The sequence below is a fragment of the Rana temporaria genome (genome assembly GCF_905171775.1).
Source record: "Rana temporaria chromosome 2 unlocalized genomic scaffold, aRanTem1.1 chr2k, whole genome shotgun sequence".
NCBI lineage: Eukaryota > Metazoa > Chordata > Amphibia > Anura > Ranidae > Rana > Rana temporaria.
In genome coordinates, this window is record NW_024404415.1 from 704,892 (window position 1) to 776,980 (window position 72,089).

The window sequence follows — 72,089 nt, forward strand, 5'->3', positions numbered from 1 at the left end:
TTGTCTTTGGGAAATAGACGTATGAGTGCTGCCAGCCAGAGGCGTTGCTAGGGGGGTGCGGGGGGTGTGGGCCGCACCTGGGTGACACCCGTGGGTAGCAGCACGCACCTCTAACTACCCCTGATTAGCTGTGCCACTGCTGGGGGGTGTCTGTACTGCTGGGGGGTGTCTGTACTGCTGGGGGGTCTGCACTGAGGGGGTTGCTGGACTTAGGTGGGGGTGTCTGTACTGATGGGGGGGTCTGCACTGATGGAGGGGTCTATACTGAGGGGGAGGTCTATACTGAGGGAGGGGGTCTATATTGATGGAGGGGTCTGTACTTAATGGGGGGGATCTGTAATTAGTGGAGGGGGGGTCTGTACTGCAAATTGGTGACAAGCGTATGTGGCGGCAACCAGGTGAGGAGTACAAAGACAAGTGTGTCTTGTCTACAGTCAGGCATGGTGGTGGGAGGGTCATGGTCTGGGGTTGCATGAGTCCATGGGCCATCATACCACACACATGGAAACAAGTCCATGGGCCATCATACCCGGAGTCCTCGGCACCTCCCAGGGGTCGCACTCTGCTGATTACTGGCTATAAGGCAAATGATGCCGCCGATGTGCAGCGCAGAGTGAGCTCCTCAGCCCTGATGAAGGGAGGTGCAGGAAGGGGCAGTGTGTTGGGAAGAATGGGAGGTTGGTGGGGAGCGGCGATCCCTCATGTACCGGCACCCCAGGTCCACTCTTTTGGATCGAGCCGCCCCTCTCTGGACTCGCTATCTCTGGCGCTGGTCACATGTAACGCGGCTCAGGGAGATCAGAAAACAGAGGAGGGGGAGGGGGGCGCCTGTATGTCACCGTCCATCCTCACATATAATGAGCAGTGATAGGATCAGGTGATTGTGGAAAATGTCCCCGAGCTCCAGGAATGTCCCCCCCCCCCCCAATGACGCAAACACTGCCTGTGCTTTGTTCTGTCCCCGACCACACCCCCCCCCGCAACACCGAGACCGGAGCAGCCTTCATGGAGGCTCTGATTACACCCCTCAGCACAAAGGAGGGATTCATGGCACACAGTGTGCTCAGCGGCATGGCCTGCCCGGCACAACGTACCCACCAACGTACCCGGCACAACGTACCCAACAACGTACCTGGTACAGCATCCCCGGCACAACGTACCCACCAATGTACCTGGTACAGCATCCCCGGCACAACGTACCCAACAACGTACCTGGTACAGCATCCCCGGCACAGCGTACCCACCAATGTACCTGGTACAGCGTCCCCGGCACAACGTACCCACCAACGTACCTGGTACAGCGTCCCCGGCACAACGTACCCACCAACGTACCTGGTACAGCGTCCCCGGCACAACGTACCCACCAATGTACCTGGTACAGCGTCCCCCGGCACAACGTACCCACCAATGTACCTGGTACAGCGTCCCCGGCACAACGTACCCACCAACGTACCCGGCACAACGTACCCACCAATGTACCTGGTACAGCATCCCCGGCACAACGTACCCACCAATGTACCTGGTACAGCGTCCCCGGCACAACGTACCCACCAATGTACCTGGTACAGCGTCCCCGGCACAACGTACCCACCAATGTACCTGGTACAGCGTCCCCGGCACAACGTACCCACCAACGTACCCGGCACAACGTACCCACCAATGTACCCGGCACAACGTACCCACCAACGTACCCGGCACAACGTACTCACCAACGTACCCGGCACAACGTACCCACCAATGTACCTGGTACAGCGTCCCCGGCACAACGTACCCACCAATGTACCTGGTACAGCGTCCCTGGCACAACGTACCCACCAACGTACCCGGCACAACGTACCCACCAATGTACCTGGTACAGCATCCCCGGCACAATGTACCCACCAACGTACCCGGCACAACGTACTCGCCAACGTACCCGGCACAACGTTCCCACCAATGTACCTGGTACAGCATCCCCGGCACAACGTACTCATCAACGTACCCGGCACAACGTACCCACCAATGTACCCGGCACAACGTACCCACCAATGTACCTGGTACAGCGTCCCCGGCACAACGTACCCACCAATGTACCTGGTACAGCGTCCCCGGCACAACGTACCCACCAACGTACCCGGCACAACATACCCACCAATGTACCCGGCACAACGTACCCATCAACGTACCCGGCACAACGTACCCACCAATGTACCCGGTACAGCGTCCCCGGCACAACGTACCCACCAATGTACCCGGTACAGCGTCCCCGGCACAACGTACCCACCAATGTACCTGGTACAGCGTCCCCGGCACAACGTACCCACCAATGTACCTGGTACAGCGTCCCCGGCACAACGTACCCACCAACGTACCCGGCACAACGTACCCACCAATGTACCTGGTACAGCATCCCCCGGCACAACGTACCCACCAATGTACCTGGTACAGCGTCCCCGCACAACGTACCCACCAACGTACCCGGCACAACGTTACCCACCAACGTACCCGGCACAACGTACTCGCCAACGTACCCGGCACAACGTTCCCACCAATGTACCTGGTACAGCGTCCCCGGCACAATGTACCCACCAACGTACCCGGCACAACGTACCCACCAACGTACCCGGCACAACGTACTCGCCAACGTACCCGGCACAACGTTCCCACCAATGTACCTGGTACAGCATCCCCGGCACAACGTACTCATCAACGTACCCGGCACAACGTACCCACCAATGTACCCGGCACAACGTACCCACCAATGTACCCGGCACAACGTACCCACCAACGTACCCGACACAACGTACTCATCAACGTACCCGGCACAACGTACCCAACAACGTACCCACCAATGTACCCGGCACAACGTACTCACCAACGTACCCGTCACAACGTACCCACCAAGACTTACGCACCAACGTACCCGGCACAATGTACCCACCAATGTACCCGGCACAACGTACTCACCAATGTACCCGGCACAACGTACTCACCAACGTACCCGGCACAACGTACCCACCAAAACGTACCCACCAAAATGTACTCACCAATGTACCCGGCTCTGATTACACCCCTCAGCACAAAGGAGGGATTCATGGCACACAGTGTGCTTAGCCGCATGGTCTGCCCGGCACAACGTACCCACCAATGTACCTGGTACAGCGTCCCCGGCACAACGTACCCACCAACGTACCCGGCACAACGTACTCACCAACGTACCCGGCACAACGTACTCACCAACGTACCCAGCAATGTACCCGGCACAACGTACCCACCAACGTACCCGGCACAACGTACTCATCAACGTACCCGGCACAACGTACCCACCAATGTACCTGGTACAGCGTCCCCGGCACAACGTACCCACCAACGTACCCGGCACAACGTACCCACCAATGTACCTGGTACAGCATCCCCGGCACAACGTACCCACCAATGTACCTGGTACAGCGTCCCCGGCACAACGTACCCACCAACGTACCCGGCACAACGTACCCACCAACGTACCCGGCACAACGTACTCGCCAACGTACCCGGCACAACGTTCCCACCAATGTACCTGGTACAGCGTCCCCGGCACAACGTACCCACCAACGTACCCGGCACAACGTACCCACCAACGTACCCGGCACAACGTACTCGCCAACGTACCCGGCACAAACGTTCCCACCAATGTACCTGGTACAGCATCCCCGGCACAACGTACTCATCAACGTACCCGGCACAACGTACCCACCAATGTACCCGGCACAACGTACCCACCAACGTACCCGACACAACGTACTCATCAACGTACCCGGCACAACGTACCCAACAACGTACCCACCAATGTACCCGGCACAACGTACTCACCAACGTACCCGTCACAACGTACCCACCAAGACTTACGCACCAACGTACCCGGCACAATGTACCCACCAATGTACCCGGCACAACGTACTCACCAATGTACCCGGCACAACGTACTCACCAACGTACCCGGCACAACGTACCCACCAAAACGTACCCACCAAAATGTACTCACCAATGTACCCGGCTCTGATTACACCCCTCAGCACAAAGGAGGGATTCATGGCACACAGTGTGCTTAGCCGCATGGTCTGCCCGGCACAACGTACCCACCAATGTACCTGGTACAGCGTCCCCGGCACAACGTACCCACCAACGTACCCGGCACAACGTACTCACCAACGTACCCGGCACAACGTACTCACCAACGTACCCACCAATGTACCCGGCACAACGTACCCACCAACGTACCCGGCACAACGTACTCATCAACGTACCCGGCACAACGTACCCACCAATGTACCCGGCACAACGTACCCACCAACGTACCCGGCACAACGTACCCACCAATATACCCAGCACAACGTACCCACCAACGTACCCACCAACGTACCCGGCACAACGTACCCACCAACGTACCCGGCACAACGTACTCACCAACGTACCCGGCACAACGTACTCACCAACGTACCCACCAATGTACCCGGCACAACGTACCCACCAACGTACCCGGCACAACGTACTCATCAACGTACCCGGCACAACGTACCCACCAACGTACCCGGCACAACGTACCCACCAATATACCCAGCACAACGTACCCACCAACGTACCCACCAACGTACCCGGCACAACGTACCCATCAATGTACCCGGCACAACGTACCCATCAATGTACCCGGCACAATGTGATACTTGTGTACATGGGAGGAGCCTGTGATACTTCTGTACATGGGAGGAGCCTGTGATACTTCTGTACGTGGGAGGAGCCTGTGATACTTCTGTACGTGGGAGGAGCCTGTGATACTTCTGTACATGGGAGGAGCCTGTGATACTTCTGTACATGGGAGGAGCCTGTGATACTTCTGTACATGGGAGGAGCCTGTGATATTAATGTACATGAGAATTTTTTGGTTTTAATTTTTAATAAATTTGCAAATATTTCAAACAATCTTCTCTCACGTTGTCATTTCGGGGAATGTTTGTAGAATTTGGAGGAAAATAATGAATTTTCTCCATTTTGGAATACGGCTGTAAGATAACAAAATGTAGAAAAAGTGAAGCTCTGTGAATCCTTTCCGGATGGCGCCCTGTGTGTGTGATATTATATATAAAAGCCTTGGCATTGCTTGGTACAGACATCAGCGGTGGTTTTGGTTTTGCCCTCAGACCACAAGGCGACGGCGGGGAGCTCTGATTGGCCCGGTGACAGGGGAGGGCCTGGCGTTGAACACTTGGCTCATTGACGGGTCCTGGGGGTTGTGTGACCCCCTCCGCCCCGCAGTCAGGAGACTTGTGTAGCCCCTTGAAGGGCGGCTCAGCCGGCTTATCCTCACAAGAGATTTAACCCTTTGTGGAGTCCGGCCTGAGCTCCGATCCATAGACTCCCGAGGAGGAGGAGCTCAGCTGCCTTGTGATGGGCGGAGAACGTCTCCCAGGTAAAGGATCTGCACACCTGACGAGTCAAGTCTTTCTAATCATGTGGTCCCCCGCACTGTGTGTCCGACCCCCCGGGATATCAGCCCAGAGATCAGTGTGGCCCACGCCGGGCCGTCACAGGATGCTGGCAGTAGAACAATACCCCATTGTGTCCGACGGCCTCCAGCCACGTTCAGCGGATGTCCCGAGTGTCCTAGGACTGCCACCCATGTAAGGCGGCACTCTACATCAAGCCTGAAAACCCCGAACATTGCAACCGGCGTTCATCTAGACTAGAGGGGGCCGGGGATTCCACGACCCTCAGATAAAAGGACCACCATCTGTAAGGGGCCCTTCTGCTCACTGACCACCAATGGAAGGTGAACATGACTCCCACTGACCACCAATGGAAGGTGAACATGACTTCCACTGACCACCAATGGAAGGTGAACATGACTCCCACTGACCACCAATGGAAGGTGAACATGACTCCCACTGACCACCAATGGAAGGTGAACATGACTCCCACTGACCACCAATGGAAGGTGAACATGACTCCCACTGACCACCAATGGAAGGTGAACATGACTTCCACTGACCACCAATGGAAGGTGAACATGACTCCCACTGACCACCAATGGAAGGTGAACATGACTCCCACTGACCACCAATGGAAGGTGAACATGACTCCCACTGACCACCAATGGAAGGTGATCATGACTTCCACTGACCACCAATGGAAGGTGAACATGACTCCCACTGACCACCAATGGAAGGTGACTCCCACTGACCACCAATGTGAGGTGAAACATGACTCCCACTGACCACCAATGGAAGGTGAACATGACTCCCACTGACCACCAATGGAAGGGGGAACATGACTCCCACTGACCACCAATGGAAGGGGTGAACATGACTCCCACTGACCACCAATGGAAGGTGAACATGACTCCCACTGACCACCAATGGAAGGTGAACATGACTCCCACTGACCACCAATGGAAGGTGAACATGACTCCCACTGACCACCAATGGAAGGTGAACATGACTCCCACTGACCACCAAATGGAAGGTGAACATGACTCCCACTGACCACCAAATGGAAGGTGAACATGACTTCCACTGACCACCAATGGAAGGTGACTCCCACTGACCACCAATGGAAGGTGAACATGACTTCCACTGACCACCAATGGAAGGTGAACATGACTCCCGCTGACCACCAATGGAAGGTGAACATGACTCCCACTGACCACCAATGGAAGGTGAACATGACTCCCACTGACCACCAATGGAAGGTGAACATGACTCCCACTGACCACCAATGGAAGGTGATCATGACTTCCACTGACCACCAATGGAAGGTGAACATGACTCCCACTGACCACCAATGGAAGGTGACTCCCACTGACCACCAATGTGAGGTGAACATGACTCCCACTGACCACCAATGGAAGGTGAACATGACTCCCACTGACCACCAATGGAAGGGTGAACATGACTCCCACTGACCACCAATGGAAGGGTGAACATGACTCCCACTGACCACCAATGGAAGGTGAACATGACTCCCACTGACCACCAATGGAAGGTGAACATGACTCCCACTGACCACCAATGGAAGGTGAACATGACTCCCACTGACCACCAATGGAAGGTGAACATGACTCCCACTGACCACCAATGGAAGGTGAACATGACTCCCACTGACCACCAAATGGAAGGTGAACATGACTTCCACTGACCACCAATGGAAGGTGACTCCCACTGACCACCAATGGAAGGTGAACATGACTTCCACTGACCACCAATGGAAGGTGAACATGACTCCCGCTGACCACCAATGGAAGGTGAACATGACTCCACTGACCACCAATGGAAGGTGAACATGACTCCCACTGACCACCAATGGAAGGTGAACATGACTCCCACTGACCACCAATGGAAGGTGAACATGACTCCCACTGACCACCAATGGAAGGTGAACATGACTCCCACTGACCACCAATGGAAGGTGAACGTGACTCCCGCTGACCACCAATGGAAGGTGAACATGACTTCCGCTGACCACCAATGTGAGGTGAACATGACTCCCGCTGACCACCAATGTGAGGTGAACATGACTCCCACTGACCACCAATGTGAGGTGAACATGACTCCCACTGACCACCAATGTGAGGTGAACATGACTCCCACTGACCACCAATGGAAGGTGAACATGACTTCCGCTGACCACCAATGGAAGGTGAACATGACTTCCACTGACCACCAATGGAAGGTGAACATGACTCCCACTGACCACCAATGGAAGGTGAACGTGACTCCCGCTGACCACCAATGGAAGGTGAACATGCCTCCCACTGACCACCAATGGTAGGTGAACATGACTCCCACTGACCACCAATGGGAGGAGTATTCTTCCCACTGAGAGTGTCCTCGTCCTCCCCCCGATCCAATTTTGTGACCATAGCCAATGAATTTTTGCTATTTTTTTCACTATACAGTGCCTTCTCACCAATCAGTCAGGTCAGTAAGACCTATTTCCCTATTGGCCAAAGTGCCAGGCCATCCTATTGGATGTCTGAAAGCTGGAGGAGCAGCCGCTGCCGACCTCCCATGGGGAGGTCTTGATGCAGTTCCCGCCCCCTGCTTTGGCGGCATTTTATCAGTGATTTATCGGGGAGGTTTCCTCTCAGAATCCCCAAACATTATATATGGGGTTTTTAGCAGACACCCTAGGGCAGTGATGGGGAAGCCTCGGCCCCCCAGATGTTTTGGAACTACATTTCCCATGATGCTCCACTGCAGAGTGCATGAGAATCATGGGAAATGAGGTTTCAAAACATCTGGGGTGCCGAGGTTCTCCATCACTGCTCTAGGGAATAAAATGGCGGTCATTGCAACTTTATCTTGCACGGTATTTGCGCAATCATTTTTCAAACGCTTTTTTTGTAAAAAAAATGGTTTCATGAATTAAAAAAAAAAAATAACAAAAACAGTAAAGTTAGCTCAAATTTTTTGTGAAAGATGTTACGCCGAGTAAATAGATACCTAACATGTCAGGCATTAAAATTGCGCACACTCATGGAATGGCGCCAAACTGTGACACAAAAATGTGTCAAAATTGTCCGAAGTATCCGCCATAATGTTGCAGTCACGAAAAAAAATTGCCGCCATTAGTAGTAAAAAAAAAAAATAATAAATTCATAAAAATGCCATAAATCTACCCCCCATTTTTTAAACGCTATAACTTTTGCGCAAACCAACCGATAAATGCTTATTGCGATTTTTTTACCAATAATAGGAAGAATACGTATCGGCCTAAAATGAGGAAAAGAAAAAAGTTTATATATTTTTGGGGGATATTTATTATAGTAAAAAATATTGCATTTTTTTCGCAATTGTCGCTCTATTTTTGTTTATAGCGCAAAAAAATAAAAACCGCAGAGGTGATCAAATACCACCAAAATAAAGCTCTATTTGTGGGGGGGAAAAAAAAAACAAAAAAAACGCCAATTTTGTTTGGGAGCCACGTCGCAAGACCGCGCAATTGTCAGTTAGAGCGACGCAGTGCCGAATCTCAAAATAAAAGCGAAAAAAAACTCGAGCACATGGGCCCAGAGGAGCCATGTCTTCTTACGCTAGGCAGAAAAAAAAAACTGGGGCTGCATGATGGAGAGGGATGTACCCAAGGGGCCCGCCCAGGAGGTGCTATACTGAGAAGTGTTTTAACACTTGAAGTGCTGTTTTTTCTGCCTAGTCATCTCCTGAAAGGAAGGTATATAACCCTAAGGTCAATTGCTGCTGTGTCCGTCCACGAACAGAAGAGAAAGGGGCCTGGTCCTGTACCTGCATAATGGTCCGGGTCTTAAGTGGTTAATATACTCTGCTGCCTCTAAAGCCCATATATTGGGGGGGGGGGGGGGGGGGTACTGCCTTCTGATTGTACTCTCAGGGATGTTGGCAACACCATTAGGTTGGCTGGATGTTCTTATTCTATAGCAGTCCCTTGAAGAGATGGTCAGCAGACCCCGTACATCCCCCTCAGCACTGGTGAGAAGTATATATAGGAGGTGCCAGGCGCTCATATTCCACCAGGGCACTCAGACTTCAGAAGGAAAAGTCAAAAGCTGGCCATTCCCCCTGACCTTGTAATTGGTTGCTTATGATGGGAGGGGCTAGAGCAGTGATGGAGAACCTTGGAATTACGTTTCCCATGATGCTCACCTACACTGCAGAGTGCCTGAGCATCATGGGAAATGTAGTTCCAAAACATCTGGGGTGCCGAGGTTCCCCATCAGTGGGCGGCTAGGAGGGTGTGGCCATTCCCAGCAAAGATTTGCATAAAAAAGTCCTAAATTTTCAGACTTGGGCTGTTGGTCATGTGAGGGGAAGGAGACAAACGGTCAGCCGTCATCTGTTCTGGGATTCATCATCACGATGGGTCACTGCAGACCCACCGTTCAGGTGACACCCAAGTCTCCCAGCATCATGTGACATCAACGCCAATCTCATGAAGGGAACACCAGCCAATCCTCTAGACTGGGGTCAGCAACAGGTGGATCGTGGCCACGAGACAGGTAAATTGTAGTCTTGTAGGGATGACCCTTCCACACACACACACACACACAGAGAACATCACAATATATACTGGTTTTGCCTCACTAGTCCCCATTGAGCCACCTCCCACCCAGGAGCTTGTATGCGATGACAGCATTGAGGACGATTGAGAGAGTTGGCTTGACAGGGACCGCACCTCTATAGGGGGGCAGACTGGGACGGGGGAACTTGCTTTGAGCAGCACTATGATGGGGTCTCCACCATCGCAAGAGGGGGACCTTGTTGGGGCTCCCCAGTGGCCACCATCACAAGAGGGGGACCTTGTTGGGGCTCCCCAGTGGCCACCATCGCAAGAGGGGGACCTTGTTGGGGCTCCCTACCAACCACATGTTACTGACCAACGTAAGGACAGGTTACTGTGGATCCAGTCTCCACCATTGTAGGAGAGAACATTACTGGGGCTCCAATGGCCACCACTGCAAGAGGGGAGCTTGTTGGGGTTCCCCAATGGCCACCACAAGACGACATGTTACTGGGGCCCTCCCCACTGACCAACGCAATAAGACAGGTGACTGGATTCCCAGTGTCCACCATTGTAGAAGAGAACATTACTGGGGCTCCCCAATGACCACCATTGTAGAAGATTTTTTTTTCTGGGCCCTCCCCGACCACCAATGTCAAAGAGAGCATTACTTTGTGGGGAGAGAAACCAAATGCAAGATTACATTTTTATTGCCCCAGTAAGGTCCAATTTGGAACGAAACGCGTCAGTCCAGGTACACCGCTCCCCATATTCCCCCCCCCCCTTTTTTTTATTGAACTGATCACTTTTATCCTGCATGTCGTTATTTTTTAATTATACCCTTTTGACCTGCACCATCGGAGCCCCTATTTTTTTTCTCTTCATGTTTTGTGGATGAAAGCTTGGAGTCTCTCCAGTTGGTCCCCAATCACCCTTGAAAGGGGGTCTTATTCACCAGAACTGAGAGGTCATGTGGATTCCTATCGATGCCCTAGCCACTCACATGGTTGGGATATTCGCACTGGATCAAACCTTCAGCGGAGGGAATATTGGGCCCATTGGGGTCCTCTACACTCTTCAGGATTTCCCGCTTAGTTTGGTCCACTAGCCGGATAGGATACCGCATGATCGATCCGTTATCGGGTCCAACAGTTCTCTGGTAAGCAGATTTTATCTATACCTTTGGCTTGAAGAGTTGTCACCGGAATTTTTCACATTTTATTGCCCCACCATTCATCACACGCACTTTAAAATGATGCCCCTTCCCAGATCTTTAGTTACTTCTGTGTTTGTTACCACCCCCCCCCCTCTAGATACAGCCCCACATGTCACCTCTCTGCAGATTAGCATGACACCCAGCCCCCACCCGATATGATGCCCCCCCTCAGAGCCCAGGCACGGTTGGGTAAATAAGCAGACAGCAGACGGAGACCTCTTCAAACCCCAACTTTATTTGTAAAAATGCAGATATATATTTATAATATATTTATAAAACATCTCTCAGACGTCGTGCTCCCTTACAAAAACTAAACCAGAGAAGGCACAATGAGAACTCTGTACGGACGCACACAGACCAAGCTGCGCCCCTCGATGCATGTCTTCCAAAAACGGGAACAGGCCGAGCCGAACAGGTGCACGCAGGAACGAGTGGGGGGGGGGGGGGGTGCAGGCAGACGGGGGGGGGCGGGGGGGGGGCGGGGAGTGAGGATGACGTTGTGAAATGATGGGACAAAAACCTGTAGGTTTAATAATAAGATTCCTTTTCCACCCAGCCTGCAAGAAGAGAGAAAGAGTGAGGTCAGAGGGTGCCGAGCCAGTACATAGGAGGGCACACGCACACGGGAGGGGACGGACACACATGGGAGGAGGGGGCACACACACACACACAGGAACGATACTCACCACCAGGGCTGCGCCTGATTATCAGTTTACGGATTTCATCATAGATAAAGATGATCAGGGAGTATGGGAAGGCACAGAACCACCAGGTTGGTCTAAAAACAAAAACAAATGCAGAGGTTTAAATAGTCTGCGATATACAAAACTACCCTGGGCAGATAGGCTACAGGCACCACCCCCCTGAGGAAGGCTACAGGCACCACCCCCCTGAGGAAGGCTACAGGCACCACCCCCCTGAGGAAGGCTACAGACCCTTTCAGATAACCATTCCTGGGAAAGCTACAGATAGAAGAACCCCTCTTTCCCTGAGGAAGACTTACTTTAGTGGGTACATGCGGAGAGCCACGTCCATACCGGGACAATAGGACAGGAAGGCGGCCAGTGCGGTCTCCTCAAAGAGTCCAAAGATCAGGATCTTGTTCCTGTGGAGATAAGAGGGGGGATTATTACACGGGTGAGTGAACAAGGCAATGACTAGGCACAGTTCTCCCCCCCCCCCAATCTCCAGGATTTACTCACTTCATGCCCTGCTGGAAGACGGAGTTCCTTCTGGTCTTACAGATGATCAAATCAGCCCACTGGACAACCACAATACTGACGAAGAATGACGTGTGACAGGTGAACTCCACAATCTTCCTCTGCTCATAGGTCTGTGGGAAGGCGGAGGATACGGGTAAGTCTGACATTGCCAATTTACAGCACTCATCCCCCCACCCCCAACACTCTATACATGACGCTCTGTCTGCAGCACCATAAACCAGCGAAGACTCACCCACTGCTGTCCATAGCTGTCTTCTACATCGTTGACCCAGCGGTCGTCCCAGTTCACACGGATGCCCAACAGCGTTGAGGGCAGGAAGCCGTTCTCCGCCAAGATGACAAAGTAGGTGAAGAACCCACCCAGAGCTTGGATCATACCTGAAAAATAGATGTGCAGGTGGGTTAGTGATTGTTACAGAGCAATGACTGGAAAGAAAAGGGCACAACGTATGCTGCACCCAGCAGGAACTTCAGCCTAGGAGGCTCTACAGGACGGACCCCCAATGAGCTCCAGCCTAGGAGGCTCTACAGGACGGATCCCCAATGAGCTCCAGCCTAGGAGGCTCTACAGGACGGACCCCCAATGAGCTCCAGCCTGGGAGGCTCTACAGGACGGATCCCCAATGAGCTCCAGCCTGGGAGGCTCTACAGGACGGACCCCCAATGAGCTCCAGCCTAAGAGGCTCTACAGGACGGACCCCCAATGAGCTCCAGCCTAAGAGGCTCTACAGGAAGGATCCCCAATGAGCTCCAGCCTAGGAGGCTCTACAGGACGGACCCCCAATGAGCTCCAGCCTGGGAGGCTCTACAGGACGGACCCCCAATGAGCTCCAGCCTGGGAGGCTCTACAGGACGGACCCCCAATGAGCTCCAGCCTGGGAGGCTCTACAGGACGGACCCCCAATGAGCTCCAGCCTAGGAGGCTCTACAGGACGGACCCCCAATGATCTCCAGCCTAGGAGGCTCTACAGGACGGACCCCCAATGAGCTCCAGCCTAGGAGGCTCTACGGGAAGGATCCCCAATGAGCTCCAGCCTAGGAGGCTCTACAGGACGGACCCCCAATGAGCTCCAGCCTAGGAGGCTCTACAGGATTGTACCTAAACATGGACACCAGCCTGGAGGGTATCTACAGGACATCCCCATGACCAAATTGAAGGCAGCAATACTACAGCATACAGAAGCATCAGTTATCAACCCTTCCCTCCCTAATGCAATGTCCTACACACCCTCAGAAAAGCCCACTTTATCCATTTGCAACTCCCCTCTACACTATATGCTCATCGTCCCCCCCCCCCCCATATAATCTTCTAGAAGGTTCTTCCTACAACACCCTCTACACCCTCCTTATAAGCTCCCTGTAAAGCCTCATGTCACTAGTGTAGCCCCCCCCATATACCATACACTCACCAATCTGTCCATATGCCATACTGATGAGCCGCTCATTCACCAGCTTGTCTGTCTTGGGGTTCCTGGGCTGTCTCTTCATGATGTCACTTTCTGCTTGTTCATAAGCCAGGGAGATAGCTGGGACCTGAGAGAGAAGACCAGTTAGGAGATATTCACAGCATTCCAAATTCCTCGCCCCCACAAGTTAAAGGGTCCCGAGTGAAAGAGGACCAAATCAGGAGATTCATGGTGTCTTCGAGATAAACGTCCGACTCCAAGAACCTCCTCCCCTTCCGCTCTCCTGAGACCCCCCGCCCCCAGTTATTGGCCCACGCAGCACTCACCATGTCTGTACCCAGATCGATACACAGGATTGTGACGGTACCCAGGGGCAGAGGGATGTTGGCGATGATGAAGATGAGGAAGGGTGTGATCTCTGGAATGTTACTGGTCAGGGTGTAGGCAATGGATTTCTTCAGGTTATCAAAGATCAGACGTCCTACGAGAGAGAGAAAAAGCCACCGTCATGCAAAGTCCAAGCAGATCTCGTTCTATGAGACCCCCCCCCTCAGAATGGAGACTCACCTTCTTCCACACCGGTCACAATGGAGGCAAAGTTGTCATCCAGCAGAATCATGTCAGCTGCCTGCTTAGAGACATCAGAGCCGGAGATACCCATAGCAATACCAATGTCGGCTTTCTTCAAGGCGGGAGAGTCATTGACACCGTCACCAGTCACAGCTACAATGGCGCCCTGCAAAAAAGGGAGACCACCAGGTCAGGAGCTGCCCCATGGAGCCGTATACATTTCATGGTCAAGAAAAGGGAACTCGGGTCTCACCTGTCTCTGGCATCCTTCCACGATGATCAGCTTCTGCTGGGGGGAGGTTCTGGCGAAGACGATCTCAGTGTGGTGTCGCAGAATGTCATCGATTTGCTCGGGAGCCATGTCCTTCAGATCGGAGCCATGGATCACACAAGCCTTGGCATCTCTGGGGAAGAGAACGAACAAGCAAAGAATTTTAGGAAACCAGAAAGGAGTCCAACAACCTACCCTAATAGAAGTTTGGGGGTCACCACAAAAACAACCCAACAGTTTCTAACCACAGCCCGCTCTGGCGCCATCATTTTGGCCAGAATTGTGTTTTAAAGTCATTTCCAGCCCTCTGGTTTGGGGGAAGTTGGGCGACCTCGCTTCCTGCCATACATCTTCACCCAGATGACCTGTGAACATATCTTGGGGGCGTCACCTACAACCTACCTTGGGGGGGGCTTCGTCTATAACCTACCTTGGGGGGGTGCTTTGCCTACAACCTACCTTGGGTTCACTTGGTTGACTGGAATGTTAAGCCTGGCAGCGATGTCCTCCACAGTCTCGTTACCCTCAGAGATGATGCCCACACCCTTGGCTATGGCCTTTGCTGTGATAGGGTGGTCTCCGGTGACCATGATAACCTGCAGAAGAGAAGAAGCGATAACATTTGTTGGCCAAAATAAAGCGATCTTCCATCTTAGACCTTTCATGAGACTTCTAGCTGATGGAACCCGCACACCTCACTTTCTGTATGAACCGCTTGCCGACCGGCTCACACCGATATACATCAGCAGAACGTCACGGCTGGGCAGATTAATGTACCTGCACGTCACCTTTAAGACGCGGCATTGTGGGCGCGCACCCCCGCCGCAAGCTCCACAAGTGTGATCCCGGGGTCCTTTGGACACCGATGTCCGCAGGGATATCCGTGATCGTGTCACAGACGAAGAACAGGGAGATGTCTATGTAAACAAGCATTTCCCCATTCTGCCTAGCGACAGGACACTGATCACAGCTCCATGCGATCAGGAGTAGTGATCAGTGTCATGTGACACACAGCCCACCCCTCCCCCACCCTACAGTTAGAATCACTCCCTAGGACACACTTAACCCCTTCAGTGTCCCCTTCTAGTTATCCCCTTCCAGTGTCATTTACACAGTAATAAGTGCATTTTTATAACACGGATCGCTGTGCAAATATGAATGGTCCCAAAATAGCGCCAAAGTGTCTCCAATAATATCGCAATCACGGAAAAAAAAAAAAAACGCGATCGCCACCATTACTAGTAAAAATTAAAGCCATAAATCGATCCCCTATAACTTTGGTTTGCGCTAAACGCTTATTGCAATTTTTTTTAACCAATAAGAATACGTATCGACCTAAACTAAGGAATCCCCCCCCCCCCCCCCACTTTACATTTTTGGGGATATTATAGCAAAAATAAAAATAAATTGGGGTTTCAAAATTGTTGTTTTGTTTATAGCGCAAAAAATAAAACCGCAGGAGGTGATCAAATACCACCAAAAGAAAGCTCTATTTGTGGGAGAAAAAAAAAAAAGTTGAGGCACGACCACGCACTTGTCAGTTAAAGCGAAGCAGAGCCGAATCGCAAAAAGTGGCCCGGTCATTGGGCAGCCAAATGGTCCGTGGCTTAAGTGATTAAACCTTCGTAGTTGACCTCAATCTTTTTTTCACTTCTCAGCGACAGGTTGGAAGACTCCATGGGTTTTGGCTTCTCACCTTGATGCCAGCACTTCGGCATTTGCCCACAGCGTCGGGCACAGCGGCACGAGGGGGATCAATCATGGAGATCAGACCAACAAAGCACAGGTTCTCTGTGGGGAAGTTCACCTCTTCCGAATCAAACTGGAATCCCTCAGGGAACTGTTCATCAGACAAAGCCAAGTGACAGAAGCCTGCAAACAGAAGATAGACGGACAGTCAGACTATTGCTCCAGCGTTACACCCCCCCCCCCCCCAGACGGCATCCCATCCCCCGGAGTCCCCCTCACCGAGCACTCTTTCACCCAGGCCGCCCAGCTCCAGGTACGCGTTTTGGAAGGAGTCTTTCAGTTCCTCATCCAGAGGCTGCTCTTTGCCCTGCTGCAAAATGGTGGTGCATCGGTCCAGGATCCTCTCAGGGGCGCCCTTCATGACCAGCAAGTAACGAGATTCGCTAGGATTGGCATTCTTGTGTACAGACAGCTGAGGAGAGAGGAGAAGTGGGGGGGGGGGGGGTTATTGGGAAGGTTCATGATCTGGAACCAAGGCAGCATTACATAACGGCACAATCTATGGATACACAGGGATGCCAAACAGTTGTACCTGTACTACCTACCCTCCAATACCGAGTCCCCATTGAGTCAGCTTGTTGGCACCCCTGTTGCACTGTCCATGGTACAAGGGGTCCCCACTTTTTTTTAAAGCGGTAGTAAACCCCACTTGTTTTCTCGCTCCATTATAAGCTTACCGGTTGGTACGCTCACCATTTAATATTCACAATTTGAGGGTCGTGACATCAACTCTCCGGGCTCACCACCCATTGCGAGGATGGAAGGTCTAGGGCCGAGGCTCAATCATTGCAAGGATGGAAGATCTAGACCTGAGGTTCAATCATTGCAAGGATGGAAGAGCTAGGGCCGAGGCTCAATCATTGCAAGGATGGAAGATCTAGGGCCGAGGCTCAATCATTGCAAGGATGGAAGGTCTAGGGTCGAGGCTCACCCATTGCAAGGATGGAAGGTCTAGGGCCTGAGGCTCACCCATTGCAAGGATGGAAGATCTAGGGCCTGAGGTTCAATCATTGTAAGGATGGAAGATCTAGGGCCGAGGCTCAATCATTGCAAGGATGGAAGAGCTAGGGCCTGAGGCTCACCCATTGCAAGGAAGGAAGATCTAGGCCTGAGGTTCAATCATTGCAAGGATGGAAGGTCTAGGGCCGAGGCTCACCCATTGCAAGGATGGAAGATCTAGGCCTGAGGCTCAATCATTGCAAGGATGGAAGATCTAGGCCTGAGGTTCAATCATTGCAAGGATGGAAGATCTAGGGCCTGCCATGGTCAGACTTGTCAGCACCACACGGTGTACAGAGTCACAAATCGCTGGCTTTTACTGGACGGGATAAGCCTTGAGGAATGTCCAAGCTCAGGGCACTAAATCCAGAGCAAGGAGCTTAGTGTGGAAAGTGAAGGGGAAAGCTGACTAACGAGATTAGGCCGCCCCGCAGAGAAATGTAAAGCTTCACCGCACCGCCGCTCCACCTCACCCTGCCAACAGACCAGGGGCCAGACCACCGGGGGTCACCCAATTTCATCACATCAAGGAGGGGCGCCATGCATCACCTAATCCGCCGGCTGGGGGGGGGGGGGGGGGAAATGGCAGCGATTTACCATTAGCGGCCCATCGCTCCCACACCGGCCCGGGACTAGATGCTGCACCCTCAGGACCAGTACAGGGGGAGGAGAAGAAAAGTCTGCACTCAGTACTGGCGGAGGAGCATGCGTGAGGCACTGACACAGATCCGGCTCTCCACTTAAGATAACAGGTTTATTTTAAGCCGACTTGACAGACGCAGTCAGACACCTCGTAACCCTCCCCCCCTCCCCGGCAGCACATGGCCGCCTTACAGCAAGCTCACAGAGGCCACCCAGCAGCACACCGACACATACAAGCGACTCCCTCCGGGGGGAGGGCCGGGCGGCTCCACTTACCTGATACTTATTGGTGGAGTTGAAGGGGATTTCGGCCACTTTGGTGTTCTTTTCTCTCATGTCCCTCACGGAGCCGCAGCACAGCTCGATGCATTTCAGCAGAGCCGATTCCGAGGCGTCACCGGCCACGTCTCTCTGCAAGACCAATCATAAGTCAGCTACTGAAACGTCACAGTCTACGCGCCCGCAGGAGGTCAGACAGTGCGCTACACGAAAACAAGTCTCACTGATGGAGGCTCTAAACATGTACAACCTTCCCATTCAGAACCCGACTGGTCACTACAAAACATGGTCTGGCTATGGCTGCCGCAAAACAGAAGACCAGCGGGTGTTAAAGTGCATTCACACGCGACCGCGCCCAAGTAAAATTCCACCCCCTCCCCCACTGGTCTGCATCTACGCTGGACTATAAAGGAAGTCTTCCCAGGCACATGCATCACCGTACAGATACACTCCACTGTACCGGACCACATATGAACCGTGGCTGGAAGCTCCCTCCCTCCAAACCCCCCCCCAATGGCTGGAAGCTCCTCCTCCAACCCCCCCCCCCCCCCCCCCCCAATGGCTGAAAGCCCCTCCTTTAAACCCCCCCCCCATGGCTGGAGGCTCGGTCTTAAACTGGTTAACACCTACTTTTTCTTCCAAGTCCTGTTTTATCAAAAGCAGGGGTCTCCAAACTGTGGCCCAAGGGCCAGGATGTGGCCCTTTGCTATCCTTTATCAGGTACTATTCCTCCCACCGACACCAGCAACGGGGCACCATTTCTTCCACGAATACCAATAAGAGGTCACGACCCCTCCTGCTGACCACCAGCCCTGAGGCCATATTTATTCTCACCGATGCTGGGCTCAGGACATTTCCTACCCCCACTGGCCACAATCCAGCCCTCCTAAATTCTGAAGGACAGTAGATTGGCCCTTTGTTAGATAAGTTTGGAGACCCCAGAGAAACACCACTAGCCATTCGCCCTGAAGAGACACCCAATGACAGAGGGTGGGGGTACCAGCACTTATCCAACTTAGTCCAGACTTTCCTGACCCAAGTTCCTCACCTTCAGAATAGGAGTGTTCTCCTGACCAGCCTGGAACACAGCTCTGTTACACAGCCCAGCGACACGGGACAGTGCGGTCCAGGTTGGAGAGCTTTTGTCGAAGGAGGCACCTGCGGCAAATAAAGGATTTCCGTATGAATGACAAAGACCTGATGGTGCTTGCCCACCACTAGACCGGTTCTCTTATTGTTCTAATACAAGAAGCCCCCCCCCTATAAACTCACCGCTCTGATTCTCTGTGGTGTCGGCCTCGTGGATCTGGTTGTCGAACCACATGTGTGCCACGGTCATCCGGTTCTGGGTGAGGGTTCCGGTCTTGTCTGAACAGATGGTGGAGGTAGATCCCAGAGTTTCCACAGCCTCCAAGTTCTTAACCAGGCAGTTTTTGCGGGCCATGCGCTTAGCGGTGAGTGTAAGGCACACCTAGGAGAGGAAGGGGGGGGGTGGCAAGGGTTACACCATCGTTCTGGGTTCCAGAAATCAGGCCAGTCACTGCATCCCATCTCTAACTTACCGTGACGGTGGCCAGCAGCCCTTCAGGCACGTTGGCTACAATGATACCGATGAGGAAGATAACGGCCTCCAGCCAGCTGTACTGCAGGATGAGCGACAGGATGAAGAAGCTGACGCCCAGGAAGACGGCTACACCGGTGATGATATGGATGAAATGCTCGATTTCAACGGCGATAGGGGTGCGGCCACCTTCCAGACCGGAGGCAAGAGTGGCGATACGTCCCATGACAGTGCGGTCACCGGTGTTGACAACGATACCACGGGCAGTGCCTGGACAGGGGAGAGGAGAGGGGAGTGAGGCAGGGTCAGCAGGACACTCTATCAAGCCGAGGGCCCAGCAGCTTCTACTGACCTTCCACGCAATTGGTGGAGAAGAAGGCGATGTTACGGGTCTCAAGAGGGTTTTCATTGGTGAAGTCGGGAGATCGGGTTTGGGGCTCGGACTCTCCGGTAAGGGAAGAGTTGTCCACCTATGGTGAAGAGCAGACGAGTTGAAGAATCCAGTAATCAAAAGACATGGAGACATTACAAGGCCTGACCTTTTTCTACTAACCTTACAACCGTGAGCAGAGATGATCCTGAGATCCGCTGGGATCCGGTCTCCACCTTTCACCTCCACCAGATCTCCAAGGACAACTTCTTCTGCGTTAATGCTCAACTTCTCACCGCTTCGGATCACCAAGGCTTGCTGTGATAGAGGAAAGCCGTGTCATAATGGCAACCAGTTACCCCCTCAAAGACCAAGGCAAACCAGTTACACACCCATTGCCAGTCATAACCCAACCAGTTACACCCCCCGAATGACCAAAGGCCAACCACTTACCCCCACCAAAGACCAACCAACCACTTACCCCCACCAAAGACCAACCAACCACTTACCCCCACCAAAGACCAACCAACCACTTACCCCCACCAAAGACCAACCACCCACTTACCCCCACCAAAGACCAAGTCCAACCAGTTACACCCCCCTCCCCCCCAAAAGAGAATGGTCAACCAGTTACCCAAGGAACATGCTCACATACCAGTCTCTACACCATGATAGATCAGTCACTACCTACCTGGGGCACCATGTTCTTGAAGGACTCCATGATCCTGGAGCTCTTTGCTTCTTGGTAGTAGGAGAAACAGCCAGTGATGATGACGACAGCTGACAAGACAACACCGAGGTAGAGCTGCAGCATAAAACAAGGACAGAACGTTACTCTTCAGGTCGCCTTTTTGAGAATGCCGCCATGGAGGGCACAGCAATGTCAGCACTTACATTATCGTTCTGCGGTTCCTCTTCAGTGGCTGCCAGGATACCGTACGCAAGGAAACAGAGGATGGCCCCGATCCACAGCAGCATAGAGAAGCCTCCAAAGAGCTGACGGCAAAACTTTACCCATTCCGGAGTGGTAGGAGGAGGGGTGAGGGCGTTTGGACCATCTCTTGCCAGGATCTCGGCTGCCCGGGCAGTGGTGTGACCCTAAAAAACACATACATACATGACAAGCAATCCCAGGGGGGTGGTGACAGGGTGTGCAATGCTTTGACCGGTGGACATACCCGTGTCAGATCCGTGCCGTACTTGCGGTTCAATTCCTCCATGCTCAGCTTGTGGTCTTCCTGTAGGGAGAGGAGTCAGAAAATTCACCATCAGGTACAAAAAAAATTAAAAATCTCGAGATTAGAAATGGGGTTCCAAAATCCCACAATAAAAACCGGGGTGCTCACTGCCAAGAAGGGGCCCACATGTTGGAGAAAGGAGGTGCTACTTTGGGTTTGCTTTGTTCTCACAAACTCAGCGACACTCGTATTCCATGGGTGGGCGGAGGTGCTGCTAGTAAACCCACACAACCCCCCCAATGGAATGCACCTTCCTGAAAAATGTCGAAGCCCTGCCCTCCAAACCTCACCCCCCCTGCCTCCAACCCGCCCCCAATCTGACAGTAAATTAGCCCCCACTCCAAGGAACAGCATTGCATCCTGGGTGGGCAAGCAACTGCTCAGTAGACTATTGGGCAAACCTGATTTCACTTTCACCTTGTGGTATGGGGGACCCCTTCAAGCCTACAGAAATCACCCCCCCTAAGACATTGAGGGACCCCTCTAGCCCCCCCCCCCAAAGAAAAGGCAAAGTGACCCCCCAATCCTACAGCAGTGATGTAGGCTTGAGGGGTCATCCCCCAACCCTACCCAAGCATTGATTGGGGAAACCCTCCAAGCCCCCAGCAAGCAATGCCGCGGAAGAAAAGGCAGAGGGGGACCCCCCCCCCCCCCCCATTGATTGATGGAACCCTTCAAGCAAGTAATGTCCCCGAGGTCCTTTCTAAGCAATGCCCCGGGGGTCCCCTCTAAGTCTACAGTGATATCTGGTCCCAGGTGTCCCCAGCATGAGGGCAGACCAGCGGCTCCTCCTGGAGCGTTACCCACCATGGAGACTTCCTTCTTCAGCTCGTCCATGTCCTTCTCCTTCCGTTTCGCCTTCTTCTGCTTCTTGCTCTCATGTTCGGATGTGGCGGCGGGCTCATACTTATCGCGTCCGGCCTGAGGAGAGATCAAAACAGGAGCATGTTACAGGACAGGAAGGAGGAACGCACCACAACTTCAAAGCTTCTCCACCAATGACCCCGCCCCCCCCACTCCCCGTCCCTTATGGACCCAACACAAATCACAACCTGATAGGCCAATAATAATAATCATCAAATCAAACCCCTGAAAAAACGCAGTTGGAGGTCAGTGAGGAAGATCATCAAAAAGTTGCTCCTCATCTAAAGCCAACATTACTCCCTGGGGTACCCACTGGGCATCTCTATGCAACGCAGGCAGATCATGGCTGGTGGGAGGAGCCGGCGGGGCGTACGTTGCTTGCCGAGGCCCTCTGCCAGCCCCCCCAGTCAGCAGTGGGCTGGATAATGCAAATATTTAAAATCAGTGGGGTGGGCTGTATTAGGCAACGCCCACATGAAAGACCGAAATACACTGAATTGAAGGGGGCGGGGCATTGGGTGGAAGAGCTAGAATCAGGGGTGGGCAACTGTGACAGAACTACAAGTCCCATCATGCCTCTGAGTCATGCGTGTAACTTGTCAGTTTTGCAATGCCTCCTGGGACGTGTAGTCCTCTAGAGGGACTCCGTTGGCCACCCCCTGAGCTAGATAATAGTGGGCGTCCTTCAGCCAGGAAAGGAGGCGGGGCTCTGACTTGCTGCAGCTTCTAATGCACATGGTGGGAAGCTCTGAGTGTGCGGGAAAATCAGAGGAAGCCGAGGGGAGCTGCTACAACAGGAGGGCAGAGCTCTGCTTTAAGTCTTTATAATATGGGGGGGGGGGTATGCTGTGGGGGTCCCCACCATTTATATATTGTATAGTATTCAGTTCCCACGCCAAGTCATTCTTTATAAAATCTGATGTAGAACACATGATGGGGCAGCGGCCCCCCCCCCCCCCCATCATATATAAACACAACTGCCCCCAATAATGGGGGGGGATCAGCCCCCCATCATATAACACATGTCTGCCCCCAATAATGGGGTGGTGGGGGGGAGCGGCCCCTGTGGCCCCCCATCATATAACACATGTCAGCCCCCAATAATGGGGGTGGTGGGGGGGAGCCCCCCCCCCCCCATCATATAACACACGCCGGCCCCAATAACAGGGCAGCTGCCCCCTCCACCAGTAGCTGGTATGAGCGCTGCCAGGAGCCGGCGGTGTGTAATGAGCGGAGGGCAGGAAGTTGCGCGCTCATGGCGGTGTTGGACGCCGTTGCCGCAGTGAACGGTCTCCGGGAGGAGGAATGTGTCACCCCGGATCACGCCGCGCATTAACAAGGTGACAAGTCAGCAGGAGGAATGTACACAGCCGGCCCGGGGACAGTGCCAGCAGCCCAGACTATCCGGGACGAGTGCCGCCTGCCAGATCCGCAGCAGTTTCCATAGCAACCCGCCTGCCAGAGCCCCCCCCCACATCTCAGGAATGCGCTGCCTCTAAATGGCTCACAATCTAATATCGGGCACCAGGGGGTTAACACACCAGACGCCCCCCCCCCCCCTTCTTCCTGGCGGGGGCCACGTGCCCGGGAACAATGTGCCATAGATAAAACACAAACCAGAGACCTGAGCCGGGGGAGGGAATTAAAGTGACAGGAGATCGGGGGTGACAGGCAGCAGGTGCAGCAATATGGAGGGGGGGGGGGAGGGGAGAGAACAGGCGCTGTGACGCGATGAGAACAAATGACGGAGGAGAGAAGAGGATGTGGTGACAATGACAGGGGGGGGGGGGGGGGGGACAGTACACGGCCTTCTCCCAGAAGTGACAGTTGTGGGTGGAGTCAGCTGCCTGTATACAGAATGTATATATTTTCATATGGATTGGCAGAGGAGGAGCTCCTCACTACAACCAATAGGAGAGGTCATCGCATGTACAATGACATCATACATGTAAACCCCGCCCCCCCCATGCAAATACTGCGCACATCACCAGATCTCTTCTCACCTCTCCATCCATACACTGTACAATTCTTATCTGACATGGGGAGAGAGCACCGGAGGAGGGGGGGGGGGGGCAGAGAGAAGCGCAGAGACAACACCGGAGGAAGGGGGGGCAGAGAGATGAGAAAGACAGGGGGCAGAGACAGGAGAAAAAAGGGAGCGCAGAGAAAGCACCGGGGGGGGGCAGAGACAGGAGAAAAAGAGGGAGCGCAGAGAAAGTACCGGAAGGGGGGGGGCAGAGACAGGAGAAAAAGAGGGAGCGCAGAGAAAGCAGAGGGGGGCAGAGACAGGAGAAAAAGGGAGCGCAGAGAAAGCAGAGGGGGGCAGAGACAGGAGAAAAAGAGGTAGCGCAGAGAAAGTACCGGAGGGGGGGCCGAGACAGGAGAAAAAAAAAAGAGGGAGCGCAGAGAAAGCACCGGGGGGGGGGGGGGCAGAGACAGGAGAAGAGAGGGAGTGCAGAGACACCACGGGAGAAGGGGCGCAGAGACAAGGCCACACAGGAGAGGAGGACAGTGTAACACATACACAGGGGGGGGGGGTGTCCAAATACTTCCACCATCTATTCCTCTGAAACATCACTTCCACAATAAAGGATACAATTGGAGATTGAGTATAGGACTTCCTTTGCGCATGTTTTCGGGGGGCGGGTATTGGTTGGATATGCCCCACCCCATTCTGGTTTATTTCTGCCCCCCCCAGTCTATGAAGGACTAAGGCCGCTCTTCTATAGATTTGGTAAGGATCTAAAATGTGAGGTCTTGTTTTGAACCCGGACACCCGCCGGGAGAACCCGGACACCTCACTGACAGGCTGGTCTCTACACTGTATAATGGGGGGGGGGGGGGGGGGTGTCAGTCAGAGCCGCCCAACATTGACACATAGGATTCCTGTATATAGAGCCGAGGTAGTCCTGACTTCAGCAGAAAGCGTGCCTCAATCATCAGCGGGGTCATGACTCCGACACCCACGTGACAACCAGCTCAGCATAGAAGGGGTTAACACGGAGCCGCCTCCTCCCCCAGACACTTGCACAATGCTGCAGTCACAGAATACGGAGGGAGGAGGGGGGGAGGGGAGCAGTTTCCGTAAACCAGAGAGACGGTTTCCATGACAGAACTGGGCTTCCCATGCCGCCACCGGAGAGCTTAACCAGTCGGCACAGGAGGAGGAGAACTCATCCTACCAGTTAACCCTTTAATGTCCGCGCACGGCGCCGCGGCTAACCTAGACCTGAATCCTCGCTAAGGCAGATAAAGACCTGAGCAGGGCTATGTATAGAAAGGGATCTCCTGTACGGAACACGTGTTCCTCCAACGTTATATAAAGGGACTAGCGCCATCTAATCCCCAATGACTACAGGTCACAGCCCTGGTCACCCGCCAACAAGGAGATCCAAGTCATCTGTACATGTGTCGCCCTGAGGGCAAAACCGGGGGTCTCATAGGGAGGACACCACTCTCCAGACCTGTGGGCAAAACCTGGGGTCTCATAGGGAGGACACCACTCTCCAGACCTGTGGGCAAAACCGGGGGTCTCATAGGGAGGACACCATTCTCCAGACCTGTGGGCAAAACCGGGGGCCCTGTAAGGAGGACACCACTCTCCAGACCTGAGGGCAAAACCTGGGGCCCCGTAGGGAGGACACCACTCTCCAGACCTGTGGGCAAAACCGGGGGCCCTGTAAGGAGGACACCACTCTCCAGACCTGAGGGCAAAACCTGGGGCCCCGTAGGGAGGACACCACTCTCCAGACCTGTGGGCAAAACCGGGGGTCTCATAGGGAGGACACCACTCTCCAGACCTGTGGGCAAAACCAGGGGCCCCGTAGGGAGGACACCACTCTCCAGACCTGTGGGCAAAACCGGGGGCCTCGTAAGGAGGACACCACTCTCCAGACCTGTGGGCAAAACCAGGGGCCCCGTAGGGAGGACACCACTCTCCAGACCTGAGGGCAAAACCGGGGGCCCCGTAGGGAGGACACCACTCTCCAGACCCTTCTGGATTCAACGAGGCCACCAAATTAGAGAAATAGGTTGGTTGAGGGGACAACCTGAAAATGTCTGGCCAATTTGGGTCATTTACTCCAAATATTTTAAATTACAAAAGATAAAAATTTATGGGCCACGAAGTGCGAGGTCCTCCTGGTAACTCTGGGCTCCTCCTTCAAAATAGTATAAAAAGACCCGTCTTCCGCTCATGGTACCCAGGCAAGGGCAAGTCATTGGGATCTGGAGGGCAATGAGGAGCCCAAATCTCTCAAAGACCCTCTAGGACTGGAATGTCACCCAGTTCTATTCAGTTTGTGAACAGGAAGCCTCTGTACAGAGCACTTCCTGATCATTCAAGTCCTCCATCCCAGAGCAGCCAAAGTGGGCACAATTACTGGAACCTAACCATGGTGACAAGGCATCATATTTATAAAATTGGTCTTCTTACAAGATTTGGGATCAGGGCTGCTGATAATGGGGGGGGGGTGTAGCACCTGCCCTTCTGTATGGAACCCAGGCCCCATTAATACAGCAGGGGGGGGGGGTCCAGAGAATCACGAGTGGGCACATTGATCCCCCTGTGGCCCTATTTGTGTTTACAATGCTTTAGCTTGTGAATAAACAGGAAGTCTTTATACAGAGTGCTTCCTGTTCATTCACCGAGGCTTGGAGGAATCTGTCCTCAATTTCCGTCTCAGAAGTGACACATCGGGTGTGTTTAGACCCCTTGATATTTTACCAACCCCCACAGGGCTGTTAAAAAATAAAAACTATAAATTGGACTGTTCTTGCAAGATTTGGGTTCGGGGGCTGCTCATAAGGGGGGTTGTAGCACCTACCCCCTCCCCCCAAACAGAGCCCAGGCTCCCAGAATTACAACAAGGGGGGGGGCAGAGCAGCAAGAGTGGGCACATTACTGGAACCGATCCCCCGTGGCCCTACTTGTGTTTACAAATGCTTAAGTTTGTGAATGAACAGGAGGCCTCTTTACAGAAAGCTACAGTTTCCGTCAGTTAGGCTGTACAGGGGGGGGGGGGGGGGGTCTCCATGGTTCCAATAGCAGCCCTGTTTGGGGAAAGCAACCGTTTCCAAGAATCTCACCCAAACATGGTTGCCATCAGAGTGGGGGAGGGGTAAGGTAGGCATAAGGTAGGTATAAACTAATTGCTTTTCCTTACAGGTACATTATTCCGACTACAGGGGGTCCCCAAATTATGTACAGGCTAGGGACTGTAGGTTGGTTCTCAAGTAGAAAACGTTTTGCGTCAGAACGGCATGCACAAACCGGCAATTACGTCATTTTCCGATGTTTAGTCGAATGGGCGCACATGCGCAGACCTGGAGATGCGTCGTTTTTCGATGTTCCGTCGAACAGGGCCGCTGTCGAAAATGGCCGAGCAGCACAGAACAGCAGATCTGTCACAGAGCGTCCCGTTCGGAAGTTGAATGTTCGGAAGTTGGGGGACTTCTTGTATCAGATATGGGGGATCCAGACCTAATAAGTGGACCTTGCATTTCATGGTAAGGGCCACTTTGAAGCCGCTGATCGGCGTGATAGCCAAGCAACAAGTCAACAACCAACCTCTTACGATGCAGGTTTAAAAAAAATACAAATAAAAGTTGTAATACCAGATTCTTCACGTGCCTGGGCCATGCCTTGTATATAAAGGTTTGCGACACCCTAATCCCAAGTAAGTCGCCGACGAGCGCTGACAATGTGCTATTAAAGACATAATTACTGAGCTGTAACTTTAAGCTAGTAAAAAAGTTCCATAAAGGATTGCAAGTGCCCCGGAGGAACGGAGTCTTCTTGTGACCTTGTCCAAGGTTGTACAGGGATCAGGAAAAGAACGCCCACACCACCCCCCTCCCAGTGCCAAGAAGAAGAAGCACTTTGTCTGGGCGAGTGCCAGCTGGGAGCTCAAGCATGCCAGGTCAGGTCGTGGCGTCTTCTCCTGGAATGACGAAACCCAAGGATTAGGCCATGTACATGTACCTACAGATCTGCAAAACGGTTATACGGGACGGAAGACCAAAAGTTGCCATGCAGGGAGCTTCGTGTTCAATAGTCTTGCCAAATGAACTCAGACATCTCAGAATGCCGATCACACCTCCACAAAACGACGCAACGCCAGTAGAAGAGTAGGTACCTTTTCACCATCACACTCCACAAAACGACGCAACGTCAGTAGAAGAGCAGGTACATTTTCACCATCACACTCCACAAAACGACGCAACGTCAGTAGAAGAGTAGGTACATGTTCACCACACTGAAGTCGTAAGGAGGACAACCAACAAAAAGGTTCCAGGTCTACTGATCAACAAAATCGGTATACCAGGGATAACCCCAGATTCCAGGACTCAACAGAGCCAAAGCTGTATTCAAGATCAGATCTGCCAAATCAAATGCCAGTCCAAGCTCTGGGCACCATATTGGGTTTCAATAGGGCAGGGTTTGACAAATCCTGGGGTACTAGATAAAAATGCGTCCTGGCACCTGGGCTTTTGTCAGCCCATTAACTATTACAGGGATGTACAATTCCTATCGCCTGATGCCCGGGACATGCAGTTTCGAGCGCCGGGCAGGTGTTTTTTTTTTACATTTTAACCCCTTGGACCCAGCGCATCCCAGACCTTTAAGGGCGTCCTCTTGCAGCGACCCTGCCCCACTGGGGGCATTTGGGTGAATACTATTGGGGGTGGTGGCATGGCTAAGCCCATTATTTATGAATGGGGGAGGTTGACTGGACAGTAGGGTACCCTTCATCCAATCATTCAGAAATGCATACCATATTTTGATAATTGCTTAATGTTGTTCCTTAAAAATATTTTTTTTTGTAGAGCTACAATCACTTGGGTCACATCCTATTCCCCTGATGAAGCCAATGTCTTGGCGAAACTAGTATGGAAGACTTAACCTGCCAAAGAATTTATTGCGATAGGCTTTTATTTTAATATCATCTAATAATTTGTAAGACTGTTTAAATTATATGTAATAAAGTTTGTTATTTTTGTATACTAATTTGTATCGATTTAATCCCACTTCCTCCCTTTTGAATGAACTTTCTCAGGATGAGGTGCCTTATCCAATGGCGACAGCCAGACACCCTTTTTTTACACCTTTAAGGGGTTTGGGATGCTGGGAGGCAGGGCAAGATCATGTGACTGCCATGATGGCAACCTGATTGGAAAGCTCCAATCGCAAACATCCGGCAACTGCGCAGGGAGCGCGGCCTTATTTGCACGGATGCGCGCAAATATGCGACTGCTCTGCGCCAAGGCCACCCGCCGTGAACCCATATATTCGCGTACGGCTGGCGCCAAGAGGCTCCCAACTTTTAACTAGCTCCTAGAGTCAAAGCAAATTTGTTAAGTCCTACAAGAAGGCCCCCACCCCTCCCCCCAAGGCTCATATTATTTGTAGTTATGACTAACTCTGACCGCACAAACAGTTGAGACTTCAAGGTTCAGAAAAGGACAAAAACTCAGAAAACAATGGGGACGATGACGGGAACACAACAAAATCTGCAGGGAGAAAGTGTGAAAGTGACAAAACAAAAAGAACACAGACGCTTGGGTCAGACCTAGCCGGAGGCCAGATCGGAAAAAGGTGAATTGTATTGAGGGGGGAAGGGGGGGAGGGGAACGACGGTGCCAGGACAATTCGAAGCCCCAGGGCAATGGGGAAGAGTGCCAGGAATACACACCCTGGGAACGGACTTGTAGGAGAACAGCACACACCTACCTACAGGAACATTTCACAATATCCCACATTCAGGCAGCAGAACCTTGCCGGATTAACCCTTCGGAGCTCAGCCAACTGGGAAAAGTACAGCGGATTAACTGCTCTGCTAAATCTTGCAGTTGTTGGACTTTGACCTAGATAGGATCGGAGAATGGAGGCCACAGCTCAGAGGAACAGATCTCATAGTCAGGAAGGGTTTGCACAACTCGTAGCCTGACTAACCAGCTCCTAATTTCGTCTTTTTGTAGAACACGGCCTACACAATTCTCCTGAAAATGTAGAGAAACGGCAGAGGAGCCGCGCTAAAGTCATAGACGTGACACAAGAATGATCACTTCTTTACTGACTCAATCAGCATTCGCCTGACAATAACTCTACGAGGAGTCTGGGGGCTCGATAAACCAAGGAAGAACTTAGAAAACATGGACTGCAAACTGTCCACATCCCCCTCTGTGACCTGCTGACCCAATGTATCCAAGCGGCCGCACCACAAGCCAGGGTACAAAAGCAAACCAGGACACCACAATTGGAGGTCCAATAAAGTATGCGTTACCTGGTCACACCTTTTTAAAGGAATCCTCCAGAACAGTGGGTTATGAGACTGTCCGCGAGGAGGACTTGGGAAGTGTGATCAATTATGCGATAACTCCTTAAGGAATACTCCAGGTTGGTGGGTTATGTGACCCTCCTGGAAGAAGACTTCCAGGACGAGTTATTACCCGATCATGCCTTTTAGAGGAATCCTCCAGAACGGTGGATTTTGTGACCGTCCCAGAGGATGACTTTGAAAAGTACGAGTAGTTACCTGACAATTCCTTTTCAGAATAGTCACATGGGAACCCACTGTCCTGGGGGATTCCTTAAAAAAATAAGTTATCCCGTAATTACTCGTATAATTCCCAAAGTCATCCTCCAGAACAGTCACAACCAACCATCCAAAAAGATGAATTGGGAAAAGCAGCGACTACTAGAAGCTCCCATTGGTGGTGTGCTAGGAACAGAAAGGACATACATTAAAAAGGGGGCGAGTAATATTTTAGGAATCTTGGCCAACTGGAGGAATTTGTTCACCTCTGTTTAACAACCAAGCCCACTAAAGGGGGACAGACAACGTCCCGAGGCAAAGTATGCCCACTAAGGAAAAGAATGGACAACGTCCCGAGGCAAAGTATGCCCACTAAGGAGGGGAATGGACAACGTCCTGAGGGAAAGTATGCCCACTAAGGAGGGGAATGGACAACGTCCCGAGGGAAAGTATGCCCACTAAGGAGGGGAATGGACAACATCCCGAGGGAAAGTATGCCCACTAAGGAGGGGAATGGACAACGTCCTGAGGGAAAGTATGCCCACTAAGGAGGGGAATGGACAACGTCCCGAGGGAAAGTATGCCCACTAAGGAGGGGAATGGACAACGTCCCAGGGAAAGGTATCCCACTAAGGAAGGGAATGGGACAACGTCCTGATGGAAAGTATCCCACTAGGTAAAGAATGACAACGTCCTTAGGGAAAGTATGTTCCACCAAGAGGGGGAATGGACAATTCCTGAGGGCCAAGAGGATCATAAAGACATGCTGATCCTAGGTAGAAAAATAATCTGCCAATGTACAACAGGTACGGTGAGGGAACAGGAAGGGTCATCGATGGTGGGCGGTATCGGATATTAAAAAAAAGTGGTAAAGGAAAAGCATATAGAGGCAGTAGTGCAGCAAGAGCAGAGAGGAGGTAAAGTACTGGAGAGGGCATAAATTTGTAGAGGTGGAGACTTGTACGAGAAGTAAAGGAAGGTAGCACAGATCATCAACAATGGCTGACCTTCATAGAGGCAGAGGACATCAACGAAAAGAAGGAATGAACACGCACAAGCAATATGAACCTACTGCTGAGCTTTAGCATGAGGTGGATATACCAATGACAAGCAATGGCACAAACAAGAAGCTATGGCTGGGCCTACGTACTTCCCATTGGTGTCTCCACCTGTACTAAAGCCCAGCCATAGATTCTTGTTTGCCATCATTGCCAATGCTTTGTCATGGGCACAAAAGGGTACCGCTGGGACCTTAGAAGTGGAGAATAAATGACACAAACCAGAAACTATGGCTGGGCCTTAGTACCAGTGGGAGACACCAATGAGAAGTATGAAGGCCCATCCATAGCTGCTTGTTTGTGCCATGGGCTTGTCATTGCATCTCCACCTCCATTAAGGCCCACAGTAACTTTGCGTGCATCTCCGTACTCATTTGTTTCTCCACAAGCCAAATGCTCGTTTGTGCCATCGCCACCGACTTCTCATTCGGGTCTTTCACTTTTACTAAAGCCCAGCAGTAGGTTAATATAGGTTGTGGCCACCTCTGCTGTTCTACCTAGGCCCAGCCATAAGCTTCTGTTTGTGCCATCTCCATTCCTCCCTGTACCGAATGGCACAAATGAAGACACTGCTGGGCCTTAGAAGTAGAGACACCAAACAGTACAGAGATGGCACAAACAAGAAGCTATGGCTGGGTCTTAGAAAAAAGTAGAAACACATAGAATATAGAGATGGCACAAACAATATGAACCTACTGCTGGGCTTTAGTAGAAGTGAAGACTCCAATGAGAAGCAGTGGCACAAACAAGCCTATGGGGACACCGGAGGGGGTGTTTGCGATGCACCTAGAAGTTCGGAGCATGATTGCACTTTATCATTTGGCGGCACATTGCACATTTCACATGACGTTGTTGCTTGTTATTTATTCTGTGAACGCTGAAATTTTTATTTTCGTTTGGTTCAAGTGTTAGCACTTTGTGTACAGCAGCAGCAAAACTACACCTTTATTCATTCACTTCACGAATGTTTAAATATATTTACACATGTAGACTTTTAAAAGCCTTTGGCTTGGCGAAGACCCAAATGAGAAGTACAGAGATGCACAAAAGGTACTTACGGGCCTTAGGGTGGAGATACCAATGACAAGGGGAGTGGTGATGGCACAAACAAGAAGCTATGATGGGCTTTCGTACAGGTGGAGACAAAAATGAGAAGTACGGAGATGGCACAAGCATAATGAAGACACTGTTGGGCCTTACTAGGAGGCGGAGACACCAATGAGAAGCAATGGCACAAACAAGAAGCTATGGATGGGCATCAGTAGAGGTGGAGATACCAATGAGAAGTAATGGAGATTCCAGCATAGGGTTCATAATTTTGTGCCATCTCCATCAATGCCCATCCATAACTTCTTTTTGTGCCATCACCACTGCCTCTCATTGGGTGTCTCGACCACCTACCAGACCCAACTGTACTCTGTTTTGTGCCACCTCTACCAAGGCCTGGCAGTAGCTTTATAATTGTGCCATGTCTGTACTTAGTTTGTCTAAATCTCCTAAGGTCCAGCAGTACTTCATAATGTTAGTAGCCTTAGAAGGTGGAGACAAAAACGAGAAGTACAGAGATGGCACAAATATGAAGCTACTGGCGGGCCTTCGAGGTGACACAAAGATGCTACAGCTGGCTCTTAGTTGATGTTGGAGGCACCAACGAGAAGTAATGGAGATGCCACAAACATTATAAAGCCTTAGTGCCAGGCCTCAGACACGAGTACAATTGGGTCTTGGGTGGTGGAGACAACAATGAGAAGTTAGTTGATGTTGGAGGCACCAACCAGAAGTAATGGAGATGCCACAAACATTCTAGGAGGTGGCCTTAGAGGTGGCACAAAACAGTTGGATCTTGGGTGGTGGAGGCAACAATGAGAAGCGGTGGAGATGGCACAAACATTATGAAGGTAATGACAGGCCAAAGAAGAGGAAGACGGAGACACCATAGAGTGGACCTGCATGGACGGCCAAATGAAGTGGAAACTCTTGCGGTGGCAGTTGAACCTCAGCATGAGGGATATTTGAGGAACGGACACAAATGCAGATCCCAGGGAAGATTGAATACAGACTCCTCTGTTCCCATCGTTGGGAATTCAGATAACAAATGATGGGACAGGGGGCCCAGGATGATCGTCATAAAAACAGGTCCCGTTTCTGGCAGGAAGAAAGCGAGCGCGAAAAGTGGGTCACCTGCCCGGCACAACCAGATTCTGATTGGTTGATCGGGGGGGGCTGGTGTCCCACTTCTGTTCCCTGCATTATCCAGGGGGGTGTCACTGCAGACAGGTGGTGGAATAATAATAATTCAGGTGGGCAGCTGTAGGCATAGCACCGCGTCCCACCACCAGAGCTCGGCATCTTCGGAGACCCTCGGCAGCTCTGTCGTCTCCGGCAGCCATGAGTGACCTTTCTGTGGAACTACAAGGTCACAAAGCTCAGCCTTGAAAACAGCATTCCCGCAGGATCCCATCTAAGACAGCTCTCGCCAATAAGATTTTTGCAGAAGTGTGAAGCCTCCGAGGTCTAAATATAGAGCTTCACTACGAGAGGAACATAGCGGCCTCATTAACCCGTTCAGGAACAGGATTCTCTTGTCTTACAAGCCCCACCACCTCCCTCCCCCATCTCTACAGACCGGCCCTGAGGTGGAAGACTATGAACCCTTCCATGGATGGCAACTACTGCATGCAGACTAGATGCCACAGGGCACCGTAGGGCCACACAAAGGCCGGTAACAACCGGATATGTCAGCTTGACAAACAACAATCACCTGGCAGGTCAGTCCCCGGCTCACATTACCAGATAATCTGCCCACAACCCAAGGAACATCCCGTGAGAAGAAGACTCAGCTTTTCTCACACCCCCCCCCCCCCACGAAACAGGAACCTGGCACACCGCCCGCAGAGATGCCAACCACATGGCTACACCCCCCCCCCCCTCTAAAGACCGGCACTGCAGCCGGGGAACAAGACCCACATTCAGAGGCACAAAAGATCTATGAATGAGATGAACGAGGACCGCCAAGAATTTCCGGAAGGGGCCCGTTCAGCAGACAGCTGGCAACAAGGAGCCGGGCGGCAGACACCAATTTACAAGTGAAAGGGCGGCGTATCCGGCAGGCTTCGAGGGCACAAGTGTCAGACCCCCTGGCACCAACAAGACAGCTGGCAGTACCACCCTGTGTATGAGGAAGCCGGGCTGCCACGCACCCTTCCTCAGACTCTGCCAGAAGAGCCACCGCCGGGGCCAAGGCCAGTGTGCTGCATTGTCCTCCCTGCAATGCAGGTCCTCTGCTGCCGGCAAAGCCGACATTTAACCCATCCCTGCCGGGAAGCGCCACTGCAGTGATGGAGTCCGTCCAACAGTTACCCATAATGCAGCAGGCACATGGAGGAGGAAGATTAATCGCAGGATGCCACAGAACAGACGCCAGCCAATGCAGCAAAATGGAGGCGAGCCAAAGACAGTCACCGGAGAAGAAAAAAAATCCTTCTATCAGATACCGGCCCGGCAAAGCTCAACGCCGCATCCACTCAACATCAACCCTCATCTTCCCAGCCCCCCCCCCCCAAATACACGTCGCCATATCCAAACCGATAAATGCGTCACCTATTGCAGCGCTACCGGCCCGGCACAGCTCCATCCACTCTACATCAAACCCATCCCCCAAAATAAACCCCCCCCCCCCCCCCGTCATATCTGCCCCCCAAAAATACACCAACGTCATATCCAAACCCCCAAATGCTTCACCTATCATAGCTACCGGCACAACGCCATGTCACATCCACTCATCATAGTCATATTACCCCCCAAAACACACCTCAATGCCATATCCAAACCCCACCTTAATATAGCCAACCACCCCCCCGATGCACCCCAATATCTTATACCCCCCCCCCCCCCCATATAGAGGTCAACATATCCATCCCTCCCCACCTCAACATTTCCTTCCTCCATATCCCCCAATTCCATATTCCCCCCCCCCCCCAAACATATCTATCTCCCTCCAACCCTATACACATCGTCATCTGCCATACACCCCAATATCTTATCCACCCTCCATACACCCCAATATCTTATCCACCCTCCATACACCCCAAAATATCCAAACCCCTTACCGATAGAGCCACATCAAATCCATTCCCAGATACACCCCAATATCATATCCCTCCCCCATACACATCATATACCTCAATAACTTGTCCATTTCCCATCACACCAAATATATCCCCCCCCCCCCCCCCCATAAGAGCCATTCTCCGATACACCTAAATATCTTACCAACATCATCAGTATAATATTACACTATGACCCCCACCAAGACCAAAAACTTAGTCCACAATCACCAAAGTCCAGAACCCCCCCCCCCCCCTGAAATACCCCATGACCACCTCGGCCAAGAAAACCAAACCCAGAATAACCCCCCTGGAGCTACCCCGCCCCAAGACCACCAAACCCAGTCCAGAATACTCCACAACCACCAAACAAAGTCCAGACTACCCCCCCCCCCGAAATACCCCATGACCACCTCCGCCAAGAAAACCAAACCCAGAATAACCCCCCTGGAGCTACCCCGCCCCAAGACAACCAAACCCAGTCCAGAATAACCCCCTAAAAATACCCCAAGACCACCTCCACCAAGACAACCCAAACCCAGTCCAGTATAGAAGAGGACTATATTTAGAATGGTACATTGAGATAATATAAAAATGTGAAAATCATCATGTGAATATGAAAATTATAAAAAATAAAGAATTTATAAAAAAAAAAAATGAATAACCCCCTGAGCTACCGCCCCCCCCCCCCCAAAGCCACCTCCACCAAGACAACCCAAACCCAGAATATAGCTCTGAACTACCCCAAGACCACCTCCACCCAGGCCATATCTGGTCCACAAAACACCCTGTACTACACTACAAACCATCTCCACCAATACCATACCCAGTCCATGATGCCCCCTGTACTACAGTATGGCCAATTCCACCAATACCATACCCGGTCCATGATGCCCCCTGTACTACAGTAAGACCACCTCCACTAATACCATACCCAGTCCATGATGCCCCCTGTACTACAGTATGGCCAATTCCACCAAGACTAAAACCTGTCCACAATACCCCCTGTACCACACTACGAACCACCTCCACCCAAACCATACCCAGTCCATGATGCCCCCTGTACTACAGTAAGACCACCTCCACCAATACCATACCCGGTGCATGATGCCCCTTGTACTACATGATGGCCAACTCCACCATGACTAAAACTGGTCCACAATACCCCTTGTACCACCTCCACCCAAACCATACGCGGTCCACAATACCCGCTGTACTATGAACCACCTCCACCCAAACCATACCCAGTCCACAATACCCCCCTGTACTACAGTACAACAACCACAGATGCCAAGACTAAACATGTACTACCCCATGACCACCCCCACCAAGGCCACACCTGGTCCATAACAATCCAACACTGCAATGCTCAAACCACATCTAAGCCGGGATCCACCTGTCACTGACTGAGTGCAAATACCCCCCCCCCCATAACGTCGGTATCTACGGAGCACAAAATATAACCCATACCTGCCCCCCCCCTCACCTACCAGCCTGTACCCCCCCCCCCCTCCACACATACCTCACCTATTCACTGATCGTACCGCCTACTGTCATCGATACCTGAGCCACCCCCCCCCCCCCCATATCATCTCAAACTCCCCCCCTTACAATACTTCCTGAGCTCCCCCCCCCCCCCCCAAATCATACTGACCGTTTAATCTGCTGCATTCACCCCATACCGCCCCCCAATCCTAGGAGATCCACCTTCCCTTACTAATACCCCCCCCCCCCAATCCTAAGAGATCCACCTTCCCTTACTAATACCCCCCCTTCCTAATACCCCCCAATCCTAAGAGATCCACCTTCCCTTACTAATACCCCCCCCTTCCTAATACCCCCAATCCTAAGAGATCCACCTTCCCTTACTAATACCCCCCCCTTCCTAATACCCCCAATCCTAAGAGATCCACCTTCCCTTACTAATACCCCCCCCTTCCTAATACCCCCAATCCTAAGAGATCCACCTTCCCTTACTAATACCCCCCAGTCCCTTACTAATACCACCCCCCCCCCCCATTCTGCACCTTTCCTTACCAATACCACCCCCATTCACCAACTAATACCACCCCCATCCCACCTGACCCAATTATTACCCCCCAAAACAACACCCCTTCTGCCCTTCCACCGCACCTACATTATTTATGATTACCCCCCCCCCCTCCTAATAACACCCCCATTATCCCCCCCCTCTCCTCCATTATTACCCGCCTCCTCACAATGACACCCCCTCTGATATTTCACCTCACCCCCCCATATCACACGGTTCCCCGGTGTCTCACCCCGTATCCCATGTTGCCGTTTATTTCGAGTCCTCCTCTACAGGAACCGCACTGCACCTCCGGCGACGGGACTGAACGAGATGCGCGCCCTCCCTCCCACTTATATACTGACCGCCTAACGACTGCGTCACCGCCGCACGTCACCGTCTCCTGGATACAGGCGCCGCCTCCTTCCTCCCCCTCCCTCCCCCCCAGTGCGCGCTAACGGCTTGGAGAAAAACGTGCGTGCGCGTGCGTTCCCACCCCACAGCTGAAGGCTGAGGGACGTTTGTGCGCGTGCATGTATTCCCTCACACAAGCTCCTATAATATATACTGGGACCCCCACCGTGTACAGACCCCCCAATACTGTGTATTCAGAGACCCCCCCAATACTGTGTATTCATCAGAGACCCCCAATACTGTGTATTCAGAGACCCCCCAATACTGTGTATTCACCAGAGACCCCCCAATACTGTGTATTCATCAGAGAGCCCCCAATACTGTGTATTCACCAGAGACCCCCCAATACTATGAATTCAGAATCATCAGAGACCCCCCACCCCCCCAATACTGTGTATTCACCTGAGACCCCCCAATACTGTGTATTCAGAATCATCAGAGACCCCCCAATACTTTGTATACACCAGAATCCCCCCAATACTGTGTATTCATCAGAGAGCCCCCAATACTGTGTATTCACCAGAGTTCCCCCAATACTGTGTATTCACCAGAGACCCCCCAATACTGTGTATTCAGAATCATCAGAGACCCCCCAATACTTTGTATACACCAGAATCCCCCCAATACTGTGTATTCATCAGAGAGCCCCCAATACTGTGTATTCAGAGACCCCCAATACTGTGTATTCACCAGAGGCCCCTCAATACTGTGTATTCACCAGAGACCCCCAATACTGTGTATTCACCAGAGACCCCCAATACTGTGTATTCACCAGAGACCCCCCAATACTGTGTATTCACCAGAGGCCCCTCAATACTGTGTATTCACCAGAGGCCCCTCAATACTGTGTATTCACCAGAGGCCCCTCAATACTGTGTATTCATCAGGGAGCCCCCAATACTGTGTATTCATCAGGGAGCCCCCAATACTGTGTATACAGAGACCCCCAATACTGTGTATTCACCAGAGGCCCCTCAATACTGTGTATTCACCAGAGACCCCCAATACTGTGTATTCACCAGAGACCCCCAATACTGTGTATTCACCAGAGGCCCCTCAATACTGTGTATTCACCAGAGACCCCCAATACTGTGTATTCACCAGAGACCCCCAATACTGTGTATTCACCAGAGACCCCCAATACTGTGTATTCACCAGAGACCCCCCCAATACTGTGTATTCACCAGAGGCCCCTCAATACTGTGTATTCACCAGAGGCCCCTCAATACTGTGTATTCACCAGAGACCCCCCCAATACTGTGTATTCACCAGAGGCCCCTCAATACTGTGTATTCACCAGAGGCCCCTCAATACTGTGTATTCATCAGGGAGCCCCCAATACTGTGTATTCATCAGGGAGCCCCCAATACTGTGTATACACCACAGACCCCCCAATACTGTGTATACACCACAGACCCCCCAATACTGTGTATACACCACAGACCCCCCCCCAATACTGTGTATTCATCAGGGACCCCCCAATACTGGGGGCAGATTCACAGTGGACTTACGAATCAGATTTGGTCAAGATACGAGCGGTGTAAGTCTCCTACGCTGTCGTATCTTGGGGTGCATATTTACGCTGGACGCTAGGGGCGCTTCCGTAGACTTACGCGTTGAATATGTAAATTAGGTAGATACGCCGATTCACGAACGTACTTGCGCCCGCTTCGCCGTTTACATTAGGCTTACGTCTGGCGTAAAGTTACCCCTGCTATATGAGGCGCAGCCAATGCAAAGTATGGACGTCGGCAAGCGTATCTTTTTACGTCGTTTACATAAGTCGTACGTGAATGGGGCTGTGCGTAGGTTACGTTCACGTCACAGGCATTGGGCCTGGCGTATCTTATGGAGTAAATTCGACGTGATACTGAGCATGCGTGCGCATGCGCCGTACGATCGGCGCTTCATTTGCATGGGGCTCATTTTAATAAAACACGCTCACCTCTTCCACATTTGAATTAGGCGGGCTTACGCCGGCCGATTTACGCTACGCCGCCGCAACTTACGGAGCAAGTGCTTTGTGAAGACTGCACTTGCCTGTCTAAGTTGCGGCGGCGTAGTGTAAATAGGATACGCTACGCTCGCACAAAGATACGCTCTCCTACGTGAATCTGGCCCTGTGTATTCATCAGAGACCCCCCAATACCATGTATACACCACAGACCCCCCAATACTGGGTATACACCACAGACCCCCCAATACTGGGTATTCATCAGAGACCCCCCAATACTGTGTATTCACCAGAGACCCCCAATACTGTGTATTCACCAGAGACCCCCAATACTGTCTATACACCACAGACCCCCCAATACCGTGTATACACCACAGACCCCCCAATACTGGGTATTCATCAGGGAGCTCCCAATACTGTGTATTCATCAGAGACCCCCCAATACTGTGTATTCATCAGAGACCCCCCAATACTGTGTATTCACCAGAGACCCCCAATACTGTGTATTCAGAGACCCCCAATACTGTCTATACACCACAGACCCCCCAATACCGTGTATACACCACAGACCCCCCAATACTGGGTATTCATCAGGGAGCTCCCAATACTGTGTATTCATCAGAGACACCCCCCCCCCCCATACAAGAGGTGACCCCCCTAGGGGAGGCAGAGAACAGCAGGTGACCCCCCCTAGGGGGAGGCAGAGAACAGCAGGTGACCCCCCCCCCCTCTAGGAGGAGGCAGAGAACAGCAGGTGACCCCCCCCCCCCCTAGGAGGAGGCAGAGAACAGGAGGTGACCCCCCCCCCCCTATGAGGAGGCAGAGAACAGCAGGTGACCCCCCCTAGGAGGAGACAGAGAACAGGAGGTGACCCCCCCCTCTAGGAGGAGGCAGAGAACAGCAAGTGACCCCCCCTCTAGGAGGAGGCAGACAACAGCAGGTGACCCCCCCCCAGGAGGAGACAGAGAACAGGAGGTGACCCCCCCCTAGGAGGAGGCAGAGAACAAGAGGTGAGCCCCCCAGGGATGAGGGCTATGGGCAGCCATGATGATATGGGCCCCACCTGGAGGGGGGTGCGGGGCTCTGCAGCACAGACACTGGAGGCAGGGCTGTCTTAATGAGAGGGCACACCCGGGCACTGCCCAGGGGCCCCGCTGCACGGGGGCCCCTGCAATTTCCCCAAAGCAGCTGGTCCTTGAGCCCACACTTCCCCCAAAAATGGGGGCCCCATGATGGCACTGAGAGTGATAGAGTCTGCCTCCTACCTACTTGATGTCTGTTTCCCTGCACTGTAGTCATTGTAGGGGCCCCAGAGCATTACTTTGCCCAGGGGCCCATGATGCTATTAAGACGTCCCTGACTGGGGGGGGGGGGCTCTGCAGCACAGACACTGGGGGGGGCTCTGCAGCACAGACACTGGGTGGGGGGGCGCGGGGCTCTGCAGCACAGACACTGGGGGGGAGGCTCTGCAGCACAGACACTTGGGGGGGCTCTGCAGCACAGACACTGGGGGGGGTTCTGCAGCACAGACACTGGGGGGGGGCTCTGCAGCACAGACACTGGGGGGGGCGCTGCAGCACAGACACTGGGGGGGCGCTCTGCAGCACAGACACTGGGGGGGCGCAGGGCTCTGCAGCACAGACACTGGGGGGGGGGGGGGCTCTGCAGCACAGACACTGGGGGGGGGCTCTGCAGCACAGACACTGGGGGGGGGCTCTGCAGCACAGACACTGGGGGGGGGCTCTGCAGCACAGACACTGGGGGGGGGCTCTGCAGCACAGACACTGAAGTGGGGGCTCTGCAGCACAGACACTGAAGTGGGGGGTTTGCAGCACAGACACTGGGGGGGGGGCTCTGCAGCACAGACACTGGGGGGGGGCTCTGCAGCACAGACACTGGGGGGGGGGGGGGGGCTCTGCAGCACAGACACTGGGGGGGGGGGCTCTGCAGCACAGACACTGGGGGGGGGCTCTGCAGCACAGACACTGGGGGGGGGCTCTGCAGCACAGACGGTGCAGGACAGGCACTGCAGATAAATAGCTGTATCTGTGAGCAGAATAGAAATGAAGGGAGATGGCTCACTCCAGACATCCAGTGTAATCACAGAGGGAGGATTGCACTTTATTAGTAAATCTGCCCCCAGGTGAGGGAAACGACATCAGAGGCGGGGCGCCGCGCCCCCCCCAATACATCTCTATGGAGAGACAGAAGACCTTTCCTATGAATATCCGTCCAATCAGGGGGGACAATCTGAGGATCTCTCCACAATCACAAATCTTTATTACCGGTTAGAGGACACAGGCCTCCCCGAGAGGTCACACCGAGCCGAGCTCTCCCCCCCCTCCTCCGCCTCTTCTCTCAGCTCTCCCCCCCCCTCCTCTTCTCTCATCTCATTAACTGAATTAACCTTTAACTGAACACGCCCCTAATTCTATTCACAGCTCGTTAGGCCAGGCTGACCATTAATCGGCCATTGTGTCCCCCGGGGGGGGGGGGAGTCCATCACCTGATCCCATTGTAGACCTGAGCCGTGTGTGTGCAGAGCCGTGACCCCCATTGTGGGGTGACCCCACCTCCGGGGGGCGCTATACTGAGTATTAAATGGAGGTGAAGTCTGGGGTGACCCCTCCTCCGGGGGGCGCTATACTGAGTATTAAATGGAGGTGAAGTCTGGGGTGACCCCTCCTCTGGGGGGCGCTATACTGAGAATTAAATGGAGATGAAGTCTGGGGTGACCCCATCTCTAGGGGGCGCTATACTGAGAATTAAATGGAGTTGAAGTCTGGGGTGACCCCTCCTCCGGGGGGCGCTATACTGAGTATTAAATGGAGGTGAAGTCTGGGGTGACCCCATCTCTAGGGGGCGCTATACTGAGTATTAAATGGAGATGAAATCTGGGGTGACCCCTCCTCCGGGGGGCGCTATACTGAGTATTAAATGGAGGTGAAGTCTGGGGTGACCCCTCCTCCGGGGGGCGCTATACTGAGTATTAAATGGAGATGAAGTCTGGGGTGACCCCTCCTCCGGGGGGCTCTATACTGAGTATTAAATGGAGGTGAAGTCTGGGGTGACCCCCTCCTCCGGGGGGCGCTATACTGAGTATTGAATGGAGGTGAAGTCTGGGGTGACCCCTCCTCCGGGGGGCGCTATACTGAGTATTAAATGGAGGTGAAGTCTGGGGTGACCCCTCCTCCGGGGGGCGCTATACTGAGTATTAAATGGAGGTGAAGTCTGGGGTGACCCCTCCTCCGGGGGGCGCTATACTGAGTATTAAATGGAGATGAAGTCTGGGGTGACCCCCTCCTCCGGGGGGGCGCTATACTGAGTATTAAATGGAGATGAAGTCTGGGGTGACCCCCTCCTCCGGGGGGCGCTATACTGAGTATTAAATGGAGATGAAGTCTGGGGTGACCCCTCCTCCGGGGGGCGCTATACTGAGTATTAAATGGAGATGAAGTCTGGGGTGACCCCCTCCTCCGGGGGGCGCTATACTGAGTATTAAATGGAGATGAAGTCTGGGGTGACCCCTCCTCCGGGGGGCGCTATACTGAGTATTAAATGGAGATGAAGTCTGGGGTGACCCCTCCTCCGGGGGGCGCTATACTGAGTATTAAATGGAGATGAAGTCTGGGGTGACCCCTCCTCCGGGGGGCGCTATACTGAGTATTAAATGGAGGTGAAGTCTGGGGTGACCCCACCTCCGGGGGGCGCTATACTGAGTATTAAATGGAGATGAAGTCTGGGGTGACCCCTCCTCCGGGGGGGCGCTATACTGAGTATTAAATGGAGATGAAGTCTGGGGTGACCCCTCCTCCGGGGGGGCGCTATACTGAGTATTAAATGGAGGTGAAGTCTGGGGTGACCCCTGGCGCTATACTGAGTATTAAATGGAGGTGAAGTCTGGGGTGACCCCTGGCGCTATACTGAGTATTAAATGGGGATGAAGTCTGGGGTGACCCCTCCTCCGGGGGGCTCTATACTGAGTATTAAATGGGGATGAAGTCTGGGGTGACCCCACCTCTGGGGGGCGCTATACTGAGTATTAAATGGAGATGAAGTCTGGGGTGACCCCTCCTCCGGGGGGGCGCTATACTGAGTATTAAATGGAGGTGAAGTCTGGGGTGACCCCTCCTCCGGGGGGCGCTATACTGAGTATTGAATGGAGGTGAAGTCTGGGGTGACCCCTCCTCCGGGGGGCGCTATACTGAGTATTAAATGGAGATGAAGTCTGGGGTGACCCCTCCTCCGGGGGGCGCTATACTGAGTATTAAATGGAGATGAAGTCTCGGGTGACCCCACCTCCGGGGGGCGCTATACTGAGTATTAAATGGAGATGAAGTCTGGGGTGACCCCCTCCTCTGGGGGGCGCTATACTGAGTATTAAATGGAGGTGAAGTCTGGGGTGACCCCTCCTCCGGGGGGCGCTATACTGAGTATTAAATGGAGATGAAGTCTGGGGTGACCCCCTCCTCCGGGGGGCGCTATACTGAGTATTAAATGGAGGTGAAGTCTGGGGTGACCCCTCCTCCGGGGGGCGCTATACTGAGTATTAAATGGAGATGAAGTCTGGGGTGACCCCCTCCTCCGGGGAGCGCTATACTGAGTATTAAATGGAGATGAAGTCTGGGGTGACCCCCTCCTCCGGGGGGCGCTATACTGAGTATTAAATGGAGATGAAGTCTGGGGTGACCCCTCCTCCGGGGGGCGCTATACTGAGTATTAAATGGAGATGAAGTCTGGGGTGACCCCACCTCCGGGGGGCGCTATACTGAGTATTAAATGGAGGTGAAGTCTGGGGTGACCCCTCCTCCGGGGGGCGCTATACTGAGTATTAAATGGAGGTGAAGTCTGGGGTGACCCCTCCTCCGGGGGGCGCTATACTGAGTATTAAATGGAGATGAAGTCTGGGGTGACCCCCTCCTCCGGGGAGCGCTATACTGAGTATTAAATGGAGATGAAGTCTGGGGTGACCCCCTCCTCCGGGGGGCGCTATACTGAGTATTGAATGGAGGTGAAGTCTGGGGTGACCCCCTCCTCCGGGGGGCGCTATACTGAGTATTAAATGGAGATGAAGTCTGGGGTGACCCCTCCTCCGGGGGGCGCTATACTGAGTATTAAATGGAGATGAAGTCTGGGGTGACCCCACCTCCGGGGGGCGCTATACTGAGTATTAAATGGAGGTGAAGTCTGGGGTGACCCCTCCTCCGGGGGGCGCTATACTGAGTATTAAATGGAGGTGAAGTCTGGGGTGACCCCTCCTCCGGGGGGCTCTATACTGAGTATTAAATGGAGATGAAGTCTGGGGTGACCCCTCCTCCGGGGGGCGCTATACTGAGTATTAAATGGAGGTGAAGTCTGGGGTGACCCCTCCTCCGGGGGGCTCTATACTGAGTATTAAATGGAGGTGAAGTTTGGGGTGACCCCACCTCTAGGGGGCGCTATACGAATTGCTCTAGTACTGCAATGCCGGGTTTTTCCTGGAATTGGAGGGGGAAATGTTGTCGGACGTTCTGTAGATCTGAAGATCGGAGATTTTTCGGGTCAGCAGGAATTTCCTGCCAATCTCCATCTGCAGAGAAAACGCAAGCCGCCTCCCACTTCCACACCGCGGCCAACTGGCGAGAGAAATTCCACGCTCAGCACCGGAGAATAAAACTGATTTATGGAACAAGTGCCCCCAGACCACCCCTCGTTACCCAGTGACCCCCAGACCACCCCTCGTTACCCAGTGACCCCCAGACCACCCCTCGTTACCCAGTGACCCCCAGACCACCCCTCGTTACCCAGTGACCCCCAGACCACCCCTCGTTACCCAGTGACCCCCAGACCACCCCTCGTTACCCAGTGACCCCCAGACCACCCCTCGTTACCCAGTGACCCCCAGACCACCCCTCGTTACCCAGTGACCCCCAGACCACCCCTCGTTACCCAGTGACACCCAGACCACCCCTCGTTACCCAGTGACCCCCAGACCACCCCTCGTTACCCAGTGACCCCCAGACCACCCCTCGTTACCCACTGACCCCCAGACCACCCCTCGTTACCCAGTGACCCCCAGACCACCCCTCGTTACCCACTGGCCCCCAGACCACCCCTCGTTACCCAGTGACCCCCAGACCACCCCTCGTTACCCACTGGCCCCCAGACCACCCCTCGTTACCCACTGGCCCCCAGACCACCCCTCGTTACCCACTGGCCCCCAGACCACCCCTCGTTACCCAGTGACCCCCAGACCACCCCTCGTTACCCAGTGGCCCCCAGACCACCCCTCGTTACTCAGTGACACCCAGACCACCCCTCCTTACCCAGTGACCCCCAGACCACCCCTCGTTACCCAGTGACCCCCAGACCACCCCTCGTTACCCACTGACCCCCAGACCACCCCTCGTTACCCAGTGACCCCCAGACCACTCCTCGTTACCCAGTGACCCCCAGACCACCCCTCGTTACCCAGTGACACCCAGACCACCCCTCGTTACCCAGTGACCCCCAGATAACCCCTCGTTACTCAGTGACACCCAGACCACCCCTCCTTACCCAGTGGCCCCCAGACCACCCCTCGTTACCCAGTGACCCCCAGACCACCCCTCATTACCCAGTGACACCCAGACCACCCCTCGTTACCCAGTGGCCCCCAGACCACCCCTCGTTACCCAGTGACCCCCAGACCACCCCTCGTTACCCAGTGACCCCCAGACCACCCCTCGTTACCCAGTGACCCCCAGACCACCCCTCGTTACCCAGTGACCCCCAGACCACCCTTGTTACCCAGTGACCCCAGACCATGCCTCGTGTGTCTGTTAGGTTTGTATTGCTGTCCGTGTCCCCACTGGGGAGATGTATGTCGTGGTGTCCCCAATATCAGGGAAAGAAGAGCAATTATGTCCTGAAAGAGTAGCTGATGCTTGAAACAGACCTCCATGTGGGGGGGGGAGGGGGGTCACAGCCACCGCCGGGATCGGATTCAATCACAGATCTATACTCAGACAAAAAGAGGGTAACCCTAAAATCTACGAAAAATAATCGGGCCGTGCGCGCTGCGTTTTTCTGACGTCACCCTTCAATATTTCTGATCGATAATCAAATATCACCCAGAGAGGATCGATCGCTGGATTTGAGGAATAAAGTTCTGGACTCAGATTCACAAAGAATGGCTTAAGTTTAGGCGAGCGTAGCGCATCTCATATACGCTACGCCGCCGTAACTTAGAGAGGCGAGTGCCGTATTCACAAAGAACTTGCGCCCTAAGTTACGGCGGCGTAGCGTAAATGGGCCGGCGTAAGCCCGCGTAATTCAAAGTCGGCTGGTAGGGGGCGTGTTGTATTGAAATGAATCGTGACCCCGCGTAAATGACGCGCCTAACGAACGGCGCATGTGCGTGCATGCTCAGTATCACGTTGAATTTTCTCCCTAAGTTACGCCGGCTCAATGTTTAGTCGACGTGAACGTAAACTACGCCCATCCCCATTCACGTACGACTTACGCAAATGACGTAAAATACAACGCTGTTCCGACGTTTCTGACATCCATACCTAACATGACTTACCCCTGCTTTATGAGGGGTAAAGTTACGCCGGACCGACGCCTTACGGAAACAGACAGCTAGATTCACAAAGAGTTAAGCCGGCGTATCAGTAGATACGCCGTCGTAACTCAGAATCTGCGCCGTCGTACATTTAAGTGTATTCTCAAATTGAGATACGCTTAAATGTTGCTAAGATACGACCGCCTGCGCCGTCGTATCTTAGCTGTCTAGTTCCGTCGGCCGCTAGGGGCGTGTACGCCTAGAATGCGTAAATCAGCGAGATACGCCGATTCACGAACGTACGCTTGCCCGTCGCAGTAAACATACGCCGTTTACGTAAGGCGTTTTCAAGCGTAAAGTTAGTCGAACAAATAGCTGGCCGTCGTTCCCGCGTAAAATTTTTAAAATTTGACGTCGTTTGCGTAAGTCGTCCGTGAATGGGGCTGGGCGTAATTTACGTTCACATCGAAACCAATAAGTCCTTGCGGCGTACTTTGGAGCAATGCACACTGGGATATGTCCACGGCTGGCGCATGCGCCGTTCGTTAAAAACATCAATCACGTCAGGTCACGAATCATTTACATAAAACACGCCCCCCTGTTCCTCATTTGAATTAGGCGCGCTTAGGCCGGCCCATTTACACTACGCCGCCGTAACTTGGGAGGGAAGTGCTTTGTGAATACAGCACTTGCCTCTCTGACTTAGGGCGGCGTGGCGTAAATACGATACGCTACGCCGGGTGTAAAAATGATGCCGCCCTGCCTGAATCCAGCTAAGAGTATTTAAATACGCCGAGCGCAAGTACGTCCGTGAATCGGCGTATCTAGCTCATTTGCATATTCGACGCGGAAATATACCGAAGCGCCCCTAGCGGCCAGCGGAAATATTGCACCCCAAGATACGACGGCGTAGGAGACTTACGCCGTTCGTATCTTGGCCCGAATTCAAGCGCAAATGATTCTAAGAATCAGGCGCGTAGATACGATGGCGCACATTCGGACTTACGACGGCGTACGTGGAGATACGCTGTCGTAAGTCCTTTGTGAATCTGGTTATTGGTTTCTGTGATTTTGGGAGATTTCCCGGCCGCCATTGAAGATGATGATGAAGAGATGTTTCCTGAGAGCCGGAGATCCTCCCTCCACCTCTATTATCACCGAATACAATTCCCTTTCATGGGGGGGGGATTGTACATTGTATGGGGGGGGGATTATACATTGTATGGGGGGGAGGGGGTCGTATATTGTATGGGGGGGGGGGGGATTGTATATATTATGGGGGGGGTTATTAGACCCTCTGAGTGGCAGTCACATGAAAGGAGCCGTGTGTGCGCAGAGCTAACAATCCATACAATGTACACAGATAATGACCCCCCCCCATACAATGTACACAGATAATGACCCCCCCCCCATACAATGTGCAGGTAATGACCCCCCCCCATACAATGTACACAGATAATGACCCCCCCCATACAATGGGCAGGTAATGACCCCCCCCCCCCCCCCCATGTACAAATAATTGCCAACCAAACAATATATACAGACAATTACCCCCCCCCCCCCCCCATACAATGTACAAACACAGAAATCCAATCCACAGGACACAATCCAGACACACAGGGGAAGATCCTCAAAGAAATTCGGCGGCGTATCTCTTGATACGCCGTGTAATTTCGAATTTTGCGCGTCGTATCTTTGTTTTGGTATCCACAAAACAAGATACGACGGCATCTGTGTTAGATCCGACAGGCGTACGTCTTTTTCGGCGTCCGCTAGGTGGCGTTTACGTCGTAATCCGAGTCGAGTATGCAAATTAGCTATTTCAGACGATCCACGATTGTACAACCGGCCGTCGCATTTTTTTACCTCGTTTCCGTTCGGCTTTTTCCGGCATATAATTAAAGCTGCTATATGGTGGCGTACTCAATGTTAAGTATGGCCGTCGTTCCCGCGTCAAAATTTTTAAATTTACGTTGTTTGCGTAAGTCGTCCGTGAATGGGGCTGGACGCCATTTACGTTCACGTCGAAACCAATGACGTCCTTGCGACGTCATTTGGAGCAATGCACCCTACGATATTTTCCGGACGGCGCATGCGCAGTACGTTCGGCGCGGGAACGCGCCTAATTTAAATGCTCCACGCCCCCTACCCGGCTAATTTGAATTAGGCGGGCTTAGCGCCGAGTGATTTACGCTATGCCACCGCAACTTTACAGGCAAGTGCTTTGTGAATAAAAGCACTTGCCTGTCAAACTTGCGGCGGCGTAACGTAAATCAGATACGTTCCGCCCGCCCAGTTTTGCGCAAATGTACGAGAATCTGGGCCACAGTCTCCTTCCAATCCTTATTATTATCACAGGTATACAATGTATACTGTATACCCCCGGGACCCCCCATCTACGGACCCCCATCTACGGACCCCCCATCTACGGACCCCCCATATTAAGAGTCACGTTGGTCTGAAATGATTACTTCTGTGACAATCGCTGTGAAGGGATCCCCCCCCCCCCGGTGGTCTGCTGAGTTCTGTCCTATGTCTATGGCCAATCTTATAATAAAATGAATACATTGTAGAAAATAACAAACATATACATTGTATATAATAATCATCATACATTGTATATAATAATCATCATACATTGTATATAATAATCATCATACATTGTATATAATAATCATCATACATTGTATATAATAATCATCATACATTGTATATAATAATAATAGTAATAATAATAACACATTGTTTACATTGTAAGAATTACCAATTATGAAATGTATACATAGGCCCGGATTCACAGACACTGGCGCACATTTATGCCGCCGTAGCGTATCTCCTTTACGCTACGCCGACGCAGTGCAGAGAGGCAAGCACTGAATTCACAAAGCACTTCCTCCCAAATCTGCGCTGGGTTTCTCAGGCGTAAGTCGGCGCAAGTGGAAGCGGGCATGAGCCATGCAAATGAGGCGTGACCCCATGCAAATGATGGGCCGAGCGCCAGACAGATACGTATAACGAACAGCGCATGTGCCGTCCCGTGGGCGCATATTAGTGCGCATGCTCACAATCACATCGGAACAACTGCCTAAGATACGTCGGATCACTGCCTATGACATGAACGTAACCTACGCCTAGTCATATTCACGTCCAACGTAAAATACGTAAAATACGCCGGCTTGTGTTCCCTGGTGCAGACCTTTTCATGGATGCTGCTGAGTTACACCTCCTTTATGGGGCAGAACTTTACGCCGGACGTACAACTTACGCGCACCAGTCGTAGCCTGAGTCGGGCAGACGTACGTTCGTGAATCGGCGTATCTCCCTCATTTGCATATTTGAATGGCTAATCAATGGGAGCGCCACATGCGTCCAGCGTAAATATGCGCCCACTCTACGCCGGCGTAGGCAAGTTACGTCGGCGGGATGAAGCCTGTTTTTAGGCGTATCTTATAGCTAGATTCAGAAAGACTTAGGCTGGCGTATCAGTAGATACGCCAGCCTAAGTCTGAATCTGCGCCGACGCTAATTTAAGCGTATTCTGGTAACCAGTTACGCTTAAATTAGGCTCAGATACGAGCGGCGTAAGTGTCTTACACCGTCGTATCCTAAAGTGTAATTTTTAGGCTGGCCGCTAGGTGGCGCTTCCATTGCGGTCGGCGTAGAATATGTAAATCCCTAGATACGCCTATTCACAAACGTACGCCCGGCCGACGCAGTACAGATACGCCGTTTACATAACGCATTATCAGGCCTAAAGTTATTCCATCAAATAGCTGGAATAGTAATGTTAAGTATGGCCGCCGTTCCCGCGTCGAAATTCAAAAATTTTACGTCGTTTGCGTAAGTCGTCCGTGAATAGGGATTTACGTCATTTACATCCACGTCGAAACCAATAGGACCGCGTGGCGTACTTTGCCGCAATGCACGCTGGTATATGTAGGCGGACGGCGCATGCGCCGTTCCAAAAAAAAACATCAATCACGTCAGGTCAACCCAAATTAACATAAAACACGCCCCCTCAGCCTATTTTGAATTAGGTGCGCTTGCGCCCGCCGCATTTACGCTACGCCGCCGTAACTTAGCAGGCAAGTACTTTGTGAATCATGTACTTGCCTCGCTAACTTACGGTGGTGTAGTGTAAACACGATACACTACGCCGCCGCAAAGTTAGGGCGGGCTTTCTGAATACACCTCTTAGTTTGTGGGCACGGCGCACAGATACGACGGCGCATATTTGCACTTACACAGCGTATCTGGAAAACGTCGGCGCAAGTGCTTTGTGAATCTGGGCCATAGTATATACTACTACTACTCTACTAATAATAATAATAAGACCCCTTTCACATTGAGGCGTTTTTCATGCGGTACAGCGCTAAAAATAGCGCTGCTATACCGCATGAAAAATCCTGCCCTGTAGTGTTCAATGTGAGAGCCCGAAGGCTTTCACACTGAGGCGGTGCGCTAGCAGGAGCGCTCCAAAAGTCCTGCTAGCCGCATCTTTACCGCGGTATAGGAGCGGTGTGATCACCGCTCCTATACCGCGCCTTCCCATTGAAATCAATGGGATAGCGCGGTAATACCGCCGCAACGCGGGCGGTATTAACCCTTTTTCGGCCGCTAGCAGGGGGTTAAAACCTCACCGCTAGCGCCCGAATATCGCGGTAAACACGATGGTATAGCCGCGCTACAAATAGCGCGGCTATACCGTCACCGCGGCTCGACGCTGCAATGTGAAAGCAGCCTAATACATTGTTTAACCCCTTCCCGCCCGGCCTATAGCAGAATGACGGCCGGGAAGTGGTTCTGTTATCCTGACTGGGTGTCATGTGACGTCCAGCAGGATAACACGCCCGTGGAGGCGCGCAGCGCGGCGATCGCGAGTGTGGCGTGTCAGTCTGTCACGCAGCATCTCCGATCGCGATAAGAAGAATCTGTCAGAGAGGCTTCCTCCCACGTGACCAGTCACAGCTGATCATCACGTGAACCGATCGGCGGCTCTCCCTGTCAGGGGGGGGGGGTCTGTGCTGATAATCAGCACATTGATCATCAGCACAGACCCCCCTCAAATGTACCAATCACCTGCCCAGCAGTGCCCCCATAATAAACTGTGCAAGTGCCCACCCAGGGTCGATCCTCCCTATAGGCTCACTATGCAAGTCGTTTAGGGCCCCCGCAAAGCTGAGGAGGGCCCCCCAAATTAAATTACTTAAGCTGCTTCTCAACTCGCTGGCTGCATGGGAGAAGAGGTAAGAAGTCAGCAGAACATCCCCTCCCCCCGCTTCTCAACTTATATGTGACATGTCATTTTGCTTAGGGCCCCAGGGAGGTCAGGATCGGCACTGTGCCCACCACAGTGCCGATCACTACCCAGCAGTAACACCTGTCAGTACCTCATCATCAGTGCTGCCCATCAGTGCCACCTGTCAGTGCCCATCAGTGCCGCCTATCAGTGCCCATCTTTGCCGCCTATAAGTGCCCATCAATTCTACATATCAGTGCCCATCAGTGCCGCCTATCAGTGCCTATTACAGCTGCCTGTCAGTGCCCATCACAGCCGCCTATCAGTGCCCATTAATTCTACACATCAGTGCCTCCTCATCAGTGCCCATCACAGCCACCTGTCAAAGCCCATCAGTGCCGCCTCATCAGTGCCCATCAGTGAAGGGGAAAACAAAATTTTATGACAGAAATGAAATACCACCAAAAGAAATCTCTGGGGTAGATTCAGGTAGCAATTGCGTCTGCGTAACCATAGTTACGCAGCGCAATTGCTTACTTGCGCCAGCGTATCGACTTCTCCTGATTCAAGATATGCGCGGCATAAGGCTCTTATGCCGTCGTATCGTAGGCTGCTTTCTTACGATGGCCGCTAGGTGGCGTTCACAACCCTACGCGAGCCCTGCGTACGCAGTTTACGTCGTTTCCGTTCGTCGGGTTCCGCGTAAGGCTGCTCCTGCTATTAGCAGGGGCAGCCAATGCTACGTATACCCGGCGTTCCCGCGTCGCGAATTTAAAATTTAACGTTGTTTGCGTAAGTGAATCGTGAATGGCGCTGGACGCCATTTACGTTCACTTTGAAGCAAATGACGTCCTTGCGACGTCATTTGCCGCAATGCACGTCGGGAAAGTTTTCCGACGGAGCATGCGCACTACGTTGGGTGCGGGAACGCTCCTAATTTAAATGATCCACGCCCCCTACGGGATCATTTAAATTACGCGCGCTTACGCCGGGCAGTTTTCCGGAGCGCTCACGCAAATTACGGAGCTACTGCTTCGTGAATGAAGCGCAGCGCAGGAAATTTACGGAGGCGCAGCGGCAAAACGGTACGTTGCGCCTCCGTAAGAAAAGCGCAAAGCTACCTGAATCTGGCCCTCTATTTGTGGGAAGAAAATGATAAAAATGTCATCTGTGTACAGCGTCGCACGACCGCGCAATTGTCATTCAAAGTGCGACAGCGCTGAGAGCTGAAAATTGTCCTGGGCAGGAAGGGGGGGGAAGGGGTAAATAATACAAATAATAAAAGGTATACATTGTATACAATAATCATCATAATACATTGTAAATATTAATGATGAAATGTTTACATTGTACAGTGTATATAGTAAGGGGCGGGGTCACACTGCCGCCCGCATCTGTCGCCTGACAAGCCACGCCCCCTTAACTGTCATTGAACCGCCCTAATCAGGGCCACTCAAGTGTCTCCGGCGCTACTACGGGGCGACTTGCATTGACTTCTGTTAACCCCTTCACGCCGATCGTAGGCGATCGTGGGGCCGCATATTTGCGTATATCTCCCTTTGTGCTGGGGGGGGGGGGGGGGCGCCGCACAGAGACTGGAGTGTCACTGAGAGCCCCCGCGGGCCCCGTACTAGCCATTCCGGGACACCGGGCCTCTGATTGATCAGTCACTGTGAAGCCCCGCCCCCTGTGTTTTCTGTCTCTGTGATTGGACGGGAGAAGTACAATGTATCCTCCTCTGTCTTTGCAAAGATAGAAAAAAAAGAAGAATCATTTTTTTTAAAATGACCTTGAGGTCTGATCGAGGTCAGTGCCCGTGTTTGGGTCAAAGGTCAAAGGTCAAGGTCAAAGGTCAAGGTCAAAGGACAGGTTCAGTATTTTTTTTTTAGAATCACGCAAATCGTTGGTACTTTGACGCTAAATACCGTTGTTATGGCGGCCGCTAGCTAACATTACCGCCGGTATTTCCAGCAACGGCGTGCGCTTCTTTTTAACCACTTACGCCCCTCCGCACGCCTATATACGCCCTCTTTTTGTAGAGAGATGTCTCGGCCACGGCAGCAGCTGCCGCCCCAACCACGTTATCCATCTCTTCAGTCCTGTAAACGATAACGGTGGTCTCCGCGGCGGATTCTCTGCGAGATCAGCGACGGGAGAGGGCCCCCCCCTCTCCCACCGCTCTCCCGCACCCTCCGCCGCTTACCAGAGCCGCCGTTAGCGGCGGAGGCGATCGGGTTCTTCTCCCTCTGTGGCATGGATACGCGTGAGGGGCAAGGTGGTCCCACCCGTCTCCATAGCATAGCAGGGCGGAAGCAACGCCAAAACCTCACTTCCGCCCAAACGCCTTAAAGGCACAATTTTTTGTTGTCATTTTTTCATATGACAATTTTTTATTATTGCATTTTAGAGAAAATATGAGACGTGACGTCTTTCTGACCCCTCCCCCAGATCTCATATATAAGAGGACCTGTCACGCTTTTTTCTATTACAAGGGATGTTTACATTCACAGTAATAGGAATAAAAGTGATCAATTTTTTTTTTTTTTTAAACAGTGGAAAAATAAATAAAATCAAGTACAATAAATAAGAAAACAAAACATTTATTTTTTTAAAGCGTCCCATCCCGACGAGCTCACGCGCAGAAGCGAACGCATACGTGAGCAGCGCCCGCATATGTAAACGGTATTCAAACCACACATGTGAGGTATCGCCGCGATCGGTAGAGCGAGAGCAATAACTTATGATACTAATAATAATAATTTCCCGCCGTGCATTGCGCTAAATGACGTCGCAAGGACGTCATTGTTTTGACGTGGACGTAAATTACGTCCAGCCCCATTCACGGACGACTTACGCAAACAAAATAAAATATTTTCAAATTCAACGCGGGAACGACGGCCATACTTAACATTGCGTACGCCACGAAATAGCAGCTTTAACTATACGCCGTGGATCGTCGGAAATAGTTAATTTGCATACTCGACGCGGAATACGACGGGAACGCCCGCCACCCAGCGGATGCCGAAGAATTGCATCTAAGAACCGAAGCCGTACGCCTGTCGGATCTAACCCAGATGCCGCCGTATCTTGTTTTGAGGATTCAAATTAAAGATACGACGCGGGAAATTTGAAAGTACGCCGGCGTACTCTCTTTGTGGATCACCCCGTCGTATGCAAGTCGCAATGAAGCCGCACTAGGTGTGAACTGGCAATAATAATAATAATAGAAATGTATACATTGTATATAATAATCATCATCATAATAATACATTGTTTACATTTTAAATAAATAATAATTATGGAATACATACATTGTATATGCTACTAATAATAATAATAATATGTATACATTATATAATAACACAAGTATAGATTGTAAATAATAATAATTACATTGTATATAATGGCTACAATAATCAGGATTGGACGCCTGCCCTGATCAGGACTTTTGTCCCGTCCAGAGGGGGAGGAGCCGGGCGGGCAATGAGTGTGTGATCGTCTCTCGGCGATGGGGAATGATTAATATGATCGGTGAGCTGACTTGTGGAAATGGCAAATGTTTAACAAGGATGGGAGCCGGAGAATGTGACATTGACGTGTGAGGAGGACGCAGACGGGGGGTCATGGGGCTCCAAGGACTATATAAGGGGTCATGGGGCTCCAAGGACTATATAAGGGGGTCATGGGGCTCCAAGGACTATATAAGGGGTCATGGAGCTCCAAGGACTATATAAGGGGGTCATGGGGCTCCAAGGACTATATAAGGGGTCATGGAGCTCCAAGGACTATATAAGGGGGTCATGGGGCTCCAAGGACTATATAAGGGGTCATGGGGCTCCAAGGACTATATAAGGGGTCATGGGGCTCCAAGGACTATATAAAGGGTCATGGAGCTCCAAGGACTATATAAGGGGTCATGGGGCTCCAAGGACTATATAAAGGGTCATGGGTCTCCAAGGACTATATAAGGGGTCATGGAGCTCCAAGGACTATATAAGGGGTCATGGGGCTCCAAGGACTATATATGGGGTCATGGGGCTCCAAGGACTATATAAGGGGGTCATGGGGCTCCAAGGACTATATAAGGGGGTCATGGGGCTCCAAGGACTATATAAGGGGGTCATGGGGCTCCAAGGACTATATAAGGGGTCATGGAGCTCCAAGGACTATATAAGGGGTCATGGGGCTCCAAGGACTATATAAGGGGTCATGGAGCTCCAAGGACTATATAAGGGGTCATGGGGCTTCAAGGACTATATAAGGGGGTCCAATGACTATATAAGGGGTCATGGGGCTCCAAGGACTATATAAGGGGTCATGGGTCTCCAAGGACTATATAAGGGGTCATGGGGCTCCAAGGACTATATAAGGGGTCATGGGGCTCCAAGGACTATATAACGGGGGTCATGGGGCTCCAAGGACTATATAAGGGGGTCATGGGGCTCCAAGGACTATATAAGGGGGTCATGGGGCTCCAAGGACTATTTAAGGGGGTCATGGGGCTCCAAGGACTATATAAGGGGGCCATGGGGCTCCAAGGACTATATAAGGGGGCCATGGAGCTCCAAGGACTATATAAGGGGGGTCATGGGGCTCCAAGGACTATATAAGGGGGTCATGGGGCTCCAAGGACTATATAAGGGGTCATGGGGCTCCAAGGACTATATAAGGGGTCATGGAGCTCCAAGGACTATATAAGGGGGTCATGGGGCTCCAAGGACTATATAAGGGGGTCATGGAGCTCCAAGGACTATATAAGGGGGTCATGGGGCTCCAAGGACAATATAAGGGGTCATGGAGCTCCAAGGACTATATAAGGGGGTCATGGAGCTCCAAGGACTATATAAGGGGTCATGGAGCTCCAAGGACTATATAAGGGGTCATGGAGCTCCAAGGACTATATAAGGAGGTCATGGGGCTCCAAGGACTATATAAAGGGTCATGGAGCTCCAAGGACTATATAAAGGGTCATGGGGCTCCAAGGACTATATAAGGGGGTCATGGAGCTCCAAGGACTATATAAGGGGTCATGGGGCTCCAAGGACTATATAAGGGGTCATGGGGCTCCAAGGACTATATAAGGGGTCATAGAACTCCAATGACTATATAAGGGGTCATGGAGCTCCAAGGACTATATAAGGGGGTCATGGGGTTCCAAGGACTATATGAGGGGGTCATGGAGCTCCAAGGACTATATAAGGGGGTCATGGGGCTCCAAGGACAATATAAGGGGTCATGGAGCTCCAAGGACTATATAAGGGGGTCATGGAGCTCCAAGGACTATATAAGGGGTCATGGAGCTCCAAGGACTATATAAGGGGTCATGGAGCTCCAAGGACTATATAAGGAGGTCATGGGGCTCCAAGGACTATATAAAGGGTCATGGAGCTCCAAGGACTATATAAAGGGTCATGGGGCTCCAAGGACTATATAAGGGGGTCATGGAGCTCCAAGGACTATATAAGGGGTCATGGGGCTCCAAGGACTATATAAGGGGTCATGGGGCTCCAAGGACTATATAAGGGGTCATAGACCTCCAATGACTATATAAGGGGTCATGGAGCTCCAAGGACTATATAAGGGGGTCATGGGGTTCCAAGGACTATATGAGGGGGTCATGGAGCTCCAAGGACTATATAAGGGGGTCATGGGGCTCCAAGGACTATATAAGGGGTCATGGGGCTCCAAGGACTATATAAGGGGTCATGGGGCTCCAAGGACTATATAAGGGGTCATGGGGCTCCAAGGACTATATAAGGGGGTCATGGGGCTCCAAGGACTATATAAGGGGTCATGGAGCTCCAAGGACTATATAAGGGGGTCATGGGGCTCCAAGGACTATATAAGGGGTCATGGAGCTCCAAGGACTATATAAGGGGGTCATGGGGCTCCAAGGACTATATAAGGGGTCATGGGGCTCCAAGGACTATATAAGGGGTCATGGGGCTCCAAGGACTATATAAAGGGTCATGGAGCTCCAAGGACTATATAAGGGGTCATGGGGCTCCAAGGACTATATAAAGGGTCATGGGTCTCCAAGGACTATATAAGGGGTCATGGAGCTCCAAGGACTATATAAGGGGTCATGGGGCTCCAAGGACTATATATGGGGTCATGGGGCTCCAAGGACTATATAAGGGGGTCATGGGGCTCCAAGGACTATATAAGGGGGTCATGGGGCTCCAAGGACTATATAAGGGGGTCATGGGGCTCCAAGGACTATATAAGGGGTCATGGAGCTCCAAGGACTATATAAGGGGTCATGGGGCTCCAAGGACTATATAAGGGGTCATGGAGCTCCAAGGACTATATAAGGGGTCATGGGGCTTCAAGGACTATATAAGGGGGTCCAATGACTATATAAGGGGTCATGGGGCTCCAAGGACTATATAAGGGGTCATGGGTCTCCAAGGACTATATAAGGGGTCATGGGGCTCCAAGGACTATATAAGGGGTCATGGGGCTCCAAGGACTATATAACGGGGGTCATGGGGCTCCAAGGACTATATAAGGGGGTCATGGGGCTCCAAGGACTATATAAGGGGGTCATGGGGCTCCAAGGACTATTTAAGGGGGTCATGGGGCTCCAAGGACTATATAAGGGGGCCATGGGGCTCCAAGGACTATATAAGGGGGCCATGGAGCTCCAAGGACTATATAAGGGGGGTCATGGGGCTCCAAGGACTATATAAGGGGGTCATGGGGCTCCAAGGACTATATAAGGGGTCATGGGGCTCCAAGGACTATATAAGGGGTCATGGAGCTCCAAGGACTATATAAGGGGGTCATGGGGCTCCAAGGACTATATAAGGGGGTCATGGAGCTCCAAGGACTATATAAGGGGGTCATGGGGCTCCAAGGACAATATAAGGGGTCATGGAGCTCCAAGGACTATATAAGGGGGTCATGGAGCTCCAAGGACTATATAAGGGGTCATGGAGCTCCAAGGACTATATAAGGGGTCATGGAGCTCCAAGGACTATATAAGGAGGTCATGGGGCTCCAAGGACTATATAAAGGGTCATGGAGCTCCAAGGACTATATAAAGGGTCATGGGGCTCCAAGGACTATATAAGGGGGTCATGGAGCTCCAAGGACTATATAAGGGGTCATGGGGCTCCAAGGACTATATAAGGGGTCATGGGGCTCCAAGGACTATATAAGGGGTCATAGAACTCCAATGACTATATAAGGGGTCATGGAGCTCCAAGGACTATATAAGGGGGTCATGGGGTTCCAAGGACTATATGAGGGGGTCATGGAGCTCCAAGGACTATATAAGGGGGTCATGGGGCTCCAAGGACAATATAAGGGGTCATGGAGCTCCAAGGACTATATAAGGGGGTCATGGAGCTCCAAGGACTATATAAGGGGTCATGGAGCTCCAAGGACTATATAAGGGGTCATGGAGCTCCAAGGACTATATAAGGAGGTCATGGGGCTCCAAGGACTATATAAAGGGTCATGGAGCTCCAAGGACTATATAAAGGGTCATGGGGCTCCAAGGACTATATAAGGGGGTCATGGAGCTCCAAGGACTATATAAGGGGTCATGGGGCTCCAAGGACTATATAAGGGGTCATGGGGCTCCAAGGACTATATAAGGGGTCATAGACCTCCAATGACTATATAAGGGGTCATGGAGCTCCAAGGACTATATAAGGGGGTCATGGGGTTCCAAGGACTATATGAGGGGGTCATGGAGCTCCAAGGACTATATAAGGGGGTCATGGGGCTCCAAGGACTATATAAGGGGTCATGGGGCTCCAAGGACTATATAAGGGGTCATGGGGCTCCAAGGACTATATAAGGGGTCATGGGGCTCCAAGGACTATATAAGGGGTCATGGGGCTCCAAGGACTATATAAGGGGTCATGGAGCTCCAAGGACTATATAAGGGGGGTCATGGAGCTCCAAAGACTATATAAGGGGTCATGGAGCTCCAAGGACTATATAAGGGGGTCATGGGGCTCCAAGGACTATATAAGGGGGGTCATGGGGCTCCAAGGACTATATAAGGGGGTCATGGAGCTCCAAAGACTATATAAGGGGTCATGGAGCTCCAAGGACTATATAAGGGGTCATGGGGCTCCAAGGACTATATAAGGGGTCATGGGGCTCCAAGGACTATATAAGGGGGCCATGGAGCTCCAAGGACTATATAAGGGGGTCATGGGGCTCCAAGGACTATATAAGGGGGTCATGGGGCTCCAAGGACTATATAAGGGGGTCATGGGGCTCCAAGGACTATTTAAGGGGGTCATGGGGCTCCAAGGACTATATAAGGGGGCCATGGAGCTCCAAGGACTATATAAGGGGTCATGGGGCTCCAAGGACTATATAAGGGGTCATGGGGCTCCAAGGACTATATAAGAGGTCATGGGGCTCCAAGGACTATATAAGGGGGTCATGGAGCTCCAAGGACTATATAAGGGGGTCATGGGGCTCCAAGGACTATATAAGAGGTCATGGGGCTCCAAGGACTCTATAAGGGGTCATGGGGCTCCAAGGACTATATAAGGGGTCATGGAGCTCCAAGGACTACATAAGGGGGGTCATGGAGCTCCAAAGACTATATAAGGGGTCATGGGGCTCCAAGGACTATATAAGGGGGTCATGGAGCTCCAAGGACTATATAAGGGGGTCATGGGGCTCCAAGGACTATATAAGAGGTCATGGGGCTCCAAGGACTCTATAAGGGGTCATGGGGCTCCAAGGACTATATAAGGGGTCATGGAGCTCCAAGGACTACATAAGGGGGGTCATGGAGCTCCAAAGACTATATAAGGGGTCATGGGGCTCCAAGGACTATATAAGGGGTCATGGGGCTCCAAGGACAATATAAGGGGTCATGGGGCTCCAAGGACTATATAAGGGGTCATGGGGCTCCAAGGACTATATAAGGGGGTCATGGGGCTCCAAGGACTATATAAGGGGTCACCAGCGCCCCCTCTTTCCTTGTATAATGTGAGGGATTGTGGGCAGTGCCCCCTGTAGACTGGCGGTGTGTTTATGATGATATAGACGGTGATTCCCAGCAGTACAGAGCCCCGGCGTCGCTCCTCGGCTCAGCTTTCCTCCCTGCGCTGGATTTCTCATGAGTTTCAGGCGGATCAGACCAGTTCAGACCTCCCTGATCAGGGAACGCCGAGTACAGGTGAGAACCGGAGAAGGGAAACACCTTCACCTCTTCCTCGGGTCACCTGTCTACCATGACTGCCAACCTTCCTGAATTCCCACCGCGCCATAACTCCGCCCTCAATCAACCGAATCTCTACAAGTCACATCAGTCTCTGTGCCGAGGAGCTTACACTCTAATGTCCCCTCCCCCCCACATCACATCAGTCTCTGTACAGAGGAGCTTACACTCTAATGTCCCCTCCCCCCCCACAGTCACATCAGTCTCTGTACAGAGGAGCTTGCACTCTAATGTCCCCTCCCCCACAGTCACATCAGTCTCTGTACAGAGGAGCTTACACTCTAATGTCCCCTCCCCCCACATCACATCAGTCTCTGTACAGAGGAGCTTACACTCTAATGTCCCTTCCCCCCACATCACATCAGTCTCTGTACAGAGGAGCTTACACTCTAATGTCCCCTCCCCCCACACATCACATCAGTCTCTGTACAGAGGAGCTTACACTCTAATGTCCCCTCCCCCCCACAGTCACATCAGTCTCTGTACAGAGGAGCTTACACTCTAATGTCCCCTCCCCCCCCACATCATATCAGTCTCTGTACAGAGGAGCTTACACTCTAATGTCCCCTCCCCCCCACAGTCACATCAGTCTCTGTACAGAGGAGCTTACACTCTAATGTCCCCTCCCCCCACATCACATCAGTCTCTGTACAGAGGAGCTTACACTCTAATGTCCCTTCCCCCCACATCACATCAGTCTCTGTACAGAGGAGCTTACACTCTAATGTCCCTTCCCCCCACATCACATCAGTCTCTGTACAGAGGAGCTTACACTCTAATGTCCCCTCCCCCCACACATCACATCAGTCTCTGTACAGAGGAGCTTACACTCTAATGTCCCCTCCCCCCCACAGTCACATCAGTCTCTGTACAGAGGAGCTTACACTCTAATGTTCCCCCCCCCCCACATCACATCAGTCTCTGTGCCGAGGAGCTTACACTCTAATGTCCCCTCCCCACAGTCACATCAGTCTCTGTACAGAGGAGCTTACACTCTAATGTCCCCTCCCCCCCTAATCTTCCTGATTGTCTGAGCGGAGTGATGCTTTAAGCCTCATTTCTTCTCCATCTGCAGCAGGTTTGGGGTGGAGGAAAACTTTCGGGGGGAAGTTATATGAATATGAAGGGGGGGGGATGTCAGATATGATAGGATGAGATAAATACCCCCCCCCCCCCATTCCTCCATGCAGCTGTCAGGAGAGGACAGCCAGGAGATTCGGCATTGCGCTGTATAAGCAGGTCACGTCCTTCCCCTCCATACATTATGTATAGACCGGAGGAGGAATCACCGGGACGCACACAGAGCCAAAACTGCAACCCCCCAGGAACAAGAGTTCATAGAATCCTCAACAGAGAGAAGGTGAGGAATAGGGGGGGGGAGAGAGATGGAGGAGCGCAAGCCAGAGAAAGAGAGGGAAGATAGGGGGGTTGAGAGAAAGGGGGATGAGAAAGAGGGGGTGGAGAGAGAGGGGGTTAAGAGAGAGGGGGAGAGAGAGGGGGTTAAGAGAGAGGGGGAGAGAGAGGGGGTTAAGAGAGAGGGGGAGAGAGAGGGGGTGGAAAGAGGGGGGTTGAGAGAGAGGGGGTTAAGAGAGAGGGGCGGAGATAGAGAGGGGAAGAGAGAGGGGGTGGAGAGAGGGGCAGAGAGAGAGAGGGGAAGAGAGAGGGAGTGGAGAGAGAGGGGGTTGAGAGAGAGGGGGTTAAGAGAGAGGGGCGGAGAGAGAGAGTGGGGAAGAGAGAGGGGGTGGAGAGAGGGGCGGAGAGAGAGAGAGAGGGGAAGAGAGAGGGGTGCAAGGGGGAAGAGAGAGGGAGTGGAGAGAAAGGGGGCAGAGAGAGAGGGGGTGAGAGAGAGGGGTGGAGAGAGAGGGGGAGAGAGAGGGGGGCAAGGGGAAGAGAGGGGTGTGAGTGGGGAGAAGAGAGAGGTGCAAGAGAGAGGGGGAAAGAGAGAGAGGTGAGGAGAGAGGGGGCAGAGAGAGGGGTGCAAAGGGGGGAGAGGGGTGCGAGGGGGTAGAGAGATGGAGGAGTGCAAGAGAGAGAAAGAGAGGGGAGATAGAGAGGTGTGAGAGAGGGGTGTTGAAAGAAAGGGTTTGAGAAAGAGGGGGTGGAGAGAGAGGGGGATGAGAGAGACGGGGTGAAGAGAAAGAGGGATGAGAGAGACGGGGTGGAGAGAAAGAGGGATGAGAGAGACGGGGTGGAGAGAGAGGGGGATGAGAGAGACGGGGTGGAGAGAAAGAGGGATGAGAGAGACGGGGTGGAGAGAGAGGGGGATGAGAGAGACGGGGTGAAGAGAATGGTGGAATCCCCCTCCCCCACACCCAGCGAGTTTCCCACCACCAGGGGGAGTTCTCCGAGGAGCCGGTTGGGAATTCGGGAGCGAGGTGAAGAATCGTTTCTCATTATAGGATATAATCCCACCTGTATCCATGGCTAGAGATGACGTGTAATCAGCTTATACATTGCCTGGCTCCGCCCCCTCCCCCCATCCCCCCCCCATCAAACCATTTCTGCTATCAATGCATGCCTTATTTCACACTCGCTGACATCATGATTGGCTCTCTGCGCTTCTCTATGCAGTACAGGCAGATGATGGCTGATGGGAGGGGCCAGTAGGGGGCAGTACAGAGCTTCCTGAGTACTCCTCTCAGTCCTGATGCAAGCCGTGGCGTGATTGGCGGTGGATTTGCATCGCGGGACACTTTTTTTTTTTTCTTTTTTAATAAAGAAATTGTCAAAAAACTGTCTTTTGTGGTTTTTACTTTTTTGACACTTTTTTTGGTGAATGGGTCGGGGTCCGAAGTACCCGATACCCATTCACATGGGGGGCCCGTATTCTCCAAGCACTTGCTCCGTAGTTTGCGGCGGCGTAGTGTAAATGGCCCGGCGTAAGGCCGCGTATTCAAATTAAGCGCGCCCCCGCGCCGATCGAACTGCGCATGCGCCGGGCGTAAAAATAGCCCAGTGCGCATGCTCCAGCTCACGACGGAAAAAACGTCAATGACGCGGACGACTTAGTAAAACGACGTGACCGACGGAAAAAGACGACGCGGACCCGACGCCATACTTAACATGGCATAAGGCGGACTGGCGTAAACTTACCCCTCATATAGCAGGGGTAACCTTACGATTACGGAAACAACGTAAACGACGACGAGGCGGCGCAAATTCGTTCGGGAAACGGCGTATCAGGCTCATTTGCATAGTCAAATGAGAACTGAACGTAAACGCCACCTAGCGGCCGGCGTCGCATTACATCTAAGATCCGACGGTGTAAGTGCCTTCCACATGGCGGATCTACGCCGTATCTATGCGAAAATGATTCTAGGTGCCAGATTCACAAAGAGATACGACGGTAAATAATATGTAAATCAGCGAGATACGCAAATTCACGAACGTACGCGGACCCGTCGCAGTGTTCTTACGTCGTTTCCATAGCGGCTTTCCCATCGTATACTTACCCCTGATTTTAGCAGGCGCAGCCAATGTGAAGTATAGCCGGCGTTCCCGCGTCAAATTTGAATTTTCCAACGTCGTTTGCGTACGCCGATCCACAAACACGCGCGTCGCAAGTCCCGCTCACGTCGCAACCACTGACGTCCTAGTGACGTCAGTGGGAGCAATGCACGCCGGGAAATTCCCCGGACGGCGCCTGCGCATTTAAATCGGCGCGGGAACGCGCCTGATTTAAATAGTACACTCCCCTAGCCGCGGAATTTGAATTCCGCCGGGGGATTTAGGATCTGCCGTCGCAAGTTTGGAGGTAAGTGGTTTGTGAATTAGCCACTTGCCTCCTAAACTTGCGGGAGCGGATCTTAATTCACGTAGAATGAGCGGATCTATAGATCCGCTGCGCTACGTGAATCTGGCCCTCGTCGGAATCAGGCGCATAGATACCCGGGGCCAAAAACAGAGATACGACGGAGTTTCCTGAGATACGCCGTCGCAACTCTTCTGAGAATCTGGCGCACTGACTGCACTATATACTCTGCACTGTATTATATTAAGGGCCAGATTCTCGTAGAATCCGCGGCGGCGTAGCGTAAGCCATTTACACTACGCCGCCGCAAATTACTGGAGCAAGTGCCGTATTCTCCAAGCACTTGCTCCGTAATGTGCGGCGGCGTAGGCCCGGCGTAAGGCCGCGTAATTCAAAGGGGGCGGCTTGTATTTGAATTAAGCGCACCCTGGCGCCGACCGAACTGCGCATGCGCCGGGCGGAAAAATAGCCCAGTGCGCATGCTCCAGCTCACGACGAAAAACGTCAATGACGCCGACGTGAGCGTCATTGACGTAAAGTCCTATTCGCGAACGAGTTAGGAAAACGACGTAAGCGACGGAAAAAGACGACGCTGACCCGACGCCATACTTAACATGGCATACGACGGACCTTCGGAAACTTACCCCTCATATAGCAGGGGAAAGTTTACGCTTACGCAAACGTTGGAAATTCACTGCGTCGTCCGCGCGTACGTTCGGGAATTCGCGTATTTTGTTAATTTGCATCGACGACGGGGAAAACGATGTCGGCGACACCTAGCGGCGGCGAAAAAAAAATGCATTTAATATCCGACGGCGTAAGAGCCTTACGCCTGTCGGATCTAATGCTTATCTATGCGTAACTGATTCTAAGAATCAGTCGCATAGATACGACGGCCCAGATTAGGACTTACGACGCCGCAAATGGCGTTGCGCCGTCGTAAGCCCTTTGAGAATCTGGGCCTTAGTATACGGACTGCGCGCTCAATCAACTAACTAACCTGCCTAATCTCTCTACATCCATAAACACTACACAGGCAGCCGTATATAGTGTGGGGCCCCTGAGCCCTGATTGGCCAAAGGCTCCTTTGAAAGAAAAAAAGAATTCATATTTATTACATTTTTTATTTTCACACGGTCCCTTTTTTTTTATTTGTATTTCTTTTGTTTCTATTGCAAGGAATGTAAACTTCCCTAATAATAATAATAATAATAATAATAATAATAATAATAAGTAATAGAAATAAGGGATGAGAGGTCCTCTTTATAGCAAAAAATAGACTTTTGGCATAAAAAACAAAAATAATCAGTAAAATCAGCGGCGGGGGGGCGGCCCCTGGGGGGAGGGGGAGCGGCCCCTGGGGGGAGGGGGCGGCCCCTGGGGGGGGGGGGGGGGTACAAATATATTCAAAGCAATGCAAAGTAGCTAAAAAAAGATCCATTCCAGAGATTGAGAAATACAAAGGAAGAAAAACAAGGGAGGAGGACAAGACAAACGAGCTCCGCGAAGGGGGCCAGAAAAACCGCCCCGTGGTTATGAAGGTCGCTCTACGGCGGCAAAGTCTGGAGGGTGGCATGCCAATTGATGTCCAAAGAAGTTTGATAACAAACCGGAATATCGGGAACAAGTTCCAATCAGAGTGAGGCAAATGTGGGTTCAAAGGAATTTCAGGTCTCCTATGAGTGAGACTCAAAGATCATTTAGATCTCCAAAGTCTCACATTCCGAGTTTGAGGAACCACAAAGGTAGTAAGGGTGAAAGGATAGAGGAAGATGGCGAGGCAAGGGGGGGAAATGTAGGGTGGAGGAGGAAGAAGGATCCTAGTCACCATTCAAGATCTCGGGGAGATTTGTCTTGAGTTATAGACTTAAAGCTTTGACCTCTTGCCATGTTGCTTGGATGGAGAGGTCCAATAGGTCGAGTTGTTTTGACCCTTTGCCATGTTGGTTGGATGGAGAGGTCCAGTAGGTTGAGTTGTTTTGACCTCTTGCCATGTTGGTTGGATGGAGAGGTCCATGAGGTCGAGTTGTTTTGACCTCTTGCCATGTTGGTTGGATGGAGAGGTCCATGAGGTCGAGTTGTTTTGACCTCTTGCCATGTTGGTTGGATGGAGAGGTCCAGTAGGTCGAGTTGTTTTGACCTCTTGCCATGTTGGTTGGATGAAGAGGTCCAGTAGGTCGAGTTGTTTTGACCTCTTGCCATGTTGGTTGGATGGAGAGGTCCAGTAGGTTGAGTTGTTTTGACCTCTTGCCATGTTGGTTGGATGGAGAGGTCCAGTAGGTTGACTTGTTTTGACCTCTTGCCATGTTGGTTGGATGGAGAGGTCCAGTAAGTTGACTTGTTTTGACCTCTTGCCATGTTGGATGGATAAAGAGGTCCAGTAGGTTGAGTTGTTTTGACCTCTTGCCATGTTGGTTGGATGGAGAGGTCCAGTAGGTTGACTTGTTTTGACCTCTTGCCATGTTGGATGGATGGAGAGGTCCAGTAGGTTGAGTTGTTTTGACCTCTTGCCATGTTGGTTTAATAGAGAGGTCCAGTAGGTCGAGTTGTTTTGACCTCTTGCCATGTTGGTTGGATGGAGAGGTCCAGTAGGTCGCGTTGTTTTGACCTCTTGCCATGTTGGTTGGATAGAGAGGTCCAGTAGGTCGAGTTGTTTTGACCTCTTGCCATGTTGGTTGGATGGAGAGGTCCAGTAGGTCGAGGTGTTTTGACCTCTTGCCATGTTGGTTGGATGGAGAGGTCCATGAGGTCGAGTTGTTTTGACCTCTTGCCATGTTGGTTGGATGGAGAGGTCCATGAGGTCGAGTTGTTTTGACCTCTTGCCATGTTGGTTGGATGGAGAGGTCCAGTAGGTCGAGTTGTTTTGACCTCTTGCCATGTTGGTTGGATGAAGAGGTCCAGTAGGTCGAGTTGTTTTGACCTCTTGCCATGTTGGTTGGATGGAGAGGTCCAGTAGGTTGAGTTGTTTTGACCTCTTGCCATGTTGGTTGGATGGAGAGGTCCAGTAGGTTGACTTGTTTTGACCTCTTGCCATGTTGGTTGGATGGAGAGGTCCAGTAAGTTGACTTGTTTTGACCTCTTGCCATGTTGGATGGATAAAGAGGTCCAGTAGGTTGAGTTGTTTTGACCTCTTGCCATGTTGGTTGGATGGAGAGGTCCAGTAGGTTGACTTGTTTTGACCTCTTGCCATGTTGGATGGATGGAGAGGTCCAGAAGGTTGAGTTGTTTTGACCTCTTGCCATGTTGGTTTAATAGAGAGGTCCAGTAGGTCGAGTTGTTTTGACCTCTTGCCATGTTGGTTGGATGGAGAGGTCCAGTAGGTCGCGTTGTTTTGACCTCTTGCCATGTTGGTTGGATAGAGAGGTCCAGTAGGTCGAGTTGTTTTGACCTCTTGCCATGTTGGTTGGATGGAGAGGTCCAGTAGGTCGAGGTGTTTTGACCTCTTGCCATGTTGGTTGGATGGAGAGGTCCAGTAGGTCGAGTTGTTTTGACCTCTTGCCATGTTGGTTGGATGGAGAGGTCCAGTAGGTCGAGTTGTTTTGACCTCTTGCCATGTTGGTCTGATGGAGAGGTCCAGTAGGTCGAGGTGTTTTGACCTCTTGCCATGTTGGTTGGATGGAGAGGTCCTGTAGGTTGAGTTGTTTTGACCTCTTGCCATGTTGGTTGGATGGAGAGGTCCAGTAGGTCGAGGTGTTTTGACCTCTTGCCATGTTGGTTGGATGGAGAGGTCCAGTAGGTCGAGGTGTTTTGACCTCTTGCCATGTTGGTTGGATGGAGAGGTCCAGTAGGTCGCGTTGTTTTGACCTCTTGCCATGTTGGTTGGATGGAGAGGTCCAGTAGGTCGAGTTGTTTTGACCTCTTGCCATGTTGGTTGGATAGAGAGGTCCAGTAGGTCGCGTTGTTTTGACCTCTTGCCATGTTGGTTGGATGGAGAGGTCCAGTAGGTCGAGTTGTTTTGACCTCTTGCCATGTTGGTTGGATGGAGAGGTCCAGTAGGTCGCGTTGTTTTGACCTCTTGCCATGTTGGTTGGATGGAGAAGTCCAGTAGGTCGAGGTATTTTTGACCTCTTGCACTGTTGGTTGGATGGAGAGGTCCAGTAGGTCGAGGTGTTTTTGACCTCTTGCACTGTTGGTTGGATGGAGAGGTCCAGTAGGTCGAGTTGTTTTGACCTCTTGCCGTGTTGGTTGGATGAAGAGGTCCAGTAGGGCGAGGTGTTTTGACCTCTTGCCATGTTGGATGGATGGAGAGGTCCGGTAGGTCTAGGTGTTTTGACCTCTTGCCATGTTGGTTGGATGGAGAGGTCCAGTAGGTCGAGGTGTTTTGACCTCTTGCCATGTTGGTTGGATGGAGAGGTCCAGTAGGTCGCGTTGTTTTGACCTCTTGCCATGTTGGTTGGATAGAGAGGTCCAGTAGGTCGAGTTGTTTTGACCTCTTGCCATGTTGGTTGGATAGAGAGGTCCAGTAGGTCGAGGTGTTTTGACCTCTTGCCATGTTGGTTGGTTGGATGGAGAGGTCATGTAGGTCGAGGTGTTTTGACCTCTTGCCATGTTGGTTGGATGGAGAGGTCCAGTAGGTCTAGGTGTTTTGACCTCTTGCCATGTTGGTTGGATGAAGAGGTCCAGTAGGTCGAGGTGTTTTGACCTCTTGCCATGTTGGTTGGATGGAGAGGTCCAGTAGGTCGAGTTGTTTTGACCTCTTGCCATGTTGGTTGGATGGAGAGGTCCAGTAGGTCGAGTTGTTTTGACCTCTTGCCATGTTGGTTGGATGGAGAGGTCCAGTAGGTCGCGTTGTTTTGACCTCTTGCCATGTTGGTTGGATGGAGAGGTCCAGTAGGTCGAGTTGTTTTGACCTCTTGCCATGTTGGTTGGATGGAGAGGTCCAGTAGGTCGAGGTGTTTCGACCTCTTGCCATGTTGGTTGGATGGAGAGGTCCAGTAGGTCGAGTTGTTTTGACCTCTTGCCATGTTGGTTGGATGGAGAGGTCCAGTAGGTCGAGTTGTTTTGACCTCTTACCATGTTGGTCTGATGGAGAGGTCCAGTAGGTCGAGGTGTTTTGACCTCTTGCCATGTTGGTTGGATGGAGAGGTCCAGTAGGTTGAGTTGTTTTGACCTCTTGCCATGTTGGTTGGATGGAGAGGTCCAGTAGGTCGAGGTGTTTTGACCTCTTGCCATGTTGGTTGGATGGAGAGGTCCAGTAGGTCGAGGTGTTTTGACCTCTTGCCATGTTGGTTGGATAGAGAGGTCCAGTAGGTCGCGTTGTTTTGACCTCTTGCCATGTTGGTTGGATGGAGAGGTCCAGTAGGTCGAGTTGTTTTGACCTCTTGCCATGTTGGTTGGATAGAGAGGTCCAGTAGGTCAAGTTGTTTTGACCTCTTGCCATGTTGGTTGGATGGAGAGGTCCAGTAGGTTGACTTGTTTTGACCTCTTGCCATGTTGGATGGATGGAGAGGTCCAGTAGGTTGAGTTGTTTTGACCTCTTGCCATGTTGGTTTAATAGAGAGGTCCAGTAGGTCGAGTTGTTTTGACCTCTTGCCATGTTGGTTGGATGGAGAGGTCCAGTAGGTTGAGTTGTTTTGACCTCTTGCCATGTTGGTTGGATGGAGAGGTCCATGAGGTCGAGTTGTTTTGACCTCTTGCCATGTTGGTTAGATGGAGAGGTCCAGTACGTTGAGTTGTTTGGAACTCTTGCCATGTTGGTTGGATGGAGAGGTCCAGTAGGTCGCGTTGTTTTGACCTCTTGCCATGTTGGTTGGATAGAGAGGTCCAGTAGGTCGAGTTGTTTTGACCTCTTGCCATGTTGGTTGGATGGAGAGGTCCAGTAGGTCGAGGTGTTTTGACCTCTTGCCATGTTGGTTGGATGGAGAGGTCCAGTAGGTCGAGTTGTTTTGACCTCTTGCCATGT

The 72,089-nt window shown here is 52.1% G+C and overlaps 1 protein-coding gene across 1 annotated transcript; it reads right to left on the bottom strand.

Moving 5' to 3' along the window:
* Positions 1–11,417: 11,417 nt before the first annotated feature.
* On the bottom strand, positions 11,418–38,465 carry ATP1A1 (ATPase Na+/K+ transporting subunit alpha 1). Its single transcript, XM_040334157.1, has 23 exons — positions 38,359–38,465; positions 22,319–22,432; positions 21,452–21,511; positions 21,168–21,371; positions 20,965–21,078; positions 20,457–20,591; positions 20,256–20,373; positions 19,905–20,173; positions 19,615–19,813; positions 19,391–19,500; positions 18,340–18,474; positions 16,642–16,834; positions 16,370–16,545; positions 15,133–15,269; positions 14,656–14,806; positions 14,400–14,568; positions 14,159–14,313; positions 13,836–13,959; positions 12,659–12,804; positions 12,406–12,536; positions 12,207–12,308; positions 11,890–11,981; positions 11,418–11,760 (listed from the first exon to the last, which is right to left on the bottom strand). Exons 1-23 carry the CDS (start codon positions 38,368–38,370, stop codon positions 11,732–11,734), a joined length of 3,075 nt encoding a protein of 1,024 aa, XP_040190091.1. The 5' UTR covers positions 38,371–38,465; the 3' UTR covers positions 11,418–11,731.
* Between the last annotated feature and the right edge of the window lie 33,624 nt (positions 38,466–72,089).

Excerpts from the sequence above, each read along its gene's own strand:
- ATP1A1 (XM_040334157.1), bottom strand. Across the intron at positions 20,374-20,456 it reads TCTCTGCTCACGGTTGTAAG|GTGGACAACTCTTCCCTTAC; the intron begins GTTAGTAGAAAA and ends TCTTCACCATAG. Across the intron at positions 12,537-12,658 it reads ACAGCTATGGACAGCAGTGG|ACCTATGAGCAGAGGAAGAT; the intron begins GTGAGTCTTCGC and ends GCCTTCCCACAG.